The following is a 64,533-nucleotide window of genomic DNA, read 5'->3' on the forward strand; positions in this document are numbered from 1 at the left end:
CAAATTCAGTGAGCACGAATATGTGCTGACGAGTCTATGATCATTATAGTACTTGACTTAATACGAATGGCAGTCTGCCAAAATGTCACAGTAAATTGAGACGTGTGATGGTGAACATCTTTATGTTTTTCATGCAATAAAGCGACATAGACGGGTACATGTTTTGTTTTTGCTCTGGAGTTTCTGTAGCTTTGGTTTAGCGACCAACATCTACCTGACTCTTCAACCCACATAAATGCAGAACCTGCATCATCACAGGCCCGTTGCCAGGGTTTTGAAAAGGGGTGCGCGAATTTTCCCATCAACGATTTGTTATTGAGCAACGAAGTGGCGAAGGGGGAAGGTGCGGGGGAAGATGCGGGAGAGGCTGTCACCCTCCTGCAATCGGGGGGTGGGGGTGGGGGGGGTGGAGGTCCTCGCCCTAGAAAATGTTGAAAATGAAACTTAAAATCCTGCATTCTGGTGACTTTTTATCTGTATTTAGAGACTGAAATTATAGAGCATTGTTATACGAAATTTTATTTTCATTGACCATACTCTGTGACTGATAAAAATGAGCGTGAGAACGCATCCAACGCACCCACCGCCCTGGCTACGGGTATGCATCATATTTACATAATTGAACGTTTAGTTTGCTTCCCTATCATTTCACCAAGCGGGTACACTGTTCCAGTTAAAATATAACATCTTTCAGTACTGTTTTATGTGCATGATTTGTTGAAAAGGATTTAAACAAAATGTTTGTTTTGCCATTTCGTATACAAATTCATTAAGATTTCCATGCAAGCGTAACATTAAACGTGTGAGAAGTTTAATTGCCAAACTGCACATACAACACGTGCACGACAATATGCAAACAGGGCATATAATTTATATTGAAACGAAGTTGTTTATTTATTGTTACAATAACTACCCATGTTTGCTTTATCGAAGTTTTGATAGGAGCCGAATCGAATTGTGACAGAATTCTAATAAATGGACTTGAATAACACAAAGCCCGCTCCGAGGAGATATTTGAAAACGTTTTGGACATTTAGATTGCAATGTTTACTTCTCAAACAGTTATTGTTAGTTTAATTCAAATGTATTAAACATACACTGTAGATAATTACGTTGCCCGGTTTTACTCGATTAATAGCTCAGTTCTACCTCGATAATCGAATGAAAAGAGAATCGAGTTCACCGCATTCAAAATGGCGGACAAGTAAAACAATGTATGATAAAAACGTCGATAAATTTGATATACTGCGAAACGCACGTGGTGAACTTCCAAATATGGCAATAAAAAGTAAAACTTATCTTTTCAATTTGTATTTGAGCTCTGCTTTTATAAATCATTAGTTTCTGTGATAGTGTTGTATTTGTTAACATGTCTGCAAAATGGAAGAAATTTGTCGTCTGTCTGGGTCATACTTTTACGGTTTTTTCTTTTGGTTCTGTTTAATCACGTACATTTTATTTAGACAAATGTTACAGTTTTACTAGCTATAGCTAGAGGTCTACTCGCTTTTTTCGTCCATGTTGAGAACCCATTGTGTGTTTCATCAGTCAAAGTCAAGTAATGTTTTCGGTGTGTTTTGTTATGTTACCGTAATCACGATAGACTACGTTTGAGGTATTTGAACAGTGTCAAAGTTGTAATGCTTGGAGATTATTGTCACATGCCTATTCTGCGTTGAATTGAACTGATCACATGTGTTCGCATGAAAAATGCTTTGCATTTTGAAAATCATCAAGCGCCATGATGCTGATCCAGGGCTCTATCTTATTTATAATAAAAGGGCAAAAATCACCGACACATCCCGGGACTCCTGGTCCATCCAGATACAAATACAAACGTGAGAGTGTTCCGTATGCCGTTTTGCAATTGGATATTGTGCAATGTGCATGAACACCAGAGGGGGTAATCACGTGACAAACAAGATTGCGACGTCCTTGCCGTGGCAGGTATTTTTCGTCGTTTTATACGCTTTATTACTTGTCATATTATTTTTTTATTCCGCTCACTTTCCAGCCATATTAGGAAGAAAGTTACTGGCTTTTATTTCATAGTAATATTCGCTCTATATCTCAACTTTACTCGGTGCGAAATTTCTTAGCGGGATGACTTAATTTGCGCTCCATTTAGAAAATTTGCGCGGAGTAAAGTCGAGATATAAAGCGAATTTAAATTCGAAATAAACGCTAATCACCTTTTTACTGATATGGCTGGAAAGTGAGCGTCACCTAAAAAATAAACAGAAGTAATAAAGGGTATAAAACGGCGAAAGATAACTGTCTCGGTATGGACGTCGCCATCTTGACTATCGCGCGATTACCCCCTCTGATGAACACTGTAGTTATAAATCGCTATTCATTTAATAATGCATGGTTTGGTGTAATGTGTCTTAGCTGTATTCGCCGGTAACATGCCCCACTTATGATGACATACGAAGTCACGTCATCCGCGTTTAATAGAATATTGGAGCAAACTTGATTTTACCTTAAATTAGAGAGAAAAAGTACCAGGACCGTAGTGTTCGAATTATGCTTTAGAAATACATCCATCTAAAACATGCATTATCAAATTCGAGACTTTTGCATTGTTCCTTTGTAGTTCGTTTTAAAAAACTGATACAGCGGTTCATAGTCGGTATTAACTGATTGTGATTGATACCAACTTGTCATCTAGACGACACAAGACGTAAAACACAACGTTGTTTGAATTCATACGAATCGAAACTCCAAATTGTTTAACATCCACCGACAAAAAGCGCTTAATCGAAACTTAAGTTAATTGGTATAAAATGTGGTATATCTGCTTACTTTAGTAGATAGATGGATATTGGGTTCCGACACGCAATCTCGCGCATGCGCACATACGTTATCGCTAAATCATCATGTTCAGCAAGATAATGACAAGAACGAAATATAATTGCGAAATGAGATTTATTTCTACAAGTGATGACATTACTCGTTTTACGAGCGGACACACATAATATTATAATGAGAGAGACATGGTTTAACAACATCTGGCAATTTACGTTATAACGAACGTTCATCAATCGTTAAACATATGACTACGAGTACAGATACTTCACATATCTTGAAATCAAAGGAAAGATGGACTCAATGTAGCTAATAGTTTAGTTTTCCTACGGAACTACGTATCCTACTTATTGATATTAATGGTAGTTCTAACTACTGATGAATCTACGACTTTCACCCATGGGCACAGCTGACGGCTTCCGATTTATGTAAATAATGTGTATATACTATGCATTTATTACGTTAGTTTTCTACGTCGGAAACTCTTAGGATATACATGTTGTTTTTTTAACTTCGTATAAAACGATCAACAACTGTTATAGCCTCTGTACTGATAAAGGAAAATGGAACGGTTGTCGTTATTAACCCATTTATGCCTAGCGTCTAGAAAAAAGGCCTTGGCAAACAGCGCAGACCCAAATGGGACGCCGCATGATGCGGCGTCTCATCAGGGTCTGCGCTGTTTGCTTTAAGGAATTTCTGTAAGAAATATTATAAATATCGAAATAAATATACTAGACATCCCTAATTTTGGAAATTAATTGATCCAGTTTAAAAGGATGGGAGAGTCCTCTAGGCATCAATGGGTTAAAGTATATAGACTGACAACTTAGTTCCTGATATTCATGAACTCGCTATTTGATTAAAAAGTGACTGAATACAGAATTTTCTATATGTTTAAGCAATTGTGCCCATGTGTTTATAGTCATGCAAAATTTAACTATGAAGCATGTGCAAAGAGTGACGTAGATACAAATAATTGAGATTCAGTCAGTTATCTTGTAAATGTACAGCATTGTATTTATTTCGACCGTCTGAAAGCAGTAATCAACTAAATCAAAATGAACCACCCAACGTAATTTCATTTGTTATAAACGTTACCAAAAGGTTATTTAACAGCACTCAATTTTATTATTGACATTTAAAATTCCTATATTAAAAATGTGTTCTTTCGATAGGATTCTAACATAACAAAATTGATGACGCTTAAGTAAATGTACAAATACGTTAACTACATGAAACAAGACATGTGCATATGTGAAAATTATAATGATGCGAATGTGCCGAAACTAAAAAAAGAGATTGTACTATACAAATAAATACATGTGTTTTTTAATTAGCCTAAATAATACTATGCGGCGATGCCCTCCAGTGACCCACTAACCTCATATGTGAAGGTCAAGTTAAATGATTCGACCCTGACCTTTGGAAAGTAAAGGTCATTACCTGCAGGTGAATACTGATAAACGTACTTTGATTTATTAGAAAGATACTTTTGCTTAACAGTTTAGTGTAATTTACTTTAAGGACGCAACTTTGAAGTTAAACTATAGCACTTAATTGTCCCCCTCTTTTAATGTTTCTGCAATGATTATACATGCCTCAATAGTTGAAATAAAACAAATGATAAAATACATAAATATATTACACATATAACATAAAGACGTGTTAAATATTAACGTATTAATAACTTATTACATAAATTATGATAAGAATACATACATAACAATATTTACAAAACAGATTCGAAACAGCAGTATTATAACAACTTACATTTCAAAATATTTCCTTTCTCACTATTCAAAATTTCTTTAACAACACTTTCGTCCATTAATCATGTAGAAATTTCTACCATTTCTCTTGCGCTTTCACAATAATATATTCTTCCATTCCACCCATTGTTCGCGATTATATACAGGATAAATAGTTGCATACACACATTTGCCGGTGAGACTTTTCGTTTAATGACTATGAGCATATTTAATAAAATGATTTTGATGGATGGCGATTGTCAGAGTCAAACGAGGCGTGTACAGCGAGATACAGAAGTCCATCAAAACGAGAGCGTTATTGCTTTTTGTTCAAGTAATGAACATCCTGATCGTTTTGCATAGAACATTTTTTAATCTTTCAGTGCTGGAACCGAATTTTGAAGGCCTTTGAAAACAGTTTGAATCGATATGAGACGCCACAGACAGTGGCGTCTCATCAGGATCCAAACTGTTTGCTATTATGATAGTATTCTTTAAAAAAAATCGCAGAAAATGCTAATTTTAGAAATTCAGCAGACGACATTTTAGCAGACGACAAATTTCCCAGCATGCAAAGGGTTAAAAACAGGTCCTTAGGTTTACTTTTTATGGACTGAAGTATTGATGACAACCTGATCTCTGTTCACACGACCCTTTTGTAAATGAAACATAACACGTGATGTTGAATACATGTCTGGACGGAACTCGTTAACGCGCATGCGCAATAAATAAAAAAACATGTATGCTTCATTGTATTGTCAAAAAGTGAAAACAGTTAAAAAATTATGTATAGATGAAATACCTTGAGATTTTAATATTACATACGAAAAAAGCATGTAAATCTTTTTCGATGATTTTAAACAATTGGAAACACAAACATCAACACCGATGGATTCGGGTCCCCTTCTTGCAATAGAAATACCGGAACAAAATCGAGACTAACTACCTCCCTACAAAATTAAATTAGTACTACAAATGATAATACAATTAAAGGCATATACGACTAATTTAAAAATAAATGTACAAATAGAGATTGTATATACACACCCACGCATGCGCACATCTTTTCAAAACGTTCCATTCAATCATGAGCAAATCTAATAACATCGTTAATAATAATAATAATATTAATAATAATAATTATATATCTCAAATATACGTCCACTATAAAAGGGAATTTGCATATAAGGTTTTCAAATGATGTCAACGTTATCATTCATTTTAACCTCACCCACGATGCATAGCAAGCCACGTGTTCTTTATTTATATTATATACATGTATAAAAATATCACATTTATTAAACCTTATAAAAGAAGTTCAACAAGTTGTATCAGAGTTAATTTTGCACGTAACTTATCTATAAATAATTAAAAATTTACAATTAATTCCAAAGTCTAGTATATATAACATTAAAGTGAATGCATTTAATAAACACTATTTAAACAGTTTGTACACTATAGAACTTCTCTATAACACTAAGTTACCTAATTATATCTACTTACAATTAACATGGGTTTCTTGAAATACGTAAATGATTGTCATTTATTAACAAAATAACTCCCCTTTTCAGTAGCAATAAACATCTGATCTGAAATTCTCGTCAAATAAATTAAACTAACATTATTGAAATTCGTAATGTCTTTCGTAAGCCGCAATCCAGTTTGGGGAGGGGTTGTCGCATTAGTGTTCATTGTCGCAAAATCGCGCGGCAAACAATTTCCACAAATAGACTGGTTTTCGGTTCGACCTCAGGAGGAACCGTTCTTGTAGAGATATGCCTGCGCTAAGTCAATGTCACTAAACCCCTGTAGGCGTCATTGCATCCTTTCCTGGAGCTGCTGAGGCTGGTAGAAGGCGTGGCCGGAAGCGGCGGCGAGTTGCTGCGGTATGGCGTACGTGTATGGGTTGGCCATCAGACCGGCAGTGGAGACGTTCACGAAAGGGTAGGTAGAGGCGTCGAGACCAGCCGTCGCCTGGGCGAACGCCTGCGACCCGTAGGCGGCCTGCGTAATCATATAACTGAGCTGAAAGACGAAGGAAGGACTGGCTACAGATGTGGTAGTGTTTCAAAGAATATTATCTATTCATATTTTAATATAACAAACATTCAATATGTATTATATAAATATACATATATCAGTTGCCTTTGTTCATTACGTAAATTTGCAAAAAAGAGTAGATGTACTAGAAAGAAGAAAAGATGAGTGTTTGGATAATGTAATATGTTTCTTTCTATTAGGATGAAACAAAATTAATGTTAAGAAATTGAGCCTCGTTCTGGGAAAACGGGACTTAATGCATATGCGTTTAAAAAGTGGCGTTCCAGATTAGCCTGTGCAGTCCGCACATTGAACAATATTTGATATGATAAAATACGGACACTGTCATGCGTGTTGAAGATTTTACCTGAAGTTGGTGAGAGTGGTGACTGTTGAAGGGCAGCAGCCGACAAAATACTTTGCGCTGGAGCAGCAGTCATGTACGCGGATGGATACACATACTGTGGAATGCTGAAACGCGGAGAAAAAAGTCCGTTATAAAAATGTACAAGAGAGTGAAAAGACTATATGAAACTTCTTTAATTATTTCTGAAATAAAAAGAATGTTTGTATTAACCTGCATATATATGCAAAGAAAAAGTAAATGGTCTGGGATTACTAGTTGCACCTTCTATGTATTTGATTGTGGTTACGGAAATTTAGAAGATATTATTTTGTGTCGTGATAAGTAATTACCTCGCTACCTGTTACGAACTAAAGGGTGCCTTAATACGATTCACACTTATTGAAAATACAGATACAACCACATTTGTCAAGTTACGATGCACTGTATTTTAAACTTCAACAGTGAGTAAGTGGTACATTCGCGCTTGATGAACATAAGACAGGAAAATCCCCGGCTTTCCCAATATAATCTTATCTTCGCGAATATAATGATGCCATCCATCGCATTGACAATATGATATAAAATAGCGAATAAGCCGCAAGTAAAGTTGTAAGGGACTTATATTTATCAATTGGTTAGATTTACTTTATTGTTTAATTTTTTCGTTGCAGTGTATACAATCAAGTGCTAGTTAACACACGATAATGTACATGCGCATGTACTTTGTATGCATAAATACGGCTAAATCCCACCCAGTATAGATTGTACAAGTTGATTTTATACAAACTTTTTTGAAAGTGGTTATATCCTGTCTCAATATTGAAATAAAGCACAACAAGCTCAGGCTGATTAGAGTAAAGGACCAACTGTCAGGCTGGTAAACATAATAAAATCGCAGTTTGACAGCTGGTGATATTTGTCGATACTTGTCAAAGCTTAAAGTGTTTTTCAAAACGGTTTCACTTTTCATTAAACGGGATAGAAACTTCATTATGGGCGAAGAGATGTAACGAGTAAGGTGAAACCATTAAGAGGCTAAATCAACAGAACGCACATGTCGGTGATTTTATAAACACAAACTTGAAGATGACAGTTAATAATCTACCGAAATTACCTGATACAAAATTGAGTTTTAAAGCCTGACTTTGCGAGTCTATTTAATTGTCGAATGCAATAAAGTGGAATTTAACCTGCTAACCCCAATAACTTAGTAAGAACCGACTACGACAAGGATTAGAACGGATCGCATTGTTCATAGTCGTGGATTAGTGTTTCCGATTTGTTGTTTGGATAATCCCAGATTACGTATGGCGGCATGTTAGACATGAGAAAATGGCCGGTTTGTACATACACTCTTAACCAGTTTCGTCTCGCATTTATAATACAATTTTATGTTGAGACATGAATGCTGCCTATAGGTTATGGACGACATATTGCACACATGGGCCTTAACTTAAGTTGTTACGCACAACTTACAACGCACTATCGTAGCATTCTTGTAGCCAAGTAACTTTAATGAAGTGATATCGTTGGTTGTCGACACGCGATAAGCCGCAAAAAAGCTCCCACTTCAATAATCTGATTTAAATTTAAAATGGAAATGCTTACGTCATATGCAATAATGCGAGCGTTTAATTTAACAAATCCTGTTGCATATAGGTCCCATAAACAGATTTAATTAAATATGCAATTCAATTGAAATGTTTTGTAGATATACACGATAATCAATTTACGACCATGCAAAGGCTAAATGCGATTAAACATAAATTACAATTGAAATAATTACTGCAGCAAGGAATGAATCTACAATAATTATGCGTTATAACAATATGACACAATATGTGAGTGCTAGGGCATTATGCAGCTTTTTTCAGATTTCAATAAGTTACTGCAAATAAATTTCATTCTTTTTTGCGCTTTCGACAATTGATTTGTTAAGCATTTTAAATAAATTATTTAATCGTTTAACGGGTGTTTTTTTCCAAATCAATCGAAGGAGCTTAATTATATACATGCATAGTACGAAAGCCATCAACAGAGACAAAACGGACACAATCTATTTCAAAATAACGTTAACTGGCACGCTGTAAAAGGTTTTGCGGAAATAACTTCCTTTTGTTTTGACCGAAAAAATACGACAATGCAGCGCGCCTTAAGTGCGCAACTGAAATCGGTTATTTAATATTTATGTGTATACAAGGTGTAAGCAAATATAATATATATGTACTTTAGTTCGACCGTAATACTTTCGACAAGAAATCATTTAGAAGACTTATTTGTATACGTAATCTCAAATTTCTATAACAGAAATTGAAATAAAAACGATCCGCCATTTAGAAAACTGAAAAAAATAAATATCATTGAATATTACTTTTCGTATTTATTTAAATGTATTTTTAACACAGTTGAACATCTAATTAAAATCAAATTGAATTTTCAGATTTATCGTGAAAGATGAATGAAAAGTAGGCAATTTAAGCAATTAAACTGGCAATATTTAATCAATTGTCCATACAAATAAGATTGTAACACGATATCAACAATTTCATGAAAATAATCAGAACGAATAAATGAAAAGTAAGGGCTTTTAACGTTTGTTTTTTTTCAATGATTTTATTGGCAACTCTTATCTTGTACCAGACCGGTGTGCGTTTTACGTACACATCATGCACATGACTATTTGAGGTTATTAAAACAGTGAAAATATGTCGAAAAAAAACGTAGGTGTATTTGCATGCACTAAAATCATAGAATATTAAACATTAAAACCTTATTCGAAGCGATTTACATACGGTCAAAACAATACGTAACAACTCTATTTGACACAATGTACATAACTTAAGTAAACAAGTTTAGTAAATAGTATAAAGGAATGTAGTCATATATTTGTATAAAAAAAACAACGTTTGCGGTATTAAATTTGGATATGATAAAAGCTAGAGCGCTGTTTCCACCGGCATATATTGCTTTTAGAGTGTCATCGACTGTTTGAACACGCTAGGGGTCCAAATCTTTTTTTGAGCCTAAAGTGTTTGCTTGGGGACTTTATCCTGTCATTTACTGACACTCTTGTTGTCAAAACTATTTATTTGAATGTCTTTATTATCAATAAATTTGCCTGTCAAAAATAAGCTCCATTCCGTTTGAAATCTCTTTCCTTTTTGTGCAATTTCTACAAATACCAAACTGGATTTTATATTTAGAAAACACGGTGCGTGAGACCGCATTTTTTCTGTCAGATAAATTCGTGCATGCTTTCAATTGAGTTTTGCAAGTCAATGATAAATAATCCATCTCTTGAACCGCTTGCAATTTACGACATTTAATTTACAGTTTACAACATGCCGTAAAGTGTTTTTCCTTTATTTGCACACATCTGTGAGACTGAAGATCAAAGTTTTAGCGAAGGTAAATATGCAAATTAAATTTATTTATTATGTTGAAACGTACCAGTATGACCAAACAAAACGCAAGTCGATCTGCAGTCTAATTTACTACTAAAATGCACATTAACAAAATTAAGTTTTGATGTTTTTGTTTTTGTTCTAAAATCGATTGTCAAACTGTAATGCTTAAAATGGTGGTCAATACATTTTTTATTCTTATATACAGGCATTAAGTCAAAGAACCAAAACATGTTTTCAATATTTACTAACCTTTATCAAACAACGAATTATGTTCATGAACCAGTTTAGTTAAGAATGTTAAAACCTGTTCAGAACTTCTAGAAGATATTTCACAGGGGAAACAACCCTTATGTAAATATATATTTCGAGAGAATTCGAATTGTCTCGCTTACTAATGTTCAAAAATATTGGGATGAGGAAAACGATTGTTATTTACTTGTTAAGTGTGTTCTGTCAAACGGTTAATTTACAAAACACGTGCATCTCTGGTGGGCTTTGATGTCGAACACTCGCTTATTACATACACATCGTAAATTAACTCTCGATATATTTGTAGGAATGTAAATTCTATCGATGCGCAGTTAAAAGTGGCGCCAGTATGTTTTTACTTATTCCCCAATCGAACGATTACGCATCTATTACACATCTACAACTATAAAAATGCACCATAAATCCATTCGAATGGAACTAACAATTCCGGGTGAAGGTTCCAAAGCAGCCTTCAGTATCGTTTTACCATCATCCACGATTGTTTGCTTCGTTTGTTTCTACATAATATAAACATTTAGTTTTTTATCTGAGATGATGTCGAACCGCTTACAGAAAATCAATTTAAATGATTATTACATCTGCACTTTAGGTTCAAGACCTCGGTCGAATACGTATAAGCCTTCTGGCTTTCTCTTTCGCCCCGGGAGCACCACGCGAGAATTATAAAACCTTGTTTGTCAGTCAATTAGTTCGCATTGTTCGGGAGGTCAGGTCTAGTGTTTCTCGCTCTCCGGAATCCATGGTCCACAGGTGCAAAACATGTTGGTTTCGTTCATCTACGGAATGAGCTATAAACCCTAGTTACTCAATTTACCGGACAATTAGAACATGCGCCGGAAAATAGACTTGCACTCCGTCTGTAATTGAAACCTAAACGGGCCCAGAAAATAGCGTTTTGCTCTGGCACTGGCCATAATAAACGAAGGGTCAGAAAACAGTTAAAAAGGTTTCACGCGTCTTTGTCTGTTTGGTTGAGGCAACACGGCGCAAGTGGACTGTTAATTGTACATGATTTAGTACCGTATTACACGATGCAGTAATTTTGTTTATGGCTATAATGTCCGGAGAATACCGACCGCGAGCGCTGACACGGAGAAGTTTTTATTGGAAACTGCTGTCAGGAAGTAAGTCAGCGTTATTATTGTTCGCTATAAAATGTGTACCGGAATGTGACGTACTCCGACTCGCTTCTACGTCATCCGAAAAATGTCTTTTGACGAGCTGATATTGTAATTGCTTTGACAACTAATTCAAACTAAGATGCAATGTTGTCGACTCCGCGTGTATTTCAACTTCGTATTTATGCTGACACGCCGCCGCCACGGGTGCTGCGATTTACCGCTACACTCCTCCCCGTCCCCTAATTGACCGAAAGCGCGTGCCAATGGAGAATTCCGGTAATCAACAGAGTCTGTGCTTAATTACCGATTCTGTAAGTGACACTGCTTGCATTGTTCTGTGGTTCGTTCTTTAACATCTGCCGAATAATCTTAACAAATTACCAAGAAAATCGTGATAATTATTTGCTATTGCTTTAGTACCCAATACATTCTTTCTCTTAAACAATATAATAGAACGCTGCTCTTGCAATCAGATACCAGATTTGTAGAAGCTTTCCTGATCGAACCATCTGTATATTTAATTTCTCATTAAATTGATCTTTCTCTGAAAGTATGTATGGACCTGTAACTTTCACTTAATGCCTGTCTTAACGGGGCACCCGAGTTTCAGTGAAACCTTCGTTTTACGGCTTATCAAAGACCCATAAATCAACATCTGTTAATGATATCAAATTGGAAAAGCCGAACTCGAATCACTAATGTGGCTTAGCGGTCCGATTATCAGGCCAGTTAATCTGGGGCCCTCAGCAAGGGCCAGTCAGAATGAGATGATTGTGGTATCATACATTACACGCTTGCTAACCCTTTGCATGCTGGGAAATTTATCGTCTGCTAAAATGTCGTCTGCTGAATTTCTAAAATTAGCATTTTCTTAATTTTTTTTCAAAGAATACTATCAGAATAGCAAACAGTTTGGATCCTGATGAGACACCACGTTCTGTGGCGTCTCATCTGTATCCAAACTGTTTGAAAAGGCCTTCAAAATTCGGTCCCAGCACTGAAAGAGTTAAATGTACGCTATAGTATCCATATGGTGCTTCCTGCTGTAACTTACTGTTACTGTCCACTTTAATGGATGTATGTATTTATACATGTTTAACCCATTTATGCCTAGCGGACTCTCCCATCCTTCTAAATTGGATCAATTTATTTCCAAAATTAGAGATGTCAAGTATATTTATTTCTATATTTAGAATATTTCCTACAAAAATTCCTTTAAGCAAATAGCGCAGACGTCTCATCTGGGTCTACGCTGTTTGCCAATGCCTTTTTTATAGACCCTAGGCATAAATGGGTTAACCACGGCCCAAAATACAATTCAGGTAGAAAACTACTATTACTGCAAAACCGATTATTTTCGTTGGCATAGAATCGTGTGGTTTTTCAAAACATTAAAATTAATTTCCCACGAATAATCACCACAGTATAATCGTATTAATGTGAAATTTTCATTGATAGTTTCACACACGAAAACGATACATCATACAAATAAACTATTATACAAACAGGTCAGTGACTTTCCTCTAGTAACCAAAGCAATTTTTATCGCATGAGTTTACTAAAATCATAGACCAAAAATTTCACACATTAAAATGGTCTTTTACGACTCGTTGTATAGACAGAAAGAATAAACCGATTGACCGTAGGTCACCGAAATTCATGAATGTCGGCCCAGATATGAGGGATGCCTGATTGAAGAATCTTCGCCATCACCTTCATAGAAAACCGAGGCTTGCTAGTGACAAAAGGCATTTCGCCCGAGCCAAAGTGACAGACTTATCGGATTTAAGATGACCCATGCCAGAGGGGTCACTAACAGCTGGGCAGAGGTCAGAATTGAACGAGTTTTAGCAGCTTTTATAATCGGACAAGGGTCTCTCTCGAAAGTTTTGATAAGCAAGACCTTATAGGAACCGTGTTGCGGCATTATTTATCAATGCAATACTCACCATTCATTCATTTTCAAATGGTTACATATCTATCGGACCCTCATAATGTTAAACTTCAGACAAATATTTCGTGTAATGAATATTCGCATTATTATTTCATCAATTTACGCCCGTGCATTATTATGCAATAACTATTATGCTACACGTAGCGTGCAGATGTGCATCCAAATGATCGTTAAAGCTCTTTTTGTTTCATTTGCGATTCGATTTCTGATTTGAGTACACTACTACCGGAGTTTTGCTCGGCGGCTATGTTTGTGGAAATGGAGTATTCATGTTTATGTGCTGATGAAACACGTGCTTGGTACACTTTTTCCGTGCAACGAGTAGGTAAATATTGTAAGTGGTTCAGTTCTCGCGGCACAAACATTATTTAGCCACGCAATTGCCAAACCTAAACATGGAACTGATCGGTTCGGAAGGCTGGGCTGAGAGCCGAATGTGTCGAAGAGACATTGGTTTGTGAACGTATAGTGATCATGTATTCAATAACAAAATTATATAAACATAGTTTTTAAAACAGGCAAATCAGGGACGAGACTTTTCGCTTAAATTGCATTTTTCGTATTAAGGAAGACCCTTCTTGGCGAAAACCCAGTTAAGGTGGAAAGTGTCATTCTACCCAGGCGTATCTGGGACGACACTACGCACCTGCATTTAACCCTCTTTTCACAGAGCGAGGCTCATTTATTTTCAAGTGAAAATACACATTAATATCAATTATCATTTGACAACAGTATACCGGTTAGCTTCTACAACGACCTGAGCCTTACAGTCTTAAAGATGGCAGAATTATTTATTTGGATAATCTATCGCGGTTACAGACAACACTATGAAGCACTCTGCCAAAGCGGTTTCAAATACCCATCGATTAACATTTCTAATAGGTAAGTGCCAAATTAAATACTGTGGGGGAAATTCACATTAAGTATAAGCTTTAATAGACATAATGTATAACAGTCGCATTCGCACGCCTTTTGTTTAAAAGAAAGATCTGATAACGTCGAATTTGAGGATTGCTCGCTGTTTACAAGATGCGTTGGCCTACACACCAAATTTCAATACGGAAGGCATCATTCACAGATCAGTGGAGAAATGAACTCGCCGATATTGCCTTATTTCAGAGGAATCTAAGTAAAAATGATCAATCATGGAGTATATTAACTATAAATTCTGCGTTTTTCTCGCGCTTTTATCAATAAGCATGCGCACGCAACAATTCAAGTTATGCGACTGATGATGGTAAAAATGTTTTCAAAGCCTATGTTGAAAAAGGACACATCAATGAGTTATATCAGATAAGTTGCATACCCAGTAACTCCTACAGAACACCATACGGCGTCAATCGAGCCACTATGAATGCTTGTATCTTACCAAATGTAAATACTTGAACACGTTTCCAATCATTTTATTACGGTAGGTTCACAGAAGTGGGTGGTTTAATCCACTGTCAATAACCCGCATTTATGTGTTTATTTGTCTCAAATAACCCGACTTCTAACAAAAGCGTCTACGGCAGCTACCACCCCCCTTTTTTCTTCATCACGAATCTTCAGAGTGTTATTCATGTCAGTGACGCTGGAATAGACAACAGTTCACCCGAACGAGAGCCATTTTATTATTATTGTAAATAATACGAATCTTACCGCGGCTTAAAGCATGTTAACATATGTTCATAAAATGTTTTATTATTGTTTTACAATCACAGGCGCGTTATGATTATTCTTACAGACGTGTGGTGCTTTTGTAAAGACTTAAAGGGGCCTTTTCACAGATTTTGGCATATTTTGAAGTTTGTAATTAAATGCTTTATATTGATAAATGTAAACATTGAATCTTAAAAGCTCCAGTAAAAATTCAAGAATTAAATTAAAAAAAGGAAAAAAAAATAGCCGGTACCAGGGCTCGAACCAGTGACCCCCGGAGTCCTGGAATTAGTCTGAAGTAAAAACACATTAGCCCTCTCGGCTATTCCGCCGGGTATACACAGTTTTTTAAGTATTGTATACCTTATATAAGCAATCTTCGTAGTTTCGTAAATTTAAACGACAACAACAGAACTCTCCAAATTATTCAATCGTTTCGCGTTTTCGTTGTTTTCAAATCGTCAAAAGATACATATAATGGCTATATTGGACTATGGTAAATGTTCAGTAATACTGTTTCCTCACAAATATCATAACTAAAACGAAAATTTGCGAATCTGAAACAATTTTTTTCAATTTTGTCAATTTACCAAACCGTGAAAAGATCCCTTTAAAGGTGTTTGGGACTAAGGCTTATCGGGCTTTCGTCATCGTACGAATCCACGTCCAGTTAAAGGGATCTTTTCACGCTTTGGTAAATTGACAAAATTTAAAAAAGTTGTTTCAGATTCGTAAGTTTTCGTTTTAGTTATGATATTTGTGAGGAAACAGTAATACTGAACATTAACCATGCTCTAATATAGCCATTATATGCATCTTTTGACGATTTTAAAACCTAAAAATTATAAAGCGTTGCAACGCGAAACGATTGAATAATTTGGAGAGTTCTGTTTTTGTCGTTAAATTTTGTAAAACTACGAAGATTGCTTATATAAGGTATAAAATACGTCAAGCATGTGTACTCGGCGTAATAGCTCAGTAGGTTAAAGCGTTTTTACTTCAGGACTCAGGCAGGACTCCAGGGGTCACTGGTTCGAAACCTGCTTCGGGCAATGTTCTTTTCCTTTTTTTAATTTTTTTCTTGATTTTTTACTGGAGCTTTTACGATCCAATGTTTACATTTATCAATATAAAGCATTTAATGAATAAGTTAAAAAAAATGCCAAAATCTGTGAAAAGGCCCCTTTAAATACGCTATGTCTCTTGACTGACTGCTTGAGCTAAGGCCAGCGCAATTTATTATTGATTCAGGATTTAGACATATAATTGAGTTTCGTGTCCCATTCAGCAAGGAAATTCAAACAACCAAACGACACGTTTTAAAGGTTACAGTGCAAGTGTTGTTCGTCTGCCATTGACCGTTTTTCGTTTGCCTTTGTCATTTTTACCGTTATGCGTTCGCCGTTGACATTCATATCGTTATTCGTTCAATCAATTGTTTATTCTAATAGTTTAGTAACTAGAGAATAATTATGTACCTTAGGTTCCGACATTTGAAATCACTATTAGCACATAATACCACGAAACTCTGTCCCGTTCATTTAATAAATATGCCTGCCCAATAACCGAGTAAAATACATACATGTACATGTACATGCGCCGTCGAGCGATGGAATAATGTACGAAGTGTTTTACTAAGTGGGATTTGTAGAACCGTTCTTATTTGATTACACAACGGGTTGTTATTATCTTGCTTTATAAGAAACATATGTTCTCGAGCGAACCTCGCTGCATACTGGCATCCCCAGAAGAATGCCATCACGTGGTGGATGACGTCGTACCACATGTACCCCACTCGTAAAAACACAATAAATCATGACAAAATGTGTCGTGTTCTGAGAAACTGGGCATAATGCATGTGCGTTAAGTTTCGTCCCATATTAGCCTGTGCAGTCCGCACAGGCTAATCAGGGTCGACACTTTCCGCCTAAATTGGATTTTTGCTAAGAAGAGACTTCATTTAAACGAAAAATGCCATACAAGCGGAAAGTGTCGCCCCTGATTATCCTGTGCGGACTGCACAGGCTAATCTGGGACGACACTTTACGCACATGCATTATGACCAGTTTTCTCAGAACACGACTCAAATATTCCCGTGACCAGTTTGTTTTATATCGGATGTATAAATGTGGTTTATTAAGACATCTGTATTGAGCAATGATGCGATTCGTCATTTTTCTGATTTCGTTTGTAAATTCCATGCAACACGCTCTAGTACTTAACTGTCTAAAGAATCAAAGTATCAGTCTAAAAACAACGTGTTTTGCGGCCTATATTTGTAAATGTAAACTGACGAACGCTACGCAAAGAATAAAACTTGTTTAAACGATTGAAAACACCTCACAATATTGTTCAAAATCTGCAAACTGATAGTTTGAAGTAAATTGATATGGACAGGGGTGTCAATTGTCCCAAATTTGAAATCCGGAAAATAAAGGGAAGAGAGGCCCCCCCCCCCCCCCCGAGCCCTAGCTTATTGTTCTTTTTTTATAGTCTTTCTAGGTGCAATTTCTGGTGAGTACAATGCGAAATATTATAAACCAAACCATCCGTAACACCGCATGTGTATTTGTCAATCTAAACAAATGATATTAAAAACTTCAAAATTAAATTAAAATCTACAAACCATACCGTATCCGAAAACGACTGTCCGAAAACATGTCCCGATACATCATTTGCAAATGAAATAAAATATGCATATCGTTTGACTGCAAAAAATGAAAACCAGTAACCAGTAACCTAGCAAATACGCAGTCAATATATAATTTGATTAACATATTGTTTTAAAATATGATATTGCAGTGCTTTACTTTGTTACTGTTCATGTCAGTGCCAGCCGCTTACCAATCAGATATCAATAAATTAAATCGGTACCAAGCGCAAATGTCCGAAATGCCGACGATGCTATAACAATATTCGTTCTGAAATGATCCCGCACTAAAAGAATTTTGTCCCTACCCCCACCCCCCTTAAACAAACTCATCGAATTTACATTCACCTCAAAATCAACCCTGGACGAATTTACATTCACCTCAAAATCAACCCTGGACGGCTCAAATCCGGATTTCCGGAATAATCCGGAAAATTGACACCCCTGTATGGAATTGCATTAAAGGCATAATACATGTATTTATGTTTCAGCATACATGTATTTATGTTTCAGCGCCTAGTTCGTGCGACGAGCTTACAGTAACCAAAGCAAATCCACTAGAATGCTTTCCTGAATAAAACATTGAAAGAAAACTTGTTGATAGAATTATTGAATCACTGCTGCCCCGACCCTGTTCTAACGATACATTTACGAGATGGATGCGGTGGCTGATTATTTCAATAAAACTGTCAGTTAGTACGAATGTTAAGGGATATCATCCGCGATACGGGATGTTATAACTGCGTTAAGATTGCTTGTTATTGACCTCCATATGTAAGGAAGGCGTCGATTACAGCACAAACTCGACATAATGGGCGTAGTTATTAAATTTAATGCTATTCAAAACGCTTAATGTCTTGCCAAAATTCATTGATAATATAGTACACAAATATTAGTGTCAGAAAATATACACACTTATAATGAAATATGTATTATTTTATATTAAGATGCCACTTTTCTTAACAATGTCATATTCTTTTATAACCGGATATCACTGACACGTATCCGTTCTTTCTTTATAGAGCAATATGTTCCAAAAATATAAAAGAAGCATTTGTATATCTTGTCCACATAATGTGGTCCCGCGGTCTAAACGTCTTTTTATGTGTGGGCCGTACCTGAACTGTAACCCCTACCCTATAACAAGTACTGTACATATTGACATTCATTATTCAGTACTTATCGTCCATGAACGCATTTGACTTGGACATAGAATATGTCATGCTGCATATCAATTCGCAAATGTTGGATCTGAGTACTCGTTCATTTTCAATGTACAAATAAATAATTCTCCATATTTAAATGTTTTGTATGCATCACAATAAATAAATACGCTTATTGAATATTGCTTTTGGGTGCTGGTATTGATTTTGTTGTGACCGAACAATTACAAGCATGTAAATCATTCATGCTTTTTTTAATATCCGAGCATTGAATGCTCGTTGGGTTCCATTCTTTTCACTTTCGATCGTTTATTTGGGTTTATTATCCGTGACAATGCGTCTATTGACTAAACGTATAGACTTCAAATATGTGAATAAAAAGAAAAGAAAAAAAGAGAAAAAGGGTTCATTAAACAGTTTAAATGCTAATCATGTGTTATACAGGCGAAGTCTATCAAAATCCCAGACCATTCACCTTGGTATTATACTTTAATTTCAACTTTGTAAATATGCGTTTATTTGCTTTCAGAAATAATAAGTATGCTCAGCATAACACCGTGAACATACATCGAGAATTCCACATCTTTCCGATGTAAAACGTTGGAATGTCAAGGCAACTAAATTGAAAAGTTAAGTTGAAATATTACAGCAACTGCCTCTACGTGTTACTTCGACAAATAATAGATTGCAAAAAGCGAGTCACGTCTGAGTCTATCTCATACGGGTTCTGAGTATATAGATAGCCCTACAGTGTGAACTGATGAGAAAGAACACCTCAGGTGTATAAAAACAATCAATCGCAATTTCATTGAAGGCCTTTCTGCAGCATAAAACAATCTCAGTATCACTACAGTTAGCCAGCTAGATTCTATGTCATTCTGATACAAACGTACAGTTTATATACAATTTAAATACACAAATCTAAATTTAAAAAACACCAAAAAGTATTTTTGCGCTTAAATACACAAATCTAAATTTAAAAAACACCAACAAGTATTTTTGCGCTTTTACAAGATTTGTTTTTTGTTTGTTTTTTGTCCTGAAGAAAGACCATGTGCTCAAAATGCTTCAACATGTCTAATCGGACTTTTCCGTGAAATTTCCGAACACAGCACGAACACGGTACGGAAAAGCCCGAATTTTCCGAATACATGTACAAAACAAAAACAAGTCCTTTCGGATTGGTTAGTCTGGTGCTTAGTAGGAACAAATTTCACAAAATTTGATTGAACGGAATGATATTCAGTGCCAATTCTTTCACTGCAAATCTCGTTTGACCACACTAAACACGGGAATTAAAAAATAATACGAATGCAAATAAATTAAAAGGCCACTAACTTAACACTGCAGTCAATTAATGATATCGCTGCAGTCTATAAAAACTCAGGCAATTACGCCTAAAATTCAGTTCACATTTAATCCACACTTGTCAAGCAATAGAAAAGAAGAACTTATGAAAACAAACTACAAATGTATTCAAATCACATCAATCCAAACAAAGTTCTAAATTTCTTTAGAACTCTACCAGTATTTTTGGCTCTCCGACATATTCGCTCATGGGGTGCCATGTTGGATTTCAAGTCACGTGACTACCACATGACGAAATGGTATCGTCCTAGCAACCGGGTCATTATGGATGACGTTCTCTAACATAATGAAACAATTTGTTAATAAAACTAATATTTAAGAAGGGTTAACTGAATTATGAAGCCAACTACCCTACATCAGTAGCCACTATTATATTAAACAGCTGACATCTTTTAAATTTTGCAGGGGATGTTAACGAAGTTTATGCATTATATTACTATATTGTTTGCTGTTTGTGGAACGCATAATTATAGGAAAATAAGCATATATTTATATTTGCTGTTATGAAGTAAACTGTCGAAAACTTGTCTAAACGTGGCACTTACGTGTGATAAGAAAACAATAATTGAAACTTAAAGAGCCCGGTCAAACTTTGACAGAATGGTAGCTCGGCAAACTAACAATGCCAGCTGTCAAATTTTGTGAAATGTGTCCCAGTTTAAATACAGGAAACATACGTATTACAGTAAATTGTTTTTACGAATAAACATGCAGACCGAAGCAAACAATAACTTTACATAAACTTGTTAAAATACGGCATTATTTAATAAGCACAGAAACCCTAAGTATATTACCCTATGAGTTTTAAACATTAAAAACATTACCGCTGCTTTCTTGTGTTAACAGTTACATCAGGTTTTTGCTTTATAACTAGTATTTTAACAGTTTTATAATTAACAACCTATTAATGATGTCATAACACCCATGATGACGTCACGAGCCCGTTGTTAATATTCAAACTAACAATTCAATAGTGTGTTGATCTCTATCTGCCGTTAAGTAAAAGCTCTTATTCTGATATACTAGTATTAAAAACGCATACAAAGCTTAAATCACGTCAGTACGAAAGTTCGAGAATATTAACAAGTTAAAGTGATGAACTAAATGGTAGTAAAGGGAGATAATAAAACCGGTTACTCACCCGAATTGTCCTGGTAGTACTCCCGGGTAGCCTGTTTTAATAGCAAGTGGGATAGCTGTAAGTAAACCATGCAACACGTGTTGATAAAACGGGTCGTTAGCAGGGTGAAATTCAAACACAATCGAAAGCACGGATACAGTTTAATCAGGAGTGTGATTTTGGTGAATATATGTCACACACCCAACACTACCCCCTATAGCATCTATCAATTTCTATTTTCTAGCTTCTAAGATGAATTGCCAAAGGTCATTGTTATTTGTTTACACACATTTTATTATGCATTTGAAGGAGGGAAGGTCGTTGGAAGTTACACCAACACACCCCTGAATTTATACGTGTGAAGTTAATACATCTGATTTCTATGATTTCGATACGTTATTACATCCGAATACAAAGCGAGCATATGTTTTACCTAATGGGTTTTATTTCCGCTTATATTTAAATTCACACTAGGTTTTGTTGCCCATGTGGCTTACATTCACTTATGAACAAAACCGAAGTGTTCCGAGTACTAGAATGTCCGAAGAAATTAAAGCCCGCTTGCAAGTTGTACTAAAGTTTTCTAAACATCGTTTGTTACTTAACCATTTAAAGTGGCTTGTTCACATATTATCGAAATGTAATTTGTCTAACTTTTTGTCGCAGATTCAAAAAGTAATTACAAAAAGACAATATTCACCTGGAAGCGAAATAACACTGCTGACGTAGTCTTACACTTAAAACGCCATTCCGTTGAGTAGTATTCATCATAAGAAGTTGATAAAATTTTAAAGCGGCACAAATGCAAAACGTCATAGTTATTTGAGCGTTTCAGATGTGTTCGTTATATTAAGTGACAATTTTATTTTAAAAAATGCATAAAAAGGATGGCTGTGCGATTAAAACGATAGCTTGTTAATTTGAAGGTCAGTGGTTCAAGCGTGACGTATTTTTGTTTTCTCCTTTTTTCGCTGAAGCCTTCAAGTTACAATGATAACATGTACCAATTTAAAGCATTAATATCGAACTTCAAAATAATGCCAACATCTGTGAGGTCTCTTTAATAACTGGGTTGGGTGAAAAGTCACACACAAATCATTCAATAGTTTCCATACAGATCAAGCTACGCTTTATGATTCAATGCCATCATTTACTTCGCCCATTATTAAAACTATCAATACAATTTTGATAATTTATCTTCCTGAGCCTGAGGTGGCCTAACATTCTATGCCAATGAAGACGCCAAATGAGAACATTAAGGTGAGAATTACACGTTAAGATTTTTTTTTCGAACAAACAAATAGATTCGTTTTGGCGATGGTATTTGCAATGTAAGGACCACTTCAGCTTTCTGTTAGAAGCAATGATGTCACTGATGAAATTACTGTAAATATTTATGAACTATTACTAGTATATAATACCTTTATATGATCATAAAAATAGTGCAATATTTAACAGAATTGTGCGCATTAAAATTACGAGATGTGACTGGCACACATTAGATTTTAACAATTATGTGTAATTCAATATAAACAGATAAAGCGGGTTGAATAGGCTCGTTTTAGTATTGCAAGATTATGAACCCTATTAAATCGGTACTTCGTTGATTGATTTAATAAACAAATTTTTTTACTGCGCAAGGTAGAATTGAAAAAAAAAGAATTTAAGAGAGATGAAGAAAATTAATATGAAAATAATCGAACAACTTATCTACCTATCTATGCATTCAGTGCAAAACGAAATATCTGATTAAAATTGTACCAAAAACGTGAAACCCATATACTTCAAATATTCGAGACATCATACAACGCGTATAATTTGAACTGAATTGCTAAAATAATTGATATACGATCCGCTTTAACCCATTTATGCCTAGCGTCTAGATAAAGGGCCTTGGCAAACAGCATAATGCGGCGTCTCATCAGGGACTGCGCTGTTTGCTTAAAGGAAATTTCTGTAAGACATATTCTAAATATAGAAATATGTATTCTACAAATCCCTTTGGAAATAAATTGGTCCAATTTAGAAGGATGGGAGAGTCCAATAGGCATAAATAGGTTAAGGGATGCACTAAACAGGACAGACACATAGATACGTATGCAGAATGTTGCACAAGTGTGTATGAGGAAACCCGGTTTACATGGCAAGAAATCGTTAATGACCAAATGTGTTCCAGTAGCTAAGTAAAAGAAGCAGTCCGCACATGCTAATCAGGGACGACACTTTCCGCCTTAACTAGATTTTTGCTAAGATAAGACTCTTAAAACAGAAAATATAAAAGGGGAAAGAGTCTCCCCTGATTAGCCTGTGCGGACGGCGACGCTTTTCGCACAAGGATTAAGCCCCGTTTTCATAGAGCAATATGGGACGACACTGAAGCACATGAATTAAGCCTCTTTTTCCTAGAGCGAGACTAATTTTTTCAGCCTTAGTTGTGTCACATAACACCCTATCCTTGCAACGTGTATTTCCACCTGCACGTACACTGCAGACAGCAGCCCGCCACTGTCTGTTGACAAATGAGTCACGTGGTCTTGCGCACCATGGGAAACCTACAGTCTGTTAAGTGTGCAAACATGCAACGATGTTTTGAAACAACCTCATTGTTTTTCTTTCTTATTCACAACGAGTTCCCAAGAATCGATTTGAAAGAACATTTACAATGTATTATGATTCGAAATTCGGCTATTGATAAATATCCCCTGTTTTCTATCGAGTAGAATTATTATTTGTAGCAATCAATAGCGGTTTTTATGACTTTTATAACGGCTATTCAAGATGGTATTGACCGAGCAAAAATAGATGTCGACTGTCACCCAATATCCATACATTCTTATGCAGGTACAATGTAATTTTATTTTGTAAATATTGACATACCGCCCTACTTCAACTGTCGCGGCGAGACATTTGTCACCCTAATGCGACTGAGCGTCGAGTTTACATGACAGAATTTTTCGTAAAGATAGTCGTCTGAAATGCTAATAAAACTTCAACGTTTGATTTTGGATATTGGATGAAGCCAATTACATGTAAATGCTTTATAAATTGACACTTTTATATTGCACAAGAAGTTAGCAGACGAACATGTATCATGGAATTCATACAGAGAGTTTGCAAAATGGAACGCGACAATGGAAATTTTAAGCAGGCTAGCGAACAGGTGAACTTATTACATCAACTATAATTTATACGTGAACTTTGTAAGACTACGTGTATATACATGCTTGTCTCACCATTTATTATATTTGTGGATTTATTTAGTTAAAAAAAACGAACTTTTTTATCCAGGTCTGATTACGGTCAACCTTTAACAAGAGAAAAAAAACTGCAAATAAATCGTTACCGTATGCATTGAATGGAAAAATCAACAACAAAGTATAAATAAATCATCAGTCAGCATATTTTTATCAACTTGTTAGAATGCAACGAAAACCTAGTCCTGTTTTGTCTGACGTAATCAAAGTCAATGCCTCAGGCTTTGAGTGACATTGCTTATAAAAATGTACGACTCGAGCGATTATCTGGTAAAAAAGAGACCGCAGAGAACGTTTATTACCGTTTTTACACGTACAGTGTTGAGGTTGACAAAAGCCTAAAAACGGAATCCTTTAAAGCTAATTGTCAATAAAGAAATTAATTTTATCAGCGCTGAAAGACTAAGTGATCGAGTCACGATAAATCATTGTTAATACCCGTCGACAGCGGAAGGCCATCTGGTTTCAAATTATAGAGAACGAAATGTTGATAATATAGACGCTAACAAGGTTGACTGTGGTGATATAAAGTATGTCGTATGGTTTAAGAAGCCGGAGAATGTAACTTTAAATGTCTTATTACTGGGTAAGGATGTAAGCACATGTGCATAACAGTTTGTGTTGGTCCTTACTATAATTGTTAAACGGATGCAAGAGGAAAATCGATAAGGAAACGGAAAAAGGAAGTTCAATTACGTTTGATGAAAACTCTGGTTAGGTCTCAGAGTTGAAAGTAATAATATGGTATCAAGTTTTCTCGTTGACCCGTACGTATGAACTGTTCCATATCTTAAAGCTGAATTGTTTACATGTACAAGTAAACTGTTAAGTATATATGACATATATAATAATGATAACAATACATCACCATCATCAAGTACAATAAAACATATGCTATTCCCTAATTTCAACAAGTCCTTTCATAAATTGTATACTAGTACGTGTTAATTTATTTATTACATAGTGTGGGGACTATGCCAGAGCTTTCCTTAAATTCCACATGTAAGCTGTAAATAAAATACCCTGCGTTCTTGGCCATTGCACATGGCCAGTCATTCTCAATACGTCGACTGCATGTGGATAATGACTTAGACAGACTTTCTCTTAGCTCAATTCTCCAAAAAGGCCCCTGGTGCGAATAAAAGCCGACAGGTGAAAAGCATTTGTTTTAATTCAAAGGATGTTGTGGAAGATAAAATGATTATTTTCTGCGAAATATTCAATGAATAACTTATTGGGGTATGGAATATGCCATCAGCGTGAAAACGAGGTCATTGCACATGTCACGTGACCTTATTTAGAACACCAGACCCGTGATTTAATATGTTCTAGTGTCTACACGTATATCTCACGTTATTTGTAATCATGATAGTTTAGCAGTATAAATAAATCAATTATGGTGTTATGCATACTTTGTTTCCAATCGGGCCTGTTCGTTGCCGAATGGTTATGGTAACCGTCAGTTTGTGTGATTGGCATGCCGTTAGGTATCGATAGATAATGCGCATCGTAGCATGTCGAATTCGTCAATAGAAATTAAAGGTGATCACACAATCTAATTAATAATCAGATGTTGAGGTACGGAACGAAAATAGTGTTAGGACATCATCGAGTTTTCATTTCAGTGTCTTACACTCATGAACTCCACGGTATAAATATACGAAATATCCGATAGAGTACTTGATCATAACAAGTCATGGTAAGTCTGTATTTATTCATTTTATTGACTTAACGCTCACTAATACCGCTAAATGCACTGATAGCAAACTTCGGCGATGGCCATAATCTCGCGAGAACGTGCAATAAAACGCTGTCATCAAGACCTCTTCACATGAAGGAGGTAAAAGTCGACTTATCGATAAGATCTTTAATCGCCAAGGACTGGTTAGTTATGATTTATTGTAATAGCCACAAAGGAGCAATAATGAGTGGAAAGAGAATAATGCTACATTCGATCCAGTACATTATTTGTTCCACACTCATGCGGTGAGACAGACATGTTCATTATCCGACGAATGTAAGAAGCAAATATTGGAATAGTTTGGAGTATAATTTACGCCAAACAGATGTAAATGGGTTTCACGTGATTTTACTTAGTACAACAGAAAGTGGCGGATGAATATGCTAAGACACATGACTGAATCCACAACACAATGACAGTTTAGACATAACAACCACACACTCATACTCATGAAGCAAGACAGAGAAATAACTTAGATGATTACTCACACATGGCAATAATGATTATTTCCCCGACTAACAATGACGCAAGCCGTTTGTTCGCATTTCGCTTTTCAGCAATGAAGTTACCGAAAGCCTAAATCTTATAGTAATTTATAGCACAGCACTGCTTTTTAGAATGTCATGTGAGCATATTAAATTTAATCACGGAAACATCTATTACGCTGTTATTTCTATCGAGCGTGTAAACATCACTAATTATTTGGAACAGTTCGTTAAGGGATGAACACCGAAGATCAAAGCACTAATGCTTACAACTAATAAGACACAATTTATTGCCATGTATTACGGGTAACGCAGAGTTTTGGAGAGAAAGTTAATGGAATTGGTACAAGCATAATCTAAGAAAAACATCCCATACGCGTTATTATGTTTAAGTATGCCTGCCACTGTCGATAGGCATAATCATGATTTCATTTTTAACAGCAAATTTGCATTCCAAAATGCAAAGTATAATGACCGACTTAATTAAAACAGAAACATGTTACGATGTTTGTTCGTTTTAAATAGACAAATAGTACGGTGTAGGAACACACCTGTTAGTATACCTCTTGGTTTTGCACCTAGATATGCAAGATTTACGTTTGCTTTACGTCCGTCTATTATCGGGTTGGGGTCTTTGCATGCCTTCTCTGCGGCCTCGCGTGTCGCCATGGTAACCTAAAATAGACACAAGTGACGTCATAGTTGTCGTTATAATTGTTGGTACTTTACAAAGCACAATGAAAATGCAATAACAGAATATATGTAATAGTGTGTGTTATTGCATTTGCTTAAGCACGGTGTCATGCAAGTTTCTCATGTTAAACCACACATGCACGTAGTAAACATGCTAGCTTTTTGGCCATTGGATGAAAACAGTGAAGTGACATGAGAAGTGTTCTCGAAGACGAAGAGCAAAGACAATAAATTGCAAGGGTATGTTATCGAGGGAAAACAAGTGCACAGCATTTACCGGTAGCCATGCAATACTTATTTAAGTACCAAATAAAAAGTAAAATGTCATAATGAAGATGAACATGGTAAATCCATTCCTGTCGTATTAAAAACCCTGTATGGCTTTTGGTAGTTTCTTAAAATCTCAAAAACAAACGCAACGTAAATTTGCTTGACAGCCGGCATATACAGACATGCTGTAGACGAAGAATTTACAAAACAAATACAATGTACAGACATTCTGGCAAACAATCATCCATACGGAATTCATCTCCCATATCCTATGACAGATAGAAATGTTTATGCGCCCTCGGGAAGAAGTCCGTTAAGCAAAATGCCCCATACAACAACGCAAACTCGATAGCAACAAGTTGTAAATATTGTGTAGTGGAACGGTCAATACAACCGTGGCAGGCGGGATCTGGCATAAGTTTCAAATATCAAGTATATATAGAAACAGATACCTGCTCAACCGAAAGTAAAAGTTAATGCAAACATGCAACGTAGAACAAAATACATCGAAAATGGAATCCTCGTCAAACTCCATCTTATATCTAGACATTCAAAGGAATGTCTACTATTTTGATTATTAAGGCATGTCTGAAATTGATTTTTGCAGCCGTGTGTAATTTATTTACTAGTACAAAGATTTTTACATTATTAAAAGAAAAAAAGGTTTATCAAATCATTGGAAAGTGCGTTAGTATGCGCCCTGTACTAATTTTATGATTTTTAAACTGTATATTGTTAACCAATTTTGGATAGATTTGCAAGCACACTGACGTCCTAAGAATGCGAAACAGAGGGGTCGACAAGTCACAATGAAGGACAGAACTTTTTCATGAAAACACAGTTACTTTTTGAGTCCTGTTGTGAATTAGCCATATAACACTGTGTTAACCCAGTGAACGAGAATGATGAATAATAAATGGATGAATATTTGTTTAGTTGATGGCTTTCAAAGAGAGGCGCTAGTGAGGCATGAAATCTCTTTATTTGAGAACATATAGGGACAACACAGAGTCATTCAAGACCGCATCGAACATGCAATTTGAATGAACGCAGTGGACCCGTTTGATTGACAGTTCAGAAGTGCTTGCATGTTCTTTATTCATCACAGTTCAACAGTTTCCGTTTTACAAAAGCATTGATTTTGTCATTCGGACAGTGATCGACGACACTACCGGGATATTGATAAAATATGTTGTAGTGCATTAACCCTTTGCATACTGGGAAATTTGTCGTCTGCTAAAATGTCGTCTGCTGAATTTGTAAAATAAGCATTTTTTTCATTTTTTTTCAAAGAATACTATCAGAATAGCAAACAGTTTGGATCCAGATGAGACGCCACGTTCTGTTTGCAAAGGCCTTTAAAATTCGGTTCCCGCACTGAAAGGGTTAAATGGTTTTAACTGTAAACAATCACATGAATGGATCATACTGAAACCAATATGATGACGATGCCTCCATCAGATCACAGCTATGTGAACAACATTTGCCGGCGGAATTCTCATAACGAGAAGGACGACATCGGTTTACGTTCTTTATGGCCATGGAAGCGATGTTGCAGGATATATGGGATACTAAGACTCATGGAATAATACGTTCCATCCATGTAAAAGCAACGATTCCCATGTGCATTCGCGCTAATAGAATTCTTCCCTTGCGAAGAAAATGTGTGTAGGAGAATGGAACGAAATAATTTACAATGATAGCAAATTAGCAATACTCGAAAAAAAAAAACACGTTATGCAAGTAAAAGAGCTAATTTGTAAGTCCTTAAGAACTCGTTTTATATATTGCCGAAAAGAGGATTTAATTTTTGAACTTCATCTTTTTCAGTATACACGAGATGTCTGGGTACTTGATATTTACCATGCAACTTGCGTTAGAGCGCTTACTATAGTGGGCTGGGTTTGCACAGCGTCACAATGTACACATTTAATAAATAAATTGCAGCGGTTTTCAAGACAGATTTCTCGATTTGAATGCCGTTCACAAATATAATCTCAATTGAACGGTTTTGTTGAGATTCGTTAAATCAGATTCTTAAGTTATAAGTTGACCACTTTCGCTGATTCAATAGAACCTAAACCGGCGAAAGGCACGTGTAACACGTAAGAAAAGAAGAGTAATTGAAAAAAAGAAATTAAGGTTATAATTTTATGCTTTGTTCTCTCGTAATTCAAATGTTTGCTTTTATAAAACACGTAGGAACATATTGACATATGTCGATGTGTTCAGTCTTCAGTGGGAATAACCTCGTTTCACTATTAATCTACCGGAGGAGACAGTCAATTAGGACACATCCGTTAACTCGGTCTTCATATTAAAGGGGCCTTTTCACAGATTTTGGGAAAGCGTGAAAAGATCCCTTTAATTTTGTCAATTTACCAAAGCGTGAAAAGATCCATTTAAAGGGATCTTTTCACGCTTTGGTAAATTGACAAAATTGAAAAAAGTTGTTTCAGATTCGCAAATTTTCGTTTTAGTTATTTGTGAGGAAACAGTAATACTGAACATTTACCATGGTCTAATATAGCCATTATATGCATCTTTTGACGATTTTAAAACCTAAAAATTATAAAGCGTTGCAACGCGAAACGATTGAATAAGTTGGAGAGTTCTGTTTTTGTCGTTAAATTTTGTGACACTACGAAGATTGCTTATATAAGGTATAAAATACGTCAACTATGTGTATTCGGCGGAATAGCTCAGTAGGCTAAAGCGTTTTTACTTCAGGACTCTGGCAGGACTCCAGGGGTCACTGGTTCGAAATGTTCTTTTCCTTTTTTTATTTTTTTTCTTGATTTTTTACTGGAGCTTTTACGATCCAATGTTTACATTTATCAATATAAAGCATTTAATGAATAAGTTAAAAAATGCCAAAATCTGTGAAAAGGCCCCTTTAAAATTGTGTAATAGACTTCGATTTTACAGAATGAACACAGTTGCACTCATAAAAAAGCAACTGAATATTTCCAGTGCTGTATCAAAGCAAGATCAACACTCCAATCACTGTTCAGCACGCAGGGTGTGATAAGTCTCGCCGATCAAATGCGTCTAATAACCCTTGAAACTTGGACGCCAAGCCAACAATCGGGTTTGGTCGTCCTCTCCGTGTCTTTGTAAGTTTTATTTATCGTCATTGTTATTTATTTATTGTTAAAATAAAATCTTTGGATCGTTCGTTGTGCAATCTTCTTCTAGGGCAGAGTATTTAAGTGAAAACAAAACAACTTAACTGATTGATAAGCGATGCCGGTGTGTGCAGTATATGAGACGTAATTGTGTAAATCGGAAAACAATCGTCGGCAGAAGGGAACAATGGATGCTTTTTAAGAAACTAGGTAATGTCTGTTTGCACTTTCGACGTTCGTGGCATATCGTGTTCCCTCATTAGCATCAGACGTGCCAACTTCCACCCAAACATGCATCATGTGGCATCGTTCCCACAGCACGTGCACCGCGTGATTTGAGGGCGTCTGTACGCGTGTGCGTGTATTTGGCCAAATTGTATCTTTTTGTCTGTTTGTCTTTTGTTTTTAGACTATATTCTATTTGCTCAAAGCATGTAATTATTAAATTATTACTGGTAATGTTTATAGTATACTGAACGAAAGGCAAATATTAGATCCATTCAATAATTATTTTTTTGACTCCATAACAAACCGTGTTACGGCATCCACTACATGCATTGGGCCTTCATTGCTCATTCATTCAGAATGGATGAACGTTGCACAAAAATAAAACGCAGCCACTTAAATGCTAGAAGAAGAAAGAGAAATAATGGTTTGCAATCCGTTAATAATATTGGTTCCAGGTATATGTTTAATGAGTTGTTTGGCGTGTTGTGTGGAATACTATAGCCAGCGCCCTCCGTTGCTAAGCGTAATACCAGCAGCAGGGGGCGTATGGAGATTCCATCAAATGCGCCTCGCTCTGTGAACAGGGGGTTTAATGCAGGTGCGTAAAGTGTTGTCCCAGATTAGCAAGTGCAGTCCATAGAGGCTTATTAGGGATGACACTTTAAGTCTTAATTTTTGCTTAGAGCAGACTTCCTTTAAACGAAAAATATGAAAACAGCGGAAAGTATCGTCCCTGATTAGCCTTGCGGACTGCTACGGCTAATCTAAGACGACACTTAACGCACATGCATTAAACCCCCTGTTCACAGAGCGAGGCTCTAATGAAAGACGATTCCAACAACATAACGACGTGCAGTTGCAGCTCTTACGAGTTATAAGCATGTACCTGTACACAATAATGTTTAATGTTTACGTAAAATGCCACTCGATTTTCGCAACGAGACTAAACTGCTTCCTTGTGTATTACGTTTGTCTTCACTCTTGAAACAACACAGTGGGGATTATTTTTGGCACACGTGGGTGCATCCCTTCCGTTTGATGCGGAGGAAAATGTGGCAAGTACTTTGATCTGCGACCCCATTATATTTACTAAAAGCTTATACTTTTTTTGACACGCGTTGCACACATTTTTATGTGCATTCTTGATTTACGTTTTCCTCAAGTGTAACGGCGTTGAAATGTGTTTAAAGTGCGGACGTGCAACTTGGTTGAAATGAGTTATTCTTTGCTAATGACAAGAACGTTTTGATTTTAACCCATTTATGCCTAGCGTCTAGAAAAAAAGGCATTGGCAAACAGCGTAGACCCAGAAGAGACGCCGCATGATGCGGCGTCTCCTCAGGGTCTGCGCTGTTTGCGTTAAGAAATTGCTGTCAGAAATATTCTTAATATAGAAATAAATATACTAGACATCCATAATTTTGGAAATAAATTGTTCCAATTTAGAAGGATGGGAGAGTCCACTAGGCATAAATGGGTTAAGCACAAGTATGCTTTCTCCGAATCTAACAAAGGTCTTCTCGCGAAAGTGACGTAACTAAATTGTTAACAAACGGTGTGTTTTGTAGTCGACGTGTTCTATTTGCGAGCGGGAACTATGGTAAAAAGGTTTAAACGTAAAAGAAAAAAAAGATCATTGCTGGCGCCAATGTCTGAAGTCGCACGGCATTACCCATAAAAATCGAAGATATTACATGTATATATTATCATCGTATAACGAGATTTTGATACTGAGCGAAACAGTACAGTTTTCGTGTTAAAGGATAAAGATGAAAAATAGACTACGGATTACAGGGACTTAACTAGTCTTCTATGCTTGCTACCACGCGCCATAAGCTTGATACCCGGACATTGTCAATTTGTCTCTCAGGTCATAAAATGCGGTAGCCGATCCTTGAGGTCTGGTACTCTTTAGACGACGCCATTATCAGTGTCGGTGTTGGGGTAATCTACTTTATGGCCATTCAAGTGACAATACAGTCTACAGTCTAGAGACTTTACCCCTGGACCTGAGTACTTTCTACTTTCACACCTTCATGGCTGCTGATTAGGGATATCAGCCAGAGCTGACCACTGGGGTCCCTTTCACCACATGGAACATTAACAGAGCAATAAATCTCTGCCCCTGTTTCTTCAACACACAGAGATAAGGCATCAATATTACACATGAGTCCCTGGTCTTGGTATTTGTGTCTGTTTAGCAGTAAGACCGGAATTTACAAAGAATCAAAGTACTGAGATGTTGAGAATAAAAGGTAAGCATTTGTTTTTATTATTATTATTATTGTTTTTATTATTATTATTATTAATTTATTATTATTTTTATTATTCCAACCCATCTAGCCCTAATTATGCCTTTAGAGGTATTGTGCAATTGAATTTGCAAAAATGTTAAATAAATCATACAAATTGTATAATAAATGTCTTGTCATTTTTAGAGAAAATGTATTATCATTGTACTTAAACACATTTTATCAAGTTTGTTTAAATTGTATGGATATCTAAAAGAAACATAGTTGCCATTGGGCGGGGCGTATTTTCTTCTCTGAAACCGCTGGGTAGATTCATACAATATTTTGAGACAAGAGTGACACTTTGTTTTTGTTTTTAACAAAAGAACATAGCCGCCAGGGGGTGCGGACTATTTTCCAATTTATGTACGCGGGTTGTCTGAAAAGAAATAAGAATATGTTTATTAAATGAGGTTAGCATGGCGTGATCTTTATATCTTTATGCTTCATTATATCTTGAACACTTACATGTAAATGTATTAGGCAGCAATTCATGCCTTTGTAATAACCTATGGATCACTTTGAACGACGCATTTTAGCGTTTCTCTTTTCCTTGCAAGGACTTTGTTTCATACAATACATAAGCGAATTCGGTTAATGTTTGATATGCTTCATTCACTTTTAACTTTCTTTTCACAGTTGAATTAGGATTGCAAGTGACATTTATCAGAATTATTTTTTCAGTATGTTTACTTTAAATGATCAAACTAATTGTCAGCTAGGCAATACTTATCACAACAGTATTAATTCTCTATTGCTAAACAAACTCGATTACATGTAGTTTATTTATTGTATTGAAAATACCAAACTGTATAGATGGTAACATTTTACTTAACAATACTAAATTATATGGTTTTTACTTCTAAATTCACAGGAAGATGAAGAACTTCCGCCAGGCAAGAGGCAAAACTGGAGAAGGCCCAAACAGCAAAACGGAACATGTCAGGTGAAGCTTTTTTTCTTATTGGTGGAATTATTTTTTTATTTAGTTCAATCGACTATCATACGCTAACAAAGCAGATATATGAATCTATGTTAAGTTAATCTTTATAAGATATAGAAGTTAATCCATGGGTATATAAATCATGTGATTTAGTCTTATATCCCCTTTCCTTTTCTTCTTGCAGTTCAACAACAGATGAGCCATGCAACATGGACCATGTTGGAGAAGAAATCATTTAAACTTCTGTTTTTCTATGTGAAGGCATCAGATTTTTTGTTGTGAATGTTTAGGGCTTAATCAGTTGAATAATTTATGTAAGACACATCGAAAAATCTTGTCTGATTTCATGTAACAATAGTAATTGTATAATTGTATGCATAATATATGTGCAGTCTACTCTCAATATTTCGGAGTTGTATTGGACAAGGTTTCACATAATTATCGAATTATTGGCATTTCTGGTAATTCGGACACGTATTATTAGTTATCCCTAACATGATACAAGTAAAAAAATGTAAAATAATAGGTATTTTATTCAGATAAAACATCATAAATATCCATGGAACTCGAGATAACCGAGTTCGAGATATTAATAGTAGACTGATTGTATTATAATTTTATTGATTTCTTTGATTTACGGTGTCTGCCAATAACGTTTTTGGTATTATATGTGTATTTCTCATAACGTTTGTAAACATTAAATAGTTTTACATACATGTAATGTTTTGAAATTAATTGTAACAGTACATGTTGCTATTTCTCAAATAAAACATGTGTTTTGAATATACATGTAGATATGTTATTTTATAATGTCTCAGCGGACTGATATCATGTGTAAATGGAATATATGTTTAATGTAAAATTAATGTCCATTTTGATAGCAAACAGAATAAATCTATAGTCAGAAGCTTAAGCTAAGCCTCTGATTATAACCAAGTGTACAATCAGTGTCTCCTTAATGTCTCAAATCTGTGTTGTTGTTTTTTCTAATTTTAATGCATAAGTGAAATTTATTCAGCAAATAGCTCCGAGTTTGATCTGGAATATATCTGTTAGCAAAATACTTAACCAATCCCTATTACCAAGACACCTACTGTATATGACATTTGATTTTACCTAAAATATTGGGGGTTATTTTCCATGATATTGGTTCAATCTAGCTCAAACTTGCCCTGATATTTATTTCAGTAAAATTCGCTTTAGGACAAAACAGATGATAACAGATAATTTTAAACTTTGCCTACCTTCGGCAAATAATGGTCTATGGGGGGAATTATTTTTTATGGATCTATCTACATGAAATTTTTTCCCCATAAGCAATTAAGAATATTCAAGCAAGTTTGAGCCATATACTTGCTTGTATATAATTATCATTGAACAAGAATCCCATTCTCAATGAAAAAAATAGACTGGCAAAATCACTGATTAGCAAACGAATATGAATAAGTACTAATTAAGAAGCAATTGTAAAATATATTATCATCTTGTAAGTTAAGCATTGCACAGTAACAAAATTTGCAAAGTATCTCTCTTCACATGCAACTGACCACAGCACATTTTGCAGTTAAGAATCCGGTGTGTAAAGCATTCAGCACAAAACTGTAGCAATACAGTAACAATGCCTCATTTTCATATTATCTGATAACACTCTTTAGTTCTGAGTTTTAGAACTGATAAGCCACTTACCACTGTCAAGCTGTCAGAGATAATTGGTTTATGGGAGGACCTGACCACAAAATGGCTATTAACACATAGGTGAAAATTAACTACATCACGAGTGAAATTACTACGCTTTCTGGGGTGCATCTGAGGCTCCGGCAAAGTCCCTAAACTGTCTAGAGACTTTACCCCTGGACCTGAGTACTTTCTACTTTCACACCTTCATGGCTGCTGATTAGGGATATCAGCCAGAGCTGACCACTGGGGTCCCTTTCACCACATGGAACATTAACAGAGCAATAAATCTCTGCCCCTGTTTCTTCAACACACAGAGATAAGGCATCAATATTACACATGAGTCCCTGGTCTTGGTATTTGTGTCTGTTTAGCAGTAAGACCGGAATTTACAAAGAATCAAAGTACTGAGATGTTGAGAATAAAAGGTAAGCATTTGTTTTTATTATTATTATTATTGTTTTTATTATTATTATTATTAATTTATTATTATTTTTATTATTCCAACCCATCTAGCCCTAATTATGCCTTTAGAGGTATTGTGCAATTGAATTTGCAAAAATGTTAAATAAATCATACAAATTGTATAATAAATGTCTTGTCATTTTTAGAGAAAATGTATTATCATTGTACTTAAACACATTTTATCAAGTTTGTTTAAATTGTATGGATATCTAAAAGAAACATAGTTGCCATTGGGCGGGGCGTATTTTCTTCTCTGAAACCGCTGGGTAGATTCATACAATATTTTGAGACAAGAGTGACACTTTGTTTTTGTTTTTAACAAAAGAACATAGCCGCCAGGGGGTGCGGACTATTTTCCAATTTATGTACGCGGGTTGTCTGAAAAGAAATAAGAATATGTTTATTAAATGAGGTTAGCATGGCGTGATCTTTATATCTTTATGCTTCATTATATCTTGAACACTTACATGTAAATGTATTAGGCAGCAATTCATGCCTTTGTAATAACCTATGGATCACTTTGAACGACGCATTTTAGCGTTTCTCTTTTCCTTGCAAGGACTTTGTTTCATACAATACATAAGCGAATTCGGTTAATGTTTGATATGCTTCATTCACTTTTAACTTTCTTTTCACAGTTGAATTAGGATTGCAAGTGACATTTATCAGAATTATTTTTTCAGTATGTTTACTTTAAATGATCAAACTAATTGTCAGCTAGGCAATACTTATCACAACAGTATTAATTCTCTATTGCTAAACAAACTCGATTACATGTAGTTTATTTATTGTATTGAAAATACCAAACTGTATAGATGGTAACATTTTACTTAACAATACTAAATTATATGGTTTTTACTTCTAAATTCACAGGAAGATGAAGAACTTCCGCCAGGCAAGAGGCAAAACTGGAGAAGGCCCAAACAGCAAAACGGAACATGTCAGGTGAAGCTTTTTTTCTTATTGGTGGAATTATTTTTTTATTTAGTTCAATCGACTATCATACGCTAACAAAGCAGATATATGAATCTATGTTAAGTTAATCTTTATAAGATATAGAAGTTAATCCATGGGTATATAAATCATGTGATTTAGTCTTATATCCCCTTTCCTTTTCTTCTTGCAGTTCAACAACAGATGAGCCATGCAACATGGACCATGTTGGAGAAGAAATCATTTAAACTTCTGTTTTTCTATGTGAAGGCATCAGATTTTTTGTTGTGAATGTTTAGGGCTTAATCAGTTGAATAATTTATGTAAGACACATCGAAAAATCTTGTCTGATTTCATGTAACAATAGTAATTGTATAATTGTATGCATAATATATGTGCAGTCTACTCTCAATATTTCGGAGTTGTATTGGACAAGGTTTCACATAATTATCGAATTATTGGCATTTCTGGTAATTCGGACACGTATTATTAGTTATCCCTAACATGATACAAGTAAAAAAATGTAAAATAATAGGTATTTTATTCAGATAAAACATCATAAATATCCATGGAACTCGAGATAACCGAGTTCGAGATATTAATAGTAGACTGATTGTATTATAATTTTATTGATTTCTTTGATTTACGGTGTCTGCCAATAACGTTTTTGGTATTATATGTGTATTTCTCATAACGTTTGTAAACATTAAATAGTTTTACATACATGTAATGTTTTGAAATTAATTGTAACAGTACATGTTGCTATTTCTCAAATAAAACATGTGTTTTGAATATACATGTAGATATGTTATTTTATAATGTCTCAGCGGACTGATATCATGTGTAAATGGAATATATGTTTAATGTAAAATTAATGTCCATTTTGATAGCAAACAGAATAAATCTATAGTCAGAAGCTTAAGCTAAGCCTCTGATTATAACCAAGTGTACAATCAGTGTCTCCTTAATGTCTCAAATCTGTGTTGTTGTTTTTTCTAATTTTAATGCATAAGTGAAATTTATTCAGCAAATAGCTCCGAGTTTGATCTGGAATATATCTGTTAGCAAAATACTTAACCAATCCCTATTACCAAGACACCTACTGTATATGACATTTGATTTTACCTAAAATATTGGGGGTTATTTTCCATGATATTGGTTCAATCTAGCTCAAACTTGCCCTGATATTTATTTCAGTAAAATTCGCTTTAGGACAAAACAGATGATAACAGATAATTTTAAACTTTGCCTACCTTCGGCAAATAATGGTCTATGGGGGGAATTATTTTTTATGGATCTATCTACATGAAATTTTTTCCCCATAAGCAATTAAGAATATTCAAGCAAGTTTGAGCCATATACTTGCTTGTATATAATTATCATTGAACAAGAATCCCATTCTCAATGAAAAAAATAGACTGGCAAAATCACTGATTAGCAAACGAATATGAATAAGTACTAATTAAGAAGCAATTGTAAAATATATTATCATCTTGTAAGTTAAGCATTGCACAGTAACAAAATTTGCAAAGTATCTCTCTTCACATGCAACTGACCACAGCACATTTTGCAGTTAAGAATCCGGTGTGTAAAGCATTCAGCACAAAACTGTAGCAATACAGTAACAATGCCTCATTTTCATATTATCTGATAACACTCTTTAGTTCTGAGTTTTAGAACTGATAAGCCACTTACCACTGTCAAGCTGTCAGAGATAATTGGTTTATGGGAGGACCTGACCACAAAATGGCTATTAACACATAGGTGAAAATTAACTACATCACGAGTGAAATTACTACGCTTTCTGGGGTGCATCTGAGGCTCCGGCAAAGTCCCTAAACTGAATAGTCCGCGATAGTCAGTGTTTTATTGGTCATGAACATATCACAGCACAGGTGGATGGGGTACTTGGTCCACACTGGCCTGTATACTAGTGCCATCGTAAAATAAAATTACTCGCGCCTTGCACAAAACGGTCGTATGCTATACGGTCAGCGTTGCTACGCAATCATAAAAAAATATATCTTGACCAACCTCTTTATTTAATAAACTTTTATGGAAAACAGTGACTTATTATTGCGTCTGTCAGTCGAAGCTTTTTTGAAATGTATCAATAGGTAACATTTTAAAAATTACATCGACGTGTGCATGATGAATAGTCACATAACACGAACATATGTACAAAACGATAATTTACAACGGGTTGATGCTCGAAACAGATCCACGCGAGCATATAACGATGCTCAAACATCCATAAGATCTTCGAAACAATTGCTGTAACGGCCCGAGATGCGAAACATAATAAGACAAGTGCTTCTTCTTGTCGAACCTATCAAAACTCTTAATGAAGGGAACGCAAAATTAGACAACGCAAAATTGTAATTGTTCTTTCGAGTGGTAACTTGAATGCCTGAGCAGGATATCGTGATCTTTCGTTGAGTGTGCTTCCCTCCAGTTTATTATTAGACAAAGTTTAACTACGTATTTCTTCTAAATATAAATGCAGGTGAAGCAAATAATTGTGTAATTTTTCAAATCAAATATGCAAATAAATGATAGATTTCAATAAAACAGCATGTGCTAACCGCGTACATTTCTTTTACATTTAATATGATTTAATCTGCGTTCGACGTTGTTCCTTCTTCACGTTATTTCGGCTATTTAACAGTCGCCAATGTCATGCTACCCTTTTATGTCTTTCAAAGAGGCTAGTTAAATCGTATCATGTATGAAATTTTTTAACAAACTGCTGCGTTTAGGATTACAGATCAATTTTCAATTTTCCAGTCAATTTGGTTCTGATTGGTTCTGATTGCAATCCACGTATTAAGGTGTAGAGACCGCTTTTATCACGCACAGCGACGATTGAGACTTTCATTTTTAAATTCCACCGTGAAATCAGTCGTTCCCCGTGGTTTCTCGTGCAGACGGTTGTTTTTAGAGCATGAGCAGCAATAATGCTTTTGCATTTGACAGTGTTATAATCAAAGCTATTTTAATAGGTTGGTTTTCAATACCATGGCAAGGTCAGTGTGAATATAAATAAAATGGTACTTTATGCATTCAGATCAAAACATCTCTGATACACCAAACTAAACGAGTCAAACATGACACCATCTTTGATCGATTATTTAAACGTTTCTGCGTCTGAACCGGGCAACGGTTTTAAATATGATCTTACAAAAATATGACGTGCATTATAGTAATTTTTGCTGAGAATGGTTTGTAATATCCAAACATTGTTAAAACTGGTTAGGTTCTTATGTCGCGGCTTAATTTTTTTTATTAACACGCCTATTTTGCGTACGAGTTTCCTAAGAAAACATGGCATATAAACAACAAAACCCTTAAATTACAACCCATTTTCGGATAGTTCTGTTAACATCACTGGTTTCCGCGATTCTAATTGACGTTACTGAGTACTCATTCTGCCGTAACTTAATACTACAATATAATAATTATAAATCTCAATTCACGTCGTTCTTTTACACATAGCCGATATTTGTTTCTCTATTCTATTAAGCAGTAATCTATCATGCCAAAATCCCATCTCAGAGGAGGCGGATACAGTTGTAGACAGATATGATCGATAGTTGCAAGAGAAATCGGAGAGTCGTTACAGACTTTGTTTTCGAACTGTCACGCCCACGCATATGGTGTTAAAACAAAACTAAAACGCCGTCTACATAATTAAATTATAGCCTTGCTCTTTCAATGGAACAGTTAAATACAAACTTGAAGAGATGTTTAACACGTATTTCATGGCGTTTTAATGAATTATAGACTTTAAGGCGTGATTATTCAGTAATGATAATGGAAGCTACTAGTATATACAAATAAGTCAACATATAGGATCCACATGTGTGTACCCAGCTTTGCGCGAGAATACAACTAATCCATCGATAATTCATTCAATTGGCCACTGACTTAAATTGAAAGAATATCGTTATGATGTTAACTAGAATTTCTCTCTTTTAACCCATTTATGCTTAGCGTCTAGAAAAAGGGCTTTGGCAAACAGCGTAGACCCAGATGAGACGCCGCATGATGCGGCGTCTCATCAGGGTCTTTGCTGTTTGTTTAAAGGAATTTCTGTAAGAATCATTCTAAATATAGAAATAAATATACTAGACATCCCTAATTTTGCAAATAAATGATCCAATTTAGAAGGATGGGAGAGTCCACTAGGCATAAATGGGTTAAGTGTTTCATGAGTGTCGTTATTCCAATGCTTCATCATAACAATGATTACTGTATTATATGAACATGTGGAACACATCTTTAGGAAGTCATAAAACGAGTTTATAGCCGAGTCATTGCCTTCATTAGTAACACGATGTCGGCTGCCCATCTTCAATACAGCATCCCTATGTACGACTTGTAATGACCAAGAACACGTTTGTGGTGTAATTTTAGATAAAAAGAACGTGGTGTCGGCGAGAACGATAATTATAGGTGTGAAGTAACGCACATAGTAATTGTACATGAGATTAAAAGAACAAACGAAAGTTGTTGTAAGATACTTAAAACGTGTAGACTTTCAAGCGAACAGCTGTTGTCAAGATGTGCTATACGCCGTGAATTATCTTAATGCGTTGAGTTGTAAATGGCGGAGGTAAATATAAAACATGATTTATTGTTACCCATGATTGGATCCTCGTGGTTTTAGAACTTTCTTAAAACATGGAGGCAAGTTGACCCAAAAGGCAGACTTGCTTATGTTCTGTCCGATAGCCTGGCTTCAACGAAACTTTGTCTGACCTATTCAACAAATCTACGTCTCTTTGATTCGGGAACATGCGATAATCTCGGACGGTCACTGAATAATCGTATCATATACAAACATTGATAGCGTTTTGATAAGCATGAAATGGAAACTTGCCGGCCGAATAGACCACCGTTAGCACCTCAGATTGCTGTGTTTACAGTTGTGGAGCTCGACAAACGAGCCGATAAAAACTGCTAACGATAAATGTATTCGAACATCGAGAAGGTCTTTGAACTGTTTTTTCAGGTAAACATTACATTTTTGGCATTTCAATTCGAATAAAGATACAGCATACAAGCGTCTGGACTCGCGAGACTCGAACAAAAAAAAGAAACGTTGCAAAACTAGGCAATCTGGTGGCTAGGGTGCCACTACGTCCCATGAGCGAATGTGGTGGAAGTACTAAATAGATTTTCAAAATATAGGATTTTACAACCAATTCAGCCAAAGAATAAATGCTTAAATTAATATTGTTCTAACTGGAATGTTATGAAAGTGGTGTAATATTGTTTTAATTTGCAATTTGTCATAAACGTACGTATTATTATTAATTATCCGTCTTCATTTAGGATTCATTGTTAATAACTTCAACACCATTGATAACCTTTATCAACCCATTTAAGCCTAGTGGACTCTCCCATCCTTCTAAATATGATCAATTTATTTCCAAAATTAGGGATGTCTAGTGTATTTATTTCTATATTTAGAATATTTCTTACAGAAATGCCTTTAAGCAAACAGCGCAGATCCTGATGAGACGCCGCATGATGCGGCGTTTTATCTGGGTCTACGCTGTTTGCCAAGGCCTTTTTTCTAGACGCTAGGCATAAATGGGTTAACGCAAGTGCAAAACTTAGGTGCTCTTGGGTTAAAACCTCCTTTTTTATTCCAAAAGACGGGTTGGTGAATGCGGGCCCAGCACGTTTTTGCTACCCAAATTATCATAGACATGCATTATTTGTTTGCAAAATTTAACTTGCTGTACTGATGAATGCAGTCGCTATATCGAAACGCAACATTCTTTGTGCAACAAAAGTTTACAACGTGTAATAACAGCTCTCAGCGAATCAAGTATTACTGAAACCCGTATCGAATTGACTGAAAGAACTACGCGACTTAAAATGTTGAAAATACCGATAATCAATTAAACCCCTTTTGAAAATGGCGTATCTCATTTCATTAATCGGGTATAAATAGTAATGAAATTAATGGGGGGAAAGAAGAAACCTGCATAAATTAGCTCCGCACGAGAATGTATTTTCTTGTGGTAAACGTTTGCACTTAATATGAGGACCAAAACACCTCCCATCTTATTGATTTTCGAACTTGTAAAACTGTCAAATGCTCTCAAAAATTCTCATCTTGAGTACTCGATATTGAGAAACATAATGCTAATAAAATGCTATTTAAAGTCCTTGCTTGTTTTTTGCTCTATTTATTGCCTCGGTTCTGTTTATTACTGATTGTACTGGAAAATACTCGAGCCATGATTAGGGCCTTCAATGGTTATAGATTTGATGCATTAGCTAATGTTAGGATCATTAAACTATAACAGGAAAGCCATAACGATATTCTGATTTCGTTAGGACTGTGTTTTAATAACTCCCCACAGCTCGGCATCCACTGAAGCTAACATTACGTCCATCCAGAATAAGGTCTGAAACTAGTCGGTGGGATATAGATGGTCAACGACAATACTGTTCTACACTCATAAAATTCGTGTATTTCTTTATAAGAATCGTATACAAGTAATATAGTCACTAGTAACTATATCCATAAATGTATATTAATGGAAAGATTTGGTCATATATGAACTTGCCTTGTTATCTTTTATACAATATGAAGACAATCACATCCTAATAATAGTGTAACTGTAACTGTATTATGCAAAAACAGGCCGCAACTTAAACAAATCATCAACAATCATAAAAGTATTGTGATCTTCATGGACTTCTGTGAGGTTTCAACGAGAATTTATGCATTGATGTCATTATTAACACTCGTGTTGGATAAGAGGTGTTCGTAATTTACAGATTTTTGTTATGAACTAAATAAAGCACTTAAGTCCACTTTAAGATGCCTTTAAGTTGAAAGCGTATATTTTAAAGATGGAGAGGTAATGATTGGGCACGTTTGCGATAAACGATTTGGAGAACGTACCAAGGCAAGGCTTAATACGTGGACTGGATTTGGAGAAACAGATGTTCTGAAGGAAATGAAAGTAACATGAGTCGAAATGGGGAAATGCTTAACAATCATTTATAAGCCGCGCTGAGGGAAAGCGGGGCTTATGTAAGTGTCGTCAGAGATGATCCTATGCCTTCCACACAGGCTTTTTAAGGACGTAACTGTCCATTTTTATGGCATTTTCTGTTTAAAGTAAGTAAGTACAGGCTTATCTGGGAGGACACTAAACGTACATGCGTTCAGCCCCCTTTTCACAGAGCCAGACGCATATGTTTGCAAAAGAACAAAATTATATCAATGTGTAAACAAGTACATGTTGCCATCTTTAGAAAGATAAAATATAGTTTGCTAAGGTTTTGAAAGTTTTTTTATTTAAATAGTCTCCTATATACCATTGAATAGTTTTGTTAGCGAAGAGCATCGAAACGAAAACGATAGAAACTCCACTCATGAAATTGAAAGTCTCTTTTTTTACTTGCATGCACTTCATATAATGACGTTGTGTGCAATCGTGTTGAAATCATTGAAGAGCCTTTTAAAGCTATACATCCGGTTGTGTTTAGGTGTATCATTTAACAAACATGTCAATTTCAATAATATTCTTGCGATTGTTGTATTTCTTACATTGCTACCGGGTATATACCCCACCCACACAAGGACTTCAATCGCTAAAAATATACATGTAAAAATAACAATAACTTTGGCAATATTGAATCTTTTTTGTGGGACAATATATTCCATTTAAATTTCCCGCAACGATATTTATTCATACATCACACGAACACTAACTTGGTACATGAACATGTGTTGAATATATTGTCACTCAAAAAATAAAAAAGGGAATTTTGTATCTCGTTAAATCTATGTTACCAGACCACATCTAGCGTTCAAATTTTGGCTATTGCTGTATTAGTGTAAGGAAGTTGAACACTTCTTTTATATGTGTCAACTTTAATTTTTGAAATATTGTACGAAATGTTCGTCGCTTTTGAAGGTTTATGGGCTGTTAAGTGTCAAAAGAGTAATACAGGCGCGTTTTTGTACATGTAACTGCAAGTAAAATCTATGCATCTTTGTTCCAATGTCCCTTTCAAACCACACAATTGGAAATCTGATACGATTTTATTGCCACAATAATGGAAAGATTGATTATCACAAACCTGTTCAGTGTTTGTTCCATAGTGCAGAATACAGGACGAAACATGTCCCTGACAGATGTGATTGTGGTCAGAACATAGAAATCTACGATAAACAAGGCTTTTATAATTATATATAACGAGAGCTTTCTTGTGCTGCGTGTCAGAAACATAATGTGAGTTGTTTTTATAATGTGCCATTAATATTTAATACAGTCTTTGCCTAAGTAAGGCGTTATGTTCAAGTCATTCTACACCAAATTGCAACGAATGAAATGAACCAAAAACAAATCATATGTCATTCAGTATGAGCGTGTGATTGATTTAATATGAACAGTTCAAAGCGTGTTTTTGTGTATTCGAGGATAGCGAAGCCCAAAACATTTTAGTGTCACATGAACATGCATTAGAAGCAGTTTATTAGACGACATCAAGGACATATTGGATTTACTTGCGTCAAATTGACGAGTTTCTTGTCTCCTGGATAATATTCAAGTATTAAAAAAATAGACAAAGATTTTTAAGAAAAAGGTATCCATTTTTAATCATGTGATGTCCTCTTGCAAAAATAAAAGCCAGAGCCGCACCGTCGTTTTGGGGCGCGTATTTGCTTACACCGAGATACAAATCACTTATAAGTCGTTGGCAAACAACGCTTAATCTTCTTTAGAATAGGTGTACTCAACTGAGCAAATCCTGCAAAGCAACCGTTTCCAGATGTGTAGACATTTGAAGCATTGTTATCGAACACTGCCGTAAGACATTTACCAAAAAATGTATCATTCATTTACGTGTTATGTATTCAGATATTAGGTTTTCTCTCCTATGTCTGCAAGAACAATACTGAATCGGAATTCTATGTCGTGCAGTAATGCTAGTAGAACGTTTCCAGCTGTTTCGAGGGCCATGTTATTTTATTTTGCTAAAGGTTTACTTTGCAAATTGCGAAATGAGTTTTTACGAAAATTACTGCAAGACGTGTTCTAAGCAAACGGCCTAATTATTATTTTGTACGTAAATTAAGCACTTCTGAGCAAAATGATGTTGTTTGGGGATAATTGAGAACACTCTGTCGTAATTCAGTTGTGTTTGTTTGGTCGTCATTAAGTAGTGTTTGTTTGGTAGCATGGAAAATAGCATGTCATTATTAGATAATATTGATTACAGGCCATAATAACATGTATTTTAAGAAACATTTTCAACGCGACTAATGATGACTGGAGAAAAAGTGGCGAATACCTCCGACTTAGTTCAAATCAAGTCAAGTCAAGCGTTTTGGCAAATACATAAGTACATAGCCAAACAACATACACGTGTAATGGCGGTATAAAACAATGGTTATTCAATATGGTGATAGTAGGGTGTATATATATTCAATGGGCATGAAATAATAATTTATGGTTGTGATAATGTTGATCACATTAAAATACGAAAAGTGGCCCAACTCGTAGACAACACAAACTAAACTACGTATTAATTCTGACGTCGATAATTTGTTTCGTGTTGAAATATCGCAAACCGTAAGAGGATACACTACATTACAAGGTTTTGTCGCGTTTTTTGCAAGTTTAATGACATTTTGGTACAGGCGCACCATTCAAACGCGATTGCTAACAAATATGTTCTCTGTTCAGAAAATGTACATTTATAGCTTTCATAACCTTATATCACAAAATGTTTGTCGTTTTTACGCTTGATTTGCGATTGAATATTTTACTGAGCGGTCTTCAAAGTATGGTTTCCGGTCGTAGCGTTTTAATTTACGGTATTTTCACAAGAGATTTAAGATATATGGAAGCTCGTTTTATACTATTTGTTACTCATAAAACTTGTTTGGATAAGGCCTTTGAAAAGTGCGTTATCTTCTATAGTGGACTGAATCACTGCAAAAATTACATCTGAAATTCAAATGTTCATTTTGTGAACTACATCGGCTGTCATTTCATCATTGTAAAAGGTCGGGGTTCATCGGAGAATACCTGAGTATCTATGAAACCTTAAAGGTTTATTTTAACTCCTTGAAAGTTTTTAATTTTCTCTTATCGTCGCCCGATCGCTCTGAATTTATCGATGAAAATACGCGCGTCTCATTCCAGGGCCGTTAAAATGAAATATAAACTAATAAAGAAACGGATTGATTCTTATTTAGTCGTAAAAGAAACAAATTGAAGCACATGAACATTTAGAACGTGAACCCTAACAAATCAGTACGTCTTTAGAAGGAAATGTTTATTTAGCCCAACGTAAGTCCTTCCACGTAAAAAAACACGTTTGAACAATCAACCAATCAACATCTTAAAACCGATTGATCAGCAAACGATCCCATATGCCATGGCAAGTTAACTCTTTCAGTGCTGAAACCGAATTTTTAAGGCCTTTGCAAACAGTTTGGATCCAGATGAGACGCCACAGAACGTGGCGTCTCATCAGGATCCAAACTGTTTGCTATTCTGATAGTATTCTTTGAAAAAAAAATCGAAAAAATGCTAATTTTAGAAATTCAGCAGACGACATTTTAGCAGACTACAAATTTCCCAGCATGCAAAGGGTAAAGCAAAGAGAGCAAACCATTTGCAAGACAGTTTTCTGTTCAATGTATTGTACAGGTTTTTTTTTACCGAACAATTGCATTGTTCAATATGTCTGTCAACTTCTAGAAGGCATATTTTGCTTAAATTAATAATAAATTTACATAACACAAGAAAACAAACAAACATGCATTGAACATTCGAAACCTCACTCAAAAATCACTCTTGCAGAACAAACAAACAACTACTACACACACACAAAAATATCGCATTATATATATTATAACTATATTTTCGGGCACGGTTAAAATTGCATCGTTATCGACGCGTCATGTTGAGCAATAAGCACATATTGCATGAAACATGCCTCGATACCATCGAAAACACCATGGGTACTCGAGTAGAATGTTTTGGAGCTATCGCCGATATTCAGGAATATTTAAACTTGCTGCCAAATATACCACAGGCGCTTGAAAATATAGAAACACGGCGCGAGAATGCTTGCAGAACGACCATATGTTATGTCATAAGCAAAAACATTCATGTAGATTTTAATACGCATACGTAAGGCTTTGTCAAGGCTACATGTACTCCCCCTCCCCTCGCATTCTCTGCTGAATAACGTGCCGCTATTAGCTAGAGTTCAAATGTAAACAATAAAGGTATTCGGATTGTAGAAAAAGATTGAGAGAAAAAAATGCTTGCCAAGAATTTTTATTGCGTTTGAATTAACTCGCTTTCAACGCATTGTTTCAAATCTCATATACGTCACGCAATGAAAGAAATAATAGAAAATAAACACTGGCTTTAGTTTCTGTAGCTTTGTGTCTGGTGCATTATTTTAACGGGGGATAAAAACTAGATGGGTTATTCAAGCCGAAATAATAAAAAATTGATTATGATGTAATTGTTTTTTCTAATATTTTTCCCAAGATGTTCGACATGTAATTAATAACAGAATGTGGAAACATAAACTGTATCATACGGTTACATTTGCTTATCAGTGAAGGTCGTTATTCAACATTTAAATAGGAAATGTAAAATTCACCTCAGTGGACAGAAAACTGCGAAGACCGCTGTTATATGCACGGAATGCTTGAATAATATTATTAACACCTTTATTTCAGAAAATTGTTACATAACGAAAACCGAAGTTACTTCTAGTACAAGTATTTGGCATCTTAAAAATAATGAACCCAGAGTCTGACCTACAGACGGACTGACAAACTTACATTAAAGGGGCCTTTTCACAGATTTTGGCATGTTATCAAGTTTGTCATTAAATGCTTTATTTTGATAAATGTAAACATTGGACCTAAAAGCTCCAGTAAAAAATCAAGAATACAATTTAAAAAAAGAAAAAAAAAACCTCAGAAGGACTCGAACCACTGACCCCTGGAGTCCTGGAGTAAAAAGCCTACGCAATAGACCACTCGACCATCATTCCTTAAACAATTGAAGATGTATTTTATACGACATATAAGCGATTCTCGTAGTTTCACAAAATATAGCGACAACAACAGAACTCTCCAGATTATTCAAACGTTTCGCGTTGCAACGCTTTATACTATTCAGGTTTTTAAATCGTCAAACGATGCATATAAAGGCTATTTTAGAGCATGGTAAATGTACAGCATTACGGTTTCCTCACAAATATCATAACTTAAACGAAAATTTTCGAATATGAAACAACTTTTTTCAATTCTGTCAATTTTTTTCAATTTACCAAACCGTGAAAAGGCTCCTTTAAGTGAAAGCCATTGGCCATGCTACTGGACGTTGGGAACGTACAAGTTTTGATATATGATATCACAAAAAATAACATGGTTCGAATATCCAATGACAAAACGCTTGCCAAAGGAGGCAGCAAAGAAAATGTGCTATAAAAATATAGTAATTGAAAACCGATGGAGCGATTTGGGAATCCATTTACACAACCGTTCACAAGAACCGAGAAATTCCATCTATTTTCGCGTTGATACTGTTGCCTTGGGACGTCGCGTGTGCTCGGTAACGAGGTAATGAAAAGGATGCATTGAAAGGAACAAGATGATATGAGTCTCGTTCTTAGAAAACTGGGCTTAATGCATGTGCGAAAAGTGTCGTCCCAGATTAGCCTGTGAAGTCCGCACAGGCTAATCAGGGACGACACTTTCCGCCTCAATTGGATTTTTGCTAAGAGAACGAGATGATTCGTTAGTATTCGAGAGTGGAAACCACGTCACTGAACTTTATACTTCATCTTTTGAAAGATAGAAGTTCGGAATAATTTAATTATTGATGACGATTATGACAATGACGATAATGATGATGACGATGATAATTGGTTGATTAATTAGCAGACTGATGAGTGACTGAAAGATTCGTAAAAGGACAAGTCAGTTATCAGACTAAATTAGTCTATCAGAAACGAAATAATTTGAATATATTTATTCGTTTGATTATTTGATTGTTTATTGCTTACTTAATTAATTTGATTGAGTGGTGAGTGAATAAGTGTGTTTTTGATTGTATGATTGATTGATGGACTGATTTAATGAACGAGTGAGTAGGTGGGTCAGTGAGTGCGTCAGTGAGTGAGTGAGTGAGTCCGTGAGTGAGAGAGTCAGTGGCTGTTGGACGGAGATGTAAGTTCTCAAATTTGTGTATGACTGAAATTTTTAATAAATTATAAATATTTATCATAGCGGGTATAAAATTGATGTTTTGCCTATAATCCTTGATGATCAGAAATCATCCGAAAAATGTCCATTGTGCAATTCAAAAGTCCAAATTCAATAGCGTTTTTTAAACAACTCATGAATTTCAATAATAGCATATATCGAACAACAATGAGTTCATTCTAAACGCTTTCTATAGTTTTCTGAAAGCGGTTTTGTCAGCTATTTAACTTATACAATATCACCTATGGGTCCCCTATTGTAGCGATGAATAATAAACCAGTCCATGTTAATGTACGCGTTTAAAACATTTCAAATAACGGCCGTTTGTTGATGGCGGCTCAAATTTCTCCCCCGAGAATTTAACACGCAATCGTTCGAAGCTTTGTTAATTTTTTCTCCGATGATATATTACTAAATGAGCTCATTTTTAGCGTGACTCGTTCTTTGTGACTTTGTTTGTATGTTAGTAATATAAACACTGAAAGTCAGTCGTACGGGCTATTCCAACGTTCAACAGACGCTGAGAACGAGACGCTGAAAACATTGCTATAAACTTCGAATATAAACTTTAAATACATTAAAAGTTAATGTAAACAAGAGGGCCAAGATGGCCCTAGTTCGATCACCTGAGAGGAGTCGGTTCATTCAATCTTTACCAAACGTCAAACTTGACTTAGATATTGTCCAGACAAATCCTGGTCAAATTTCATCATTATTGAACCAAAACTCTGGCATATGGAGTGATTTTGTTTTTGTAAGATTTGACCTGGTGACCTATATTTTGAGTTGACCCCCCCCCCCCCCTTACCAAACATCAAACTTTGCTTACAAAAATAAGTATTATGACCAAGATTCATAAAATCTGAAACAAAATTGTGACCTCTAGAGTGTTTACAAGGATTTTGTATAATATAATGAAAATTTGAACAATCTAAGGGCAATAATTATGGCATTAATTATGTGATATATATAAAATCAATCTTTTCACAAAGTTTCATGATGATTGGGCAAAAAATTTGACTTCTAGAGCGTTCACAACCTTTTTTTTAATAAATATAAGAAAACTGCCCCCCCCCCCGGCAGCCATGTTATTCAACTGACCGGAACCATTTTCAAACTCAACTCTCATATCAAGAAAATGAATGTACTGACCAAATTTCATGAAAATTTTCACCGATCTGGACCATTTTCGAACTCGACTTCTACAGTGTTTACAAGTTGTTTTTTTACCTAGTGACCTAGTTTTTGACCCGGCACCACCCAGTTTCGAACTCGACCGAGATTTCATTGGGCCAAAGCTTCTGACAAAATTTCATGAAGATCGGACAATAAATGTGGCCTCTAGAGTGTTTACGAACAAATGTGGACGGACGGACAAACGACGGACAGACGACGGACAAAGACCGATTACAAAAGCTAAAAATCATCAGACCAGTGAAAGGGTCAATAGAGATGTTACACAAGTGCCCATTAATGCATGATGCGTTTGATCTAAATATTAACAAGCAAAGTGGTTGAATTGATATCCCCTGCCAATATGCTTCTGGACACAAAAGTGTTATATTAGACACTCAAAAAAGCATTTTTTCAAGATACAAAGGGCCATAACTCCGTTATTAACATAGTGTACAATGCCATTTGGCGTGCATCATCCTCTTATCCATATATATACTCAGTTTCAATGAAATCCGCCAAAGCACTTCCAGTATATGGCTCCGGACGGACGGACGGAAAGACGGACAACGCCAAAACAATGTCCCTCCGCCTATGGCAGGGGATGATTACTCATTTTACATATAATTACTCGAATTATTCACTGTATGTAATAGTAGAAGAACGGTAAGTAAGAATATCAAAGCGCTGAAGGCACTGAAGTTGTTCGCTGTTGTCGTCCTTGATTAGCTTGTGCGCATTGCACAGGCTAATCAGTGTGCACAGTCTAATCTTTTTTAACGTGCATTAAGCCCCGTTTTCCCTGAAAGCCGCCAATATGTACAGATTTTAATGATAAACACTAGACTGGCCAATGTCGTCTTACAAGCTGGTATATACACTCACTGCTAGAGCAGAATCATTTGTCGTCTGCTGCAAACAGGCAACGGTAATCGTCCCTAGCAGAGTGAGTTGAGGTTCTTATCGTAGCTAAGGCTTCTACGCACATACTGATTTGCAAAATATTCTCTGTAAATTTAGTCGACCGCTAACGCGACCAACTAAAAATTGTACAGATAACTTTTGAAAAGAAAGGAAAGTTAATATGCATTCTTTCATCAATATAAATGATCTGAACTTTTATATAAAAAAACACATCGATACCAGGGGTGCAAACAGGGAGTACTAAAAATTAAAGTATGTTTTCAAACACACGAGCACAGATGGCAGAGCATTACACCAACTCCCTGTGGACCGTTCATTGCTCCACGTCGCGTATTAAGGCATGTGCGATCCGAAGTTTGCACCCAATCTTCGAGGTATAAAGGGGCGAATCCCGGGCCAGTGATGGCTATACCAGATGCGCCCACCCCACTGCGTTATGTCTTTCATTACACAACTTTCATATCTGTTTATATGTAATATACCTAACTGTTTATCCACGAAAGCATCGGAATATTGGCGTGTTTATAACTGCCACCGCTGTGAATAACGTGGATACTAATTAGGAGGATTTGAGAGCAGAAAAATCTTCCGTCATTACTTCACGGAGCCTTGTCTCTTGATTGCTTCATCGAATTTGTCTCATTTGTTTTGCATGTACCGGTAGTTTTGTTTAACGAGAGCAGACATGAACAAGAAGCAAATATTACGTTACAATACGAACTCGACCAGGCCTTTCTCCGTACCAGACCTTTCCTCAGTGGCTTTAAGCACTTGGCTACCCTTGTGCATGAACTTGTAACTCACAAGTATCCATGTGCTTTAAATTCTTATTCAGAAGGAACACTGTAATTAAATTGCCAAACATTTTCTTTTCGTTTTAGCTCCAAAGAAAGGTAGAAAAGATTGAAATTCTAAATAAGGGAACCGCTGCTATTAAATTTCCGACCTTTCTCTTTTCTTGCTTGTTTAGTTCTAGACTACAGAGACGTAGAAATTCATACTGCGGGTTTTTTATTTTGTTTCTAAACAAAATTCAGGGGCAACGAAAGACGTAACGTTAACTTAGCTTCATTTAATTTATAAACTTAACATTTTACTTATATCGCACGTTCGCAATCACATAACCGTCGTCCGCTTAATGGCAACATTTGAATGAACGCGTTCTTAAATTACTGAATATTACTAGTACATGATCGAGAGAGACAGGGCCCCTATGAAAGGTAATGTTGCTGGCCGCTGCCACGTTAGGGGCGTTTGGATGCGCTTAGAACATTTAACCTTTCGGGATGAATGTTTTTCCCTGTGGGAAAGGGAGACTCGTTTCTGGATACATGATTTAATTAAAGGGATGTTTATGCAAACTGCCTTTACCACCCGGACGTTCTTCGATAGCAAAGCTCATAACCTTCCCGTAGTGAGAGTCATAAAATGCCTAGACATACAAATCGCTGGAATGAAGTTTACACATTAACCCATTTATGCCAAGTGGACTCTCCCATCCTTCTTCATTGGATCAGTTTATTTCCAAAATTAGGGATTTCTAGTATATTCTGATAATTAGAATATTTCTTACAGAAATTCCTTTAAGCAAACAGCGCAGACCCTGATAAGACGTCGCATCATGCGGCGTCTCATCTGGGTCTACGCTGTTTGCCAAGGCATTATTTTCTAGACGCTAGGCATAAATGGGTTCAAAAAATGCACTTGAACAAAATACAGGTCGTGTAGGTTTTTTTGTATTAATTTTGTCAAGCGAACCCGTTGCATATTCTTAAATCGCTATCGTATCTAATGTAAATTAAATATTTTTTGCAACTGATATGTCCAATTTATATTGATAAATTAACGTAATATTGCATTTAATTGAGGCACTATCTTGACTAAACCTTTTATTTGTTTTACAAGCTAAAATGTATTGCACCTTTTTTCTCTAGTCATTTATCTTTTAAATTGAGAACAATGTGTCAACTGGTATTAAAGTAGCTTTTCCTATGACTGACGTAGACAGCACGAGATGCCAATACTATATTGCAAACACGTTCATCTTGTCCTTGCTTTGTATCTCACCTCACACAGAAATCATAGAACAAAAACCTCTACCGCAAGCAAAACAAAAACACAATACTACATAATGCGCTACCCGTCAGGCAGTGAATTACGCAAACTCGATGACTAGCAAGCTTATTATCTTGTCTTGAAACAAAGGGGAAAATCACGTGAAAACTACTAGAGCGGTCATGCAAAAGAGATCAAATCGTTTCTGTGATCGATGACGTCATAAGAGGATGACAGAATCAATGACGTCATAGAGATGAAAAGAATCAATGCCCACTACTGGTTGGGAGGGGAAGACTCTTTGTTACTATGGAGACAGAGACAGAAGAAGAAAACACTCTAAGAAACACTTTGATACTGTGAACCACTGCAAAATCACGCCCTTACTTACATAGACCGCGCGATAATAATATCCAACATTCTATTTGATATCATTTATCCACTATTTCATTTAAATTTGCCTACCAGACCATAGGTAGGCGGATAGGCGCACATCTTCACACAGCCATAGACAACACGCACTTTCTTTTTTTGTGGATTTTCTCCCTTTTCGATTCTTAAAACAATTATGCAAATGATATGCAAATTAGCTTAATGAATATTCACACTTACAAATCCATAGCCCCTGCTTTTGCCAGTTTGTCTGTCTGTGATAACCACAGCCTCTTCAATGTCGCCGAACTTGTCGAAGAACTCTCTCAGGGACTTATCTGTAACACAAAATAAACGCCAAATTAAATAAACATCGCAGAGATGTAGAGGTCAGCAACCATCCTTCAACACCCATGCCTTGCACGCGCTATTTCCAGATTAAGAGACACCGGGTCCCGTACGGCTACTTATATTAGGTATAGAGATAAAATTGTGTAGGTACATGTATATTCCTATGACCGCAATGTGAAAATATAATGTCAAAATTGTATGCATGTTTCCAACAGACAGTGTGATTATATTAAGACCCTGTTAGGGCCTAAAAACATTAAACTACTGTTGAATATAAGCATCTAAGACTAGGGTTCAACGAAGTCGAGAGGCCACTGTTTTAGTATTGCCTGAATTTCTCGATCTTGTGATTTCAGTTCTTGCTTCCTATCTTTCAGCTGTATCGTATGGTTTTATTGTGTTTTTCTCGAACAAAATTAATTCGACGAATATTCGATATTATGTTTAGGAACACTGGAACGTCTCGACGTGATGTGTAATTATACTGGTCTGCAGAGTGCGGAAGATTTAAATTGCATCTTGAAGAAAGATTTGCACTGATATGCCTAGATTCTCTCAATATCGCGAACATGTGTTGAAATATTTGTTCAGATATTAAAGGGATCTTTTCACGCTTTGGTAAATTGACAAAATTGAAAAAAGTTGTTTCAGATTCGCAAATTTTCGTTTTAGTTATGATATTTGTGAGGAAACAGTAATACTGAACATTTACCATGGTCTAATATAGCCATTATATGCATCTTTTGACGATTTTAAAACCTAAAAATTATAAAGCGTTGCAACGCGAAACGATTGAATAATTTGGAGAGTTCTGTTTTTGTCGTTAAATTTTGTGAAACTAGGAAGATTGCTTATATAAGGTATAAAATACGTCAAGTATGTAAACTCGGTGGAATAGCTCAGTAGGCTAAAGCGTTTTTACTTCAGGACTATGGCAGGACTCCAGGGGTCACTGGTTCGAAACCTGCTCCGGGCAATGTTCTTTTCCTTTTTTTAATTTTATTCTTGATTTTTTACTGGAGCTTTTACGATCCAATGTTTACATTTATCAATATAAAGCATTTAATGAATAAGTTAAAAAATGCCAAAATCTGTGAAAAGGCCCCTTTAATCTTGTCTATCACAAGAAATGAGATTGCATTTCGATTGTACGAGTCCAACCCCACCCAGACAAATAGGACAGGGTCTTTTACCCATATTTATGCCCATAGTGAATGTATTTTAGCATCGCTTTGGTCAAACAGGTCTTAATGCATATGCCTAAAGTGTCGTCCCAGATTAGTCTGTGCAGCCAGCCCAGGCTAATCAAAGACGACACTTTGCGCTGAAACTGAATTTTTACTCAGAAGAGCATCCCTTTAAACTAAAAAAATATCACAACATCGTATCTAATTAGCCGGTGAGGACTGCAAAGCTTTGGGGACACTTCAATGCATTGAACTCCGTTTTATCTATAGCAGATGTATTTAAATTACGCCCTGTGCCCTGACTTAATGACATGATTTTTCAATATGAAACTCGTAATTGTAAGAATGATTTTGTGATAACAATCAGTTTGTCATAATTGTTAAAGATTCAATTCCATCATTCACATTTAGTGAGTACGAGAATTAAAATAAACACTCTTCAATAGCGATAGGTTTTTTATCATTTCAAATGTAAGAGAGTCTGATAATTTTAATACACGTGTTCCGCCTGGTTATGATTTTACAGCCATCTCAAAGCCGCCTACCCCTTGCAATGCCTGTAATAAATTCCATTGCATGATCGCGATTATTGCAGTTGAGCAATAAATAATATCTCATACTAGTATAATAGAACACTGGAGATTGCGCAATTCTCATAAAGTAGATCTTGATGATAAATTTGCGAGTAGGGATACGCAATCTTGAATTGAGAATCTAACCTGTTGAATTGTATTGCAAGTATTGTGTGTTGTATTGTTTGATTTCACACACGACGTTGTAGATCAAATAAAGTAAATACTATTTTACTCTTTTTGCTTTCACACACGTGCGACTTGGCATGAAAAAATTGAAATGCTTATATAATGATTCTTATTATACGTATTAATATACTGATATGCAAAAATGTTTTATTAACCTATAAAGCACCAATTAATTGCTTTCAATGATCGAAATCTGAGTAAAGAGTGATATATATTTTTATATAATAAAAGATGTGTTTTATTTAGTTCCTAGCTAAGAAATGACCGATATAGCGAACATATAACAACATAACATGAATCATGTCGCAATGGCCAAAAGTGTGCGGGTAAATTCTTTATGACAATCGAACACAATTAATGTCTTTGTTGTAACACGTGTGTGAAACGCTTTTAAAGCCACTGACTAATTCAAGTTTAAACGAAAATCTAAATCAAACAGCATGCTTTAAAGCCATCTGAAATAAGGTTTAATCTCTACATCGATTAATGGGATACAAAGCGGCCGACTCAAATTTCAGACCGTATTTACACAACTTGGCTAAACGTATAAACTTAAACCGTTTTTATAACATAACCGCGGCGAAGAGAAGGTTGGACAAATAGCTCCTAAAATGGAAGTAGAAGAATCAATACTTCGCGCATATACGATTAAGTAAATTTAGGCGCAAATGTAGTAGCAAAGCTTTTAAAACTATAAAAACAACAGCTGGATTTGATAGAATTGACATGTGAAGGTCTTAATACGTTCGTGTAGTGGAAATGTGTATGAATATAAGATTGTATTGTCGTTAATATAATATATATACATATTATTATGTATGATATTGATAATCAATATTGTTGTAAATGTACATTATAAACTGACATTATAAACTGAAATTAGGGCGCTCGCTGCTTAAATGATACACACATAATGTATGTTTAAAACGATACAAGTATGCATTTTCATTCGCTTTAAGTTTTGTCAAATATGAAAACAAACAAAACGTAAGAATGTACCGATATAAATGTACAGTCAAATGCTTAACATAATCCGTTAAATGTAAATTGAAGCATGATATTAAATATTTTACAGAATACTTCCATACAAGTATAGCAAACGAACTATTATTTCATTGTACACACACTTTCAATGAGCATTTAACAAATTCAATACACTTTATCAATAGTTGTCCTGACAACGATCCGATAAAATTACGACTTACTGCAATCATATACGGTGTAACAATATTGATAGTTTTCATACAATTTATATATATATATCAATAGTGAACAATCATTTTCCATGTAAAACCAGAGCTAAACAGGCGTGAGGCAAAGTGAAAGTAGAGAGTGGAGTGTTACCTGTAGTGTGGTATGGAAGTCCACCCACGAAAATCTTCGTGAACGTAGTGTCTTTCTGGGTGATAGTCGAAGCAGCCATAGCGATAGTAGAGATCACACACAAACTACCAGAACAACTAAGAAATAAATAGAATAAATAACCGATCTGAGATCCTTAAAATATCCTCATAAATATTTAAATCGCGATAACTATATTTCCCAATGCAAATCGTTAACACTCAAAGTCTGTTTTTTCAAAGTTCTAATTAACTCGCTCTAAATGACTATTATGTTGCCTGCAGCACAGTTTAATATCCTACACCTAACGAAGAAAAGGAACGAGTAAATGAATGTCCCAGTTTGTTCCAAGCGGCTACGTTTGTTCAGTAGCAGTAGATATGCGATTAAAAAAGAACTAGATTCTATTCATATCGGAATATTAGGAACGCCTATCTGCGAAGCGATTGGTCGACATAATCGATTATCGCATAGTCTACGCCTCCTGATATAGGCTCCGCCTTCTCGGCTACCCGATTACTTGTAAAGCAGATGAATTAGCGACAACTAAACTGCGCTTTGTATTACTATTCTTTTAGCAGATTAAATAACTTGAGGTCGTTATACTGATACAAGAAAGACACAGTCCCAACTACGAATATGATATAAAAATAATATTATATAAAACGGTCACATTAGCCTGCTAAAATGTACATTTGAGAAAGCAATTGATAAAATATTTATTTTAAACGTTTTCTGATTTCGCTGGTCAAACGGGAACCGAGCAGTTAACTTTCACATAACAAGTATTATAAGGTTAAGTCGCAGTTCAAATAAAGGTAATGTTATTCAGTGGAATACTCAAAGGTTTACGGTTTTAAAAAGCGATTATATAAACCAAAGGCGATTATGATGAAAACGAATCTGTATAATGCAATAGTAACCGGATTTAAATATTATATTCAACTTTAAAGATTTAAGCACCCGGCCGGCTACACGTTTCAGATAGGGAATGAATATACCAGGTACATGGTGTGCCCTGAGACAAAGAGATCGTTCGCATTGTGACGGGGTACTGGTTTGCATGTGGCAGGGATTAATGTCATTGAAAGAACACAAAAGATTTTGTAAATCTTAGACTGTTCTTAATTACCACAAAGATTACCAGATTGAGACTTTGAGACCAATCAACATTTGCATATCAATAACTGCGAGAATGAAGTAAGGGGGAATATGGGGGGGGGGCGGGGGGATATGGGGGGGGGGGTAAGGGGTACGCTTATCGTTTAGTTACCCGAGGTTAATTAATGACTGTATTAAAAAAAGCTGTGTTTTTGTTTATTGTTGACATGGGTAACCAGTGAGCGACGCAGGACGTAGATTGGACGCGCTGATAGTGCGGCACGGTGCGTTAGTGATCAGACAGTGACAAAAACAGCACATGTTAGGAAAAAATATATCTATTTAGAAACGCGTTTTTTTTAAATATAATTTGTTTCGATTTCTTTGTTTTACGTTAGCGGAAAATTAACAGGTTATTCTTAAAGCATAAGATAGTGTAAACTTGGTAACTAAATATATATAATGGACGAGTTTGTGGGGATTATATTTAGCGAATTTCTCTCAATGCAAAGGTAACGTAAAGGTTGACGTGATACGGTTTGCCGTTCGAGTGGCGTTTGAGTTTTTGCTTGGAATGCAATTGTTTTGTTTGAAGTGTTTCATGTAAAATTTGCCAAAACATACAGAATTGTATAGTAACAAATAAACTAACCCATATTCGAACGAAATTTCAAAAACCATTTGTTTCTGTTTTTGTTGAAAAGAAAACTCTTATTTTCGTGTGGTGTTTGTCTACTGTGTTCACTAACTCGTATGCGCTGACGTGCTGTGCTAGTGTGCCGAAAATAACGGCGTCCTAGTGACGTCAATGTTAAGTCATCAAAACACATGACAGTAACTTCAATGAGACGTCATCAAGACGCATGACGTTTCTTGGGGAAGAATCACACCGTACATATACACGAAACATATCCCGGTTGAATACACAAAGACGAAACCCTTGAGATTGAGTCCGAAGTTGTGACCCCTCCCCCACCCATTTTCCCGCGCCCAATAATGCTCCCAGTACGAAACACGTGTGTTTCCCAAAGCGTCAGCTATGACATTTTACAAAAGAATAAGCTATGTGCCAATCTTTTAAAAAGTGTCGGGTGGAAGCAAAATGTGTAGCGTATGCACGTTTTTTTACTGTGATCAGTGACGAAAGACAGAACATAAGGTGAAAGAAATTGCGAAGTAAAACACAAATTAAAACATTTGAACATTAAAATTTACAAAATTTAATGGACCAATCATAATTGTTGCAATGTGCATTAAATAATCTAAACTGAGAGCGGACTAGTAGCAATGTATTTAAACTATCTGGTTGGTAATCGACGAAAGTAATACCTGAAAGTGCTTCAGTTTACTAAGAGCAAACATTTCGTTTGTTTAACACAGGCTATCGAAACAGCGCATCGATGTGAAAAATAAACAAACTGTAATTGTATCGAGATATTTAAACATGAGGTTTGGGTTTCACTGGACATGACCTTTACACTTTTTGTAAAGGCAAATGTGTATGTATCACACCTTCCTCTGACCATATATTGAACTGGTTATAAAGTCTCTCACACAAATATTGAAGCAGTCATGGCATAGGCCGTTAAAAACAAAACAAAGTCAATAGAACATTCTAAAACCATAACATAACTAATCGAAAAAACATGTCAGGACTAAACGGTATTCTTAAATGTTTTTATCAACGGAACAAAGAGCTCGAGACCCGAAGTTGGAACTCGATAACATCTCGGGTCTATGTGCTTTGTTTCGACGCACTACCCTGGAACGCCGAGGCTTCTTGCAGGGGTAGAATTACCAGCGATTGTTCTTTCTGATTGCGCTTTACTAATTAGCAAAGACAAAAGAATGCCGCACAACAAAAAGCGCCCATCAGATACGGCCGCCGATCGTTTTATAGTCTTTAACTGTTGTCTGACATTAGCGACTTGGTGGATTAAAAGATAAGCAGTATGACATACATGAGCATGTATACTGTTTCTTGTCTACGTACAAATCTGCGTACGAACGAACGAATGTGTTCGATCATAAATGAAAAGCGTGAATGCGTGAAAACCATTCGAATGCAGTCAAAGGGGAACAACCTTTGGAACAATACTTAACGCAAAAATTGCAAATGAAGTTGTATTGCACATCATACAGATTTATATAAATATACAAATATTTGCGAACGGATTTTTTTGTTATTGTTAAGTCAATACCATAAGATAAGCACAACGATAGCAGTATAATGCAAGTGACCCACAAGTAGATAGGGTCACCCCAAGTAAACCAGTGTAATTCAAGTCACCTGCAAGAGTCAAACTAAAGTCAACGACAAGTAAATAAGTCTAAAATCACTCATACGTACAACCGTATAATGCAAGTCAACCATATGTGCATATGTGCATGGGTAAATAACATAGACAAGTCTTCTATAGAAGTCAACCATATCTAATATTCTAAGCAGTTCAACCATATTGGCACTGTTCAACCATGTGTACACGGGTCAACCATATTTACACAGGTCAACCGTGTTTTCACTATTGAATTATACCTTCAAAGAGCCACGTTATCTGCACAGTTCAACCATATCTACGCAGGTAAATCCTATCTACACAACCTAACATACATTGTGTATATACACAGACCAGTTATGTCTACACAAGTCAACCATATCGACACTTTTCAACAATATCTAGACAAGTTATCCATACCAACCACTGCTCAACCATATATTCACTTGTTAAAGCTAAAAAGACTGGTAACCCATACCTTCTCAAGTAAACCATAACTACCACAGGTCAAATATAGATTCACAGGTTAACCAGATCTACACAAGTCAACCGTATATACAATAGTTTACCATGTCTACTCTAGTCAACCATATACACAGATCAGCCATATCTGCACTATTCAATTATATTAACACAAGAATATCATATCTACCCCCACCCCCCGGCTAAACAGGTCAACCACATCTACACAAGTCAACCGTATATACAAAGGTTAACCATGTATATATTATAAAACCATATCTACCCAGGTCAACCATATACTCAATCTTCACACTATTCAATCATATCAACACAGGACTATCATATCTACCCCCTCACCCCTCACCCCGGGTAACAGGTCAACCACATCTACACAAGTCAACCGTATATACAAAGTTTAACCATGTATATATTATACAATCATTTCTACCAAGGTCAACCATATATTCAGATCTTCAGTATTAAATCATATCTACACAGGTCTATCACATCAACACAGGTTGACCAAATATACACGGGTCAACCAAATATCAGCAGTTCAACCATTAACATAAACATCACAACTCGGCCATTTCTACCGAAAATAAACCACAATTTACGAACGGTTAACCGCAAGCCAATAACAATACTACAAGTTAACCAACGATATACTTCAAATAAACAATTCAGTGAACTCAACCGCAAATCAGCCATATTTTCGATAGGAATTGATGCTTAAATGTTAAATGTCTTTGGAATTGCACGCTGTTTCCCTTCATATAACGTGAAATTCAAAATGTAAGCCACAACGCCTCGTGCATTATTTCACACTACTTTAAATAAATATTTAGAGACCTAAGCCTATATAGAATATAGAAACACTCTGCTTGATAACCATTGTCACAGTTTAATACAAATATTTATACACTACCTTATAAAAAAGGCCATATCTTATAAATTTCCTAAGCAGTTGTGTTTTTGTTTGGTTTATTTACTCTACCCACAAGACAAACACACGCAAATATTTATTGAGTCCAACCTTCAATTTTCTCTTTTCTAAAAAGTTTAAACAAACTTGTGTCTTGAACAGAAGTCGTGCAATTTTTTTTCACAATTGCAGCTTTTACTAGTTCAAAGACGCACATGTTATTTTTATAAACGAAAATAAAAACTTAAAACGTTTGCGTTCAAACAAAAATTGTCAAACGTTATTGTACTGCATGTACGAGAATGTGATACTGTTTTTTCGTCTTGAATCTCACTTAAGTATACTTAATATACGGTAATTAACCCATTTATGCGGAGTGGCCTCTCCCATGATACTTCTAAATTGGAACAATTTATTTCCAAATTAGGGATTTTTAGTATACTTATTTCTATATTTAGAATATTTCTTACAAAAATTCCTTTAAGCAAACAGCGCAGACCCTGATGAGACGCCGCATCATGCGGCGTCTCATCTGGGTCTACGCTGTTTGCAAAGGCCATTTTTTCTAGACGCAAGGCA

The 64,533-nt window shown here is 35.6% G+C and overlaps 1 protein-coding gene and 2 long non-coding RNA genes across 4 annotated transcripts; 2 read left to right on the forward strand and 1 right to left on the reverse strand.

Moving 5' to 3' along the window:
- Window positions 1-2,911: 2,911 nt before the first annotated feature.
- Window positions 2,912-59,578, reverse strand: LOC127857829 (RNA-binding protein 38-like). 2 transcript variants are annotated; one of them, XM_052394513.1, is made up of 6 exons: window positions 59,194-59,578; window positions 55,791-55,888; window positions 27,683-27,794; window positions 21,661-21,715; window positions 6,967-7,070; window positions 2,912-6,584 (listed from the first exon to the last, which is right to left on the reverse strand). In XM_052394513.1, the coding sequence occupies exons 1-6, from the start codon at window positions 59,270-59,272 to the stop codon at window positions 6,358-6,360; spliced, it is 675 nt and encodes a 224-aa protein (XP_052250473.1). In that variant the 5' UTR covers window positions 59,273-59,578; the 3' UTR covers window positions 2,912-6,357. The 2 variants fall into 2 exon arrangements, with proteins under 2 accessions (XP_052250473.1, XP_052250472.1); XM_052394512.1 differs by having other exon boundaries at window positions 27,671-27,794.
- On the forward strand, window positions 33,424-35,465 carry LOC127857830 (uncharacterized). The gene is made up of 3 exons (XR_008038653.1): window positions 33,424-33,693; window positions 34,604-34,675; window positions 34,857-35,465. It is a non-coding gene; the product is annotated as an uncharacterized LOC127857830 (long non-coding RNA).
- On the forward strand, window positions 36,504-38,546 carry LOC127857831 (uncharacterized). The gene is made up of 3 exons (XR_008038654.1): window positions 36,504-36,774; window positions 37,685-37,756; window positions 37,938-38,546. It is a non-coding gene; the product is annotated as an uncharacterized LOC127857831 (long non-coding RNA).
- Window positions 59,579-64,533: the final 4,955 nt, after the last annotated feature.

This window comes from Dreissena polymorpha, chromosome 14 (assembly GCF_020536995.1).
Source record: "Dreissena polymorpha isolate Duluth1 chromosome 14, UMN_Dpol_1.0, whole genome shotgun sequence".
Classification (NCBI taxonomy): Eukaryota; Metazoa; Mollusca; class Bivalvia; order Myida; family Dreissenidae; genus Dreissena; species Dreissena polymorpha.

Coding starts and splice junctions, on each gene's coding strand:
- LOC127857829 (XM_052394512.1), bottom strand. CDS start 59,272: ATGGCTGCTTCGACTATCACCCAGAAAGACACTACGTTCACGAAGATT. Junction 55,889..59,193: donor ACTTCCATACCACACTACAG/GTAACACTCCAC, acceptor TTTGTGTTACAG/ATAAGTCCCTGAGAGAGTTC. Junction 7,071..21,660: donor GTACTACCAGGACAATTCGG/GTGAGTAACCGG, acceptor TCCGCGTTTCAG/CATTCCACAGTATGTGTATC.